This window comes from Neomonachus schauinslandi, chromosome 2 (assembly GCF_002201575.2).
Source record: "Neomonachus schauinslandi chromosome 2, ASM220157v2, whole genome shotgun sequence".
Taxonomy (NCBI): Eukaryota; Metazoa; Chordata; class Mammalia; order Carnivora; family Phocidae; genus Neomonachus; species Neomonachus schauinslandi.
The window spans coordinates 39,741,710-39,813,798 of NC_058404.1; the positions used below are offsets into that span (position 1 = coordinate 39,741,710).

General features: G+C 40.4%; 3 protein-coding genes across 3 annotated transcripts in view; all 3 read left to right on the plus strand.

Annotated features, from left to right (window-relative positions):
* The first annotated feature begins 16,555 nt into the window (after positions 1-16,555).
* FNTA (farnesyltransferase, CAAX box, alpha) lies at positions 16,556-44,234 on the plus strand. The gene is made up of 9 exons (XM_021681551.1): positions 16,556-16,800; positions 19,565-19,650; positions 27,828-27,942; positions 32,362-32,466; positions 34,834-34,960; positions 37,114-37,262; positions 42,167-42,229; positions 43,158-43,329; positions 43,600-44,234. The coding sequence occupies exons 1-9, from the start codon at positions 16,601-16,603 to the stop codon at positions 43,720-43,722; spliced, it is 1,140 nt and encodes a 379-aa protein (XP_021537226.1). The 5' UTR covers positions 16,556-16,600; the 3' UTR covers positions 43,723-44,234.
* Positions 44,235-53,692: 9,458 nt separating this feature from the next.
* Positions 53,693-72,089, plus strand: part of HGSNAT (heparan-alpha-glucosaminide N-acetyltransferase) — an 88,364-nt gene continuing 69,967 nt past the window's right edge. Inside the window, exons 1-2 of the mRNA XM_021681564.2 lie at positions 53,693-53,783; positions 54,328-54,372. Of these exons, the coding sequence (XP_021537239.1) occupies positions 53,693-53,783; positions 54,328-54,372 (136 nt within the window). The remainder of the gene's footprint in view (positions 53,784-54,327; positions 54,373-72,089) is intronic.
* POMK (protein O-mannose kinase) overlaps positions 54,295-72,089 on the plus strand; it is a 21,258-nt gene continuing 3,463 nt past the window's right edge. The window contains exons 1-3 of the mRNA XM_021681598.1: positions 54,295-54,372; positions 59,386-59,465; positions 59,854-60,156. Of these exons, the coding sequence (XP_021537273.1) occupies positions 59,391-59,465; positions 59,854-60,156 (378 nt within the window). The 5' untranslated portion in view covers positions 54,295-54,372; positions 59,386-59,390. The remainder of the gene's footprint in view (positions 54,373-59,385; positions 59,466-59,853; positions 60,157-72,089) is intronic.

Below are 72,089 nucleotides of genomic sequence, written 5' to 3' on the forward strand. Positions count from 1 at the left end.
TAAAATTCAAACATATCTAATAATTTAATAATTTGCCTTATTTTGAGTAATAAAGTCTATCAAAGATTTGAGGTTAGAAAAAGGCTTTTTTTTCCTATAGTATTTTTTAAACTTTTCAGATGAGCTGGAAAACACCTTAGTACATTGGAGTTGGAGTTGTATTGATTACAGTCCCAGCTCTAAAGCCTTATACTCATGTCTTAAGTATTATTGATTTTTCTATGAATTGTTGTTAGTTTCCTATTTGGCATCATAGTTATCCATCTTGCAGTTTAGCTTTTGCAAAAAGGGTATTACTAGGTATATTCTTATTTCTGGTTGACTATTGAATTTATAATTTGACAACTTCATTCTTTGTCACTATAATCCAAAAATGAAATAAATCCACATAGGACTCTAAATTTCTCAGTTCACAAATGGAATCAATACAGATATAGCAACATTGTACATAATGGCATCCAAGGAGTTTTCCATGTGTTTACCAAGTTTACCAACCATTTACTGTATATTAGATCAGTGGGTTTTCTCACTGTTTTTCTGAGGTGACTGACTCGTTAGCCTCAGTAAGAAATTTTCATTAAAATCACAACAAAAAGTCCAATAAACCACTAGAAGACAGATTTTTAATTTTTTTGAAATCTTATATTGTATTTCCTTTTGATATCACTTATTCGTTTTAATTTTATGACTGCCAACTTGTTATGGTATTAATTATATGTATATGTTTATATGTATGCATATAATATATGTATATGTATATGAAGAATAAAGTTAAGATTTGGTCAAACTATATTTTCCCATTCAAGTACAAAAATGTTTTCAAGGCTGCAAAAAGTGTACAGTTGTTAAACAAGTTGTAAATAAAGACTTGTATAAAAATTCAGTGTAGATTTTTTTTTTTAAGATTTTATTTATTTATTTGACAGAGACACAGCGAGAGAGGGAACACACCGGGGGAGTGGGAGAGGGATAAGCAGGCTCCCCGCGGAGCAGGGAGTCCGATGAGGGGCTCCATCCCAGGACCCTGGGATCATGAACCGAGCCGAAGGCAGACGCTTAACGACTGAGCCACCCAGGCGCCCCTGAGGGTAGATTTTTTTTTTCCTGCCCTTGAACCATGACAAACATATATTTAATAATTGTCTAATATTATTCATCCACTTGCCTTTGGCACTTGCCATAGTGTCCTATCAATTTAAAGATTATGCCACTGATTTATTATTAAATCAGGAATATTCCTTGAGGTTTTTTTTCCAGTACCTATCATAGACTGTTTTGATTCAGGCTGGTACTCAATAGTTATAAGCTGATGGTCCAAAGTTCTTAAGCGATAAAAGCTAAACCTGGCTTCTCCCTTCTTAGAGTTATCATGTGAACACCGTCAGTCTTACTGCAGACAGTACAGCAAGAACCAATGGCAAGGTAATTGCATTCTTTAACAATGTAAAGCATTATTGTTGGAGCATCCTATTTAGGTGATGAGAGCCCCTTTTCCTGCCTTGTACACCCTTAAAATTTACCCTTTTCCTCATCTCCACCCTAAACATTATTGAAATATGACATCTTCCGTATCAGGTAAAGTGGCAATAGCAGTGTGGAAATTGATTACATTAAAATAATCAGCTAAGTAATTTCAAAGTGAAGTTAGCACCATAAAAAAGAAAAAAAAAAAACTAGCTCTGTAGTCAAAATAGTGCCCATTTTACTGTCAGATAAATATAAGTTTTCTTCACTCATTACCATGGAGATACCATATTAATTTAGCATTTATTGAGTGTCCCTCCTGGGTATTTAATATTGAAGCAAAGGAGAAGGGTAGGTTGAATCACAAAAAATAAACCAAAAAAATGTTTTTGCCTTTAAAGATTTGGTCAAATGAAGCACAACACAGAAAAGTTCCCAAATAGAACTGTCACTCAGGTGAAAGCCTACCAGTTTGCCTAAAATACATTTATGTACTATTCAGGTTATGGCTGCATCACAAACTACTCCAAACCTTAATGGCTTTAAACAGTATAATATCTCTCTTGCATCTGAAGACACTGGGCTTCTCTCAGTAGGGACCCCTCATTCAGTCACAGTTAGATGATGGCTGGGACTAGAGTCATCTGAAGGCTTTCTCTTGCACGTCTGATACCTAGACTGATAGGCAGATGGAAGACCTGAGGGCTGACCAGGCAACTCTGCACACAACATCCTGACATGACTCAGGCTATGGAGTTTCAGGCTAGATGAACCTACCACACACAGCTAGCTTCCTCAGAGCAAGTTCTTAGAGACCCAGGTGAAAACTTCAAAGCTTCTTAGGACCTAGCCTCGGAAACTACACAGCATCACGTTTATTTGTCAAAATTGTCACAGACTAGAGCAGGTTCAAGGGGCTGACCAAATACACTCTGCTGCTCAGTGGAGGAACGACCAAGTTACCCTAGCTGCTGCTATTCTGCACTCAAGCAGAAGGAAGACTTCTATGAAGATCCTACCTCTGAAGCCAAAAATCTTTCCCTGTTTGCCAATCCCTGTGCCAAGCACAATCACAGTGGTACATAACTTCAGCATGAGCAAGACCTGAGGTAGGTACATAGAACTCCAGTAAGTTTAAAGCCACGGATATGCTCATATTTCTTTTATCTAATTGTATATAAGATGGGCTGAATGTTTCTACACTTTGATAGTTAATTTCTAGGACTATGTTTTAAGGAAATTGTTGAGAATATAAATGTCTATGTGTCTATATTCCTAGCCAAAGTCCTCTGCACAATATATGCCTTCTAAAAGACAAGTTTCCAGAGATACCCATCCCTTGAATTTTCAGTTTTTCCCCTTAAATGAATCATTCCCATTAACATACAAACATGCTGTTATTTCTCATATCTTTCCTTATTAATTATTGTTAATTTTTAACAATATTTTAAGTGCACAACTTGATAATTTTTTACATATATACACGTGATGAATCCATCACAGTAATCAAAATGAGCTTATCTATCACCCCAAAAAGTGTTTTTATTTAGGCCCCTTGGTAATCCCTCCAAGTCCTCCTAGGTCCCCTGTACCCATCTCTATCTCTAGACAACAATTTACCTGCTTGCTGTCACTATAGATTATTTTGCGTAGTCTATAATTCTATGCAAATGGAATCCCGTAAGATGTACTCATTTTTTTCTGGCTTTTACTCAGCATGATTTGAGATTTCTTTGTATTGTGTGTATCCATAATCATCCTTCTCTATTACTAAATAGTATTCCATTGTATGAGTATTCCATAATGTTTTTATTCATTCACCTATTGGTGGACATTTGAGTTGCTTCCAGTTTGGGACTATTGCAAATAAAGCTATTATGAATGTTTCTTCACAAACCTTTGTATGGACATGTGCTTTCATTTCTCTGTTAGAGTGGAATGGCTGGGTCATATGGTAGGTATGTACTTAATTTTTTAAAACTACCAAACTGGGGGTGCCTGGATGGCTCAGATGGTTGAGAGTGTGCCTTCGACTCAGGTCGTGATCTCTAGGTCCTGGGATCGAGCCCCGTGTCGGGCTCCCAGATTGTAGGGCAGTCTGCTTCTCCCTCTCCCTCTGCCTCTCCCCCTGCCTTTGTTCTCTCTCTCTCAAATTAATAAATTTTAAAAATCTTTAAAAAAAAAAATAAAACTACCAAACTGTACTATAAAGGCATTGTATATATTTCCATTAGCAGTGAATGAGAGATCCACTTCCTCTACATCTTTGCCAATACTTGGGTCTTTCTTTTTGATTCTAGTCATCCCAGTGGGTGTAAGTAGTATCTCATTGTGGTTTTGTTTGAACAGTCTTTTTTGTTTTGTTTTCATTTTAGCCATTCTAATAGGTATATAATAGTATTTCATGGCGTTAATTTATATTTTCTTACGAACTCATAAAAACCATTTTTTTCTTATTTGCCATACATCTTTTTAGATAAAATGTTCAAATTATTTTCCAAGTTTTTATTGGATTTTATTTTATTAAATTTCGAAAATTCTTCATATGTTCTAGATTTAAGTCCTTTATGGGATAATTGATTGGTAAATATTTTCTCCCAGTCTGTTGCTGGGTTTTTCATTCTCTTAGTGGTATCTTTCAAAGTGCAGAATTTCTTATTTTCATGAAGTATAATTTTATCAATTTTTTTCTTTAATGTATTATGTCTTTTGGTGTGTAAGATTTCCTCCAATGTATTTTAGAAGTTTCATAGTTTTAGATACTACATGTTATGTTTATTATCCATTTTGACTTAATTGTTGTATACACTGCAAGTGCAATGTATGGATTTAAGTTCCCTCTCTTTGGAGGGGGTGCAGAAGCATATAGAACTGCTCAGGACCGGGGCGCCTGGGTGGCTCAGTCGTTAAGCATCTGCCTTCGACTCAGGTCATGATCCCAGGGTCCTGGGATTGAGCCCTGCATCAGGCTCTTTGCTCCGCGGGAAGCCTGCTTCTCCCTCTCCCGCTCCCCCTGCTTATGTTCCTTCTCTCACTGTGTCTCTCTCTGTCAAATAAATAAAAATCTTAAAACCAATTAATTAACTTTAAAAAAAGAACTACTCAGGACCATTTTTTGGGAATACTATCCTTTCTCTACTGAATTGCATTTTGCACCTTTGTTAGAAATCAATTGTCTAGAGTGCCTGGGTGGTTCGGTTGGCTAAGCAACTGCCTTCGGCTCAGGTCATGATCCTGGAATCCCAGGTTCAAGTCCCGCGTCGGGCTCCCTTCTCAGCAGGGAGTCTGCTTCTCTCTCTGACCCCTCTCTCATGTTCTCTCTCAAATACATAAAATCTTAAAAGAAATCAATTGTCTAAATATATGTGAGTTTTATTTCTGGATTTCTATTGTTACATTCTTCTCTAGATACCAGTAATATCCTATCTTGATAACTGTGGATTTATAAGAAGTGTTGAAGTCACATAGTATAAGCTCTCCATCTTTTTTCTTTTACAAAGTTGATTTGGCTATTTAGGTTCTTTTCATTACCTGCCATATGAATTTTAGAATCAGGTCATTAATTTCTACAAAACAAAGCCTGCTGAGATTTTGACTAGGATTGCATTGAATCTATAGATCAGTTTTGGAGAATTGGCATCTTTATATTGAGTTTTTGATCCGTTTATTTAGGTCTTCTATTCATTTCTCTCATCAGTGTTTTGTAGTTTTCAATGTACCAGTCTTTGGTATCTTGTCAGATTTATCCTAAATATTTCCTGATTTTTGATGCCGTTACAAAGGGTATTGCTTTACCATTTTGATTTCCAGTTGTTCTGTGCTACCACATAGATATACATTTGCCCAACTTTTGGTTTACTTAATTTTCTCTATTTTTTTTGTTTTGGTTTTTATTTCATTAATTTCTGTTCTGATCTTTATTATTTCCTTTCTTCAGTTTACTTTGGTTTTTCATTTGCTCTTTTGTCTAGTTTCTCAAGGTAGAAGCTGAGGTTATTGGTTTGAAACCTTTCTCATTTCTTAATATAGGTCTTCAGTGTTAAAAATTTCCTTCTCACTACTACTTTAGCTGCATCCTACAGATTTTTATATACTATGGTTTCACTTTTCATCCAGTTCAGAATATTTTCTGTTTATTTTTATTTCACTTTGACCCATGGGTTATTTAAAAATGTGTTATTTGGTTTCCAAACATTTGAGGTTTTCCAAGAATCTTTCTGTTAGTGATTTCTAGCTTAATTCCATCATGGTTAGAGAACACGCTTTATATGACATGAATCTTTTTTAATTTACTGGGACTTGTTTTATGACCTAGAATAATGTCTATCTTGGTAAGTTTTCTGTGTGCACTTGAAAAGGATGTGTATTCTGTTGCTGTTGGGTGGAATGTTCTAGAAATGTTGATTAGATGAGGTTAGTTGAGAGAGAGTGTTCTTCAAGTCTTCTATAGCATAACTGATTTTTCTGTCTATTTTTGTATGAGTTTTTGAGGGAAAAGTGTTGAAATCCCACTATATTTATGGATATGTCTCTGTAGTTCTATCAGTTTTTGCTTTATCTATTTTGAAGCTGTTATCAGGAAAATAAATACTTTGGATTGTTATGTCTTTTTTAATTAACCAACCCGTTTGTTCATTATGAAATAACCCTCGACATCTTTACTAATTTTCTGTGATCTCAAATTTACTTTGTTATTATTATAGACATTCCACCTTTCTCTTAATTAGTGGGGTGCCTGGGTGGCTCAGTCGTTAAGCGTCTGCCTTCGGCTCGGGTCATGATCCCAGGGTCCTGGGATCGAGCCCTGCATCGGGCTCCCTGCTCCGCGGGAAGCCTGCTTCTCCCTCTCCCTCTCCCACTCCCGCTGCTTGTGTTCCCTCTCTCGCTGTATCTCTCTCTGTCAAATAAATAAAATCTTTTAAAAAAAAAATTAGTGTTAATATTATATATATTTTTGGAGCTCCTAGGTGGCTCAGTCAGTTAAGCATCTGCCTGTGGCTCAGGTCATGATCCCAGGGTCCTGGGATCAAGCCCTGCATTGGGCTCCTTGCCCAGTATGCATTCTCTCTCTCTCTCTCAAATAAATAAAATCTTTAAAATACATATATCATTTTAAAAATATTTTTAAGTAAGCTCTATGCCCAACATGGGGCTTGAACTCACAACGCCCAGATCAAAAGTCACGTTTTACCAACTGAGCCAGCCAAGTGCCCCAGTATATCTTTTTAATTTTTGTACTTTTTATCACCTTTCTACTTTTAACTTACTTGTGACTTCATATTTAGTTTCTTATAGAAAACATATAGTTGGGTCTTCTTTTTTTTTTTTAAGATTTATTTTAGAAAGAGAGCCTGCAAGCTGGGGGAGGGGCAGAGGCAGAGGGAGAGGGAGAGAATCTCAAGCAGACTTCTGCTGAGTGCAGAGCCTGTTGCAGGGCTGGATCTCACAACCCTGAGATCATGACTTGAGTCAAAATCAAAAATCAGATACTCAACCCACTGAGCCATGCAGACACCCCTGGGTCTTCCTTTTATATCCAGCCTGACAGTCTCTGCTTTCTAATTGTGTGTTTAAGCCATTTACATTTAATATGATTATTTATTTGGTTAGGTTGCAATCTACCTTCTTGCTGTTTGTCTTCTATTTGTTCGGTCTGTTCTTTGTTCCATTTCTTTTTCTGCCTTCTTTTTGAATAATTGAGTATTTTTTATTCCATTTTATCTCCTTTGATGACTTAATTGTTGTAATTTTTTGTGTTATGTTAGTGGCTGCTTTAGGATTTATAGTATACTTCTTAACACAGTTTAATTTCAAGTGATATTACACTCCTTCAAGTGTAGCATAAGAACCTTCAACAGTATACTTCCATTTCATCCTTCCCAGCCGTTATGCTACTACATTTTAATTCTACATTTGTTGTAAGTCCACAATACATTGTTGTTTTTGCTTTAAGCAGCAAATTATCTTTTAAAGAGGATTGTATAATAAGAAAAAGGGGTCTTTATATTTTCCAATACAGTTAAAATTTGTGGTGTCCCCCTTTCTTTTGGGTAGACCCAAAATGCTGTTTTAAATCATTTCCTTCTGCTTGACAAATGTCCATCAACATTTCTTGTACTGAAAGGCTACTGATGATTAATGCTTTCAGCTTTTGTATATCTGAAGAAGTCTACCTTGCTGCCATTTTTTCATGAAATTTTCAATGGGTTTTTTTTTCAGTTTAAAGAAGTTGTTCCACTTTACTTGAAATTTTTCTATGTTAGTTACCAATTACTACATAACAAATTAACCCAAATTATTAAAGGCTGCATAAAACAACAGACATTATCTGACAGTTTCTGTGGTTCAGGAACGCAGGTGCAGCTTAGTGGGGGCTTCTGGCCAAGGTTTCTCACAAGGTTGCAGTCCAGGTATGTGCTGGGGCTCTAGTTATCTTAAAGCTGGACTGGGGGACAATCTACTTTCCAGTTTACTCACATAGCTGTTAGCAGGCTTTAGGTCTTGTTTGCTCTTGGCCAGAGACATTAGTTTCTTGCCACATGTACCTTTCCGTAGCACAGCTCACAGCATGGCAGTTTGTCTTCCTCAGAATGAGGGCTCTGACAGACTTATAAAGGTGTGGGGAGGGAGGTAAACATGTTGGAAGTCACAGTCTTATAATCTACAAGCTTTCTTTTTTTTTTCTTTTTTAAATTTATTTGAGAGAGCGCATGCGCACACAAGAGTGCACAAACAGAGGGAGAAGGAAGAAGCAGACTCCCCGCTGAGCAGGGATTCCCAAGGCAGGGCTCAATCCCAAAATCCCAGGATCATGACCTGAGCTGAAGGCAGCGGCTCAACCAACTGAGCCACCCAGGTTCCCCTACAGTTTTGTAATCTGATGGGACATCCATCCCATCCTTTTGCCATAATTATTCATAAGAAGCTAGTCATGAGGTCTAGCCCACATTCAAAGGGAAGGGATTATACAAGGGCCTAAACGCAAGGTTGGGTTATTAGGGGCTGTCTTAGAGGCTACCTGCGGCAGCTTCCAGTAAGAATCTGGTGTCATGCAGGATGCCTGGGTAGCTCAGTCATTAAATGTCCGCCTTTGGCTCAGGTCATGATCACAGGGTCCTGGGATCAAGTCCTGTATCATCCAGCTCCTTGCTCAGTGGAGAGCCTGCTTTTCCCTCTGCTTGCCACTCCCCCTGCTTGTGCTCTTCTCCCCCCGCCCAACAAATAAAGAAATAAAATCTTAAAAAAAAAAAAAAGAATCTGCCATCATCTGTGTTTGTTCTGTAAGTAGTGTATCTTCTTATTCTGGCTGGTTTTCTTTCGAAGATTCTATTTATTTATTAGAGAGAGAGCACAAGTGGGGGGAGGGGCAGAGGGAGAGGGAGAAGCAGACTCCCGCTGATCAGGGAGCCCTACACCGGACTCTGTCACAGGACGCTGGGCTCTATCTCACCACTTTCACTATTCCCACCCTAGTCTAAGTCACTATCTTTCCTGGATTACTGCAGTAGCCCTTGTCTCTGGTCTTCCCTGCTTCTACTTTGCCCTTCCATGCTACTGTATTTTGAATGGATGAAAGACAATCCATTCCCAACACAGAAGACAGTGACCTGTAGAAGCATAAGTTTTGTCACTCCACTACTCAAAATCCTCCAATGACTTCCCATCTCACTGGAGAATAAAAGCCAAAATTCTACAAGGCCCTATATCTGCTCTGCCTTAACTCTCTGACCTCATCACCTAGTACCCTACCCTTGAATCACTCCATTGCACCCACACTTGCCTCCGAGATCATGAACACTTTCCTCAGTGTCTACAGATATTTACATTGATGCACTCTTTTATCACCCTCAAATCTGTGTTCAAATGTCACGTACAAAATGAGGGCTTCCCAATCAACATCAGTAGTAACCCACTTCTGCTGACAGTTTCTACCTCTTTTTCCTGCCTAGTCTCAGTAGTATTTGTCACTATCAATCTTCAGTTAATAGTACATGTTTATCTTCTTTGTCTGCCTCACTAGAGTGAAAGCACCATAAGAGCAGAGGTTTTTTTGTTGTTGATTTCTTTTCATTGCTGTTGAGAACAGTAACTGGTCCACAGTGGTCAAAAATGAATGCTTATTGGATCATGTTTATTAATATGAAGATAGTTATTGAATGAAATATAACAGTGAAAAATTATAAATGTGAAATGTCCAACAATGGATAAATGATTGAGTACTACATACAGTATCTAAAAGAAGTATCATGCAGTCATTAAAAACTGTTTCTATGGAAGAAACCAGCCTACAGATTATATTTGGCAATATATTTTAACAGTTGTTTCCAGAATGTTCAGACAGAAGCAAGATGCCTTGATAAAACTGAAGTTGTCTTTCTTCTCTCAAAATTTCACAAAGCCCTTATAGAAAGGTGAGTTACAGCTTTCTTTAGTCACAGAAAATTATTTTTTACTTTTGTTTTTCTTTTATGTAAGCTCTACACCCAATGTGGGGCTTGAACTCATGACCCCCAGACCAAGAGTCTCATGCTCTCCTGACTGAGCCAGACAGGCGCCTCCAGAAAATTGTTTTTAATGCAGCATAGTTTTTATGTAATATTCTATAAAGACATAGTTATAACAATACACATTGTATTCTTGCTGAGGATTTTGGTTGTTTCCAGTTTGTGGCTATTATAGACAATGTTGTTGCTAACATTGTTCATGCCTTCTGATGCATGGGAGTACACATTTCTTTGGGGTATGTACCAAAGAATAGAATTACTGGGTTATAAGAATATGTATCTTCAACTTTCCTATATAATGCCAAACTATTTTCCAAATTAGTCATTTGGAATTGTTGAATCTTTTCATTCTTTCTAGGGGGTGGATAGTGATATATAAAAATGTTTTAAATTTGCATTTTCCTGGGCACCTGGGTGGCTCAGTCGTTTAAGCATCTGCCTTTGGCTCAGGTCATGGTCCCAGAGTCCTGGGATCAAGTCCCGCATTGGATTCCCTGCTCAGCGGGGAGGCCTACTTCTCCCTCTCCCTCTGCCTGCCACTCTGCCTACTTGTGTTCTCTATCTCTCTGTCAAATAAATAAATAAAATCTTTTTTTAAAAATTTGCATTTTCCTGATTATTAATATGATTGACCACCTTGTCTTATATTTATTTGACATTTGGGTTTGCTCTCTTGTGCAGAATCGGTTCAGATCAATTTTCTATTTAAGGTTATCTGTATTTTTATTTGTTGGATTCCAATACCTATTTTGGATTTAAGCCCTCTGTGATTTCTTTTACTCCCTTAATGGTATATTTTGATGAAGATGAAGTTCTTAATTTTAACATAATCAGGCTTATTCTTTTTTCTTATATTATTATGATGTTATATATTGTTTAAGAAATTTTTCCTGACCCTAAAGTCTGAAGATTTCCTTCTATTTGTCATCTAAGGCCTTTATCTCTGGCCTCTCACATTGAAGTCTATATAGTGTGAAGTAGGGATACAGGTTGTTTTTTTTTTTCTTTCTGTATAGATGCCTAATTGTCCCAGCACCATGATTCAGAACAATCTCCTTTTCCCACTCCTTGCAGTGCAGGCTTTGTCAAATCTCAAGTATCCATATATATTCATCGATCTGTTTGTGAGTTCCCTACTGTATTCATTATTTTATTCATCTATTTGTGTACCAATATCACATTCTTAATTGCTTCAGCTAAATTATTAAAATAATAGAAGTTAGTAAAGTGACAGGATATAAAAGGTAATTCTTCTTCTGTATACCAGAAACAGAAAAGACAACTCTAAATTCAACAAATTACAGAGAAATTATAAAACTTTCAAAGCAGCAATAGAACTTCATGAGAGACCTAAAAACCTAAATAAACCAAGATATATCAAGTTCAAAGGTTGGAGATTTAATACAGTTGTCATTATCCCAAAATTGATCTATAGATCTATAGATTTATTACAATCCCAATCAACCTGTCAATGAGATGGTGGTTTGCTTATTTGCTCTTAAAAAAAATTTTTTTTTAAATATTTATTTGAGAGAGTTCAAGAATGTCTGTTAGGGGAGGGACAGAGGGAAAGAATCTCAAGCAGGCTCCCCAATGAGCAGGAAGTCCAACATGGGGCTCCATCTCATGACCCATGAGATCACAACCTGAGCTGAAACCAAGAGTCAGAGGCTTAACCGACTGAGCCACCCAGGTGCCCCATTTGTTTGCTTTTTAGTTTGACAAATTGACAAACTGTCAGATGGAAAAGTCAGAGATGCAGGAAGCAAATACATTTATCCTTCCCCTGGGAAACATAAGGACTTTAAGAGAGTCTATTGACCCCTTAACCAACTTTTATGCTACTACTTGCATGGATTTTAATTCCATACATTTGTAAACTGCAGAAGACATTAATACTATGATTTTATATCATCAATTATCATTTAGGTTTACCCACATACTTAACCATTTTCTTTGATCTTCTTTCCTTCCTGCATCTCTGATTTTTCCATCTGAGGATATTTTACTTCTGTCTAAAGTACATGCTTTAGAAGATCCTTCTTTTTAGGGTGTGCTAGCATCAAACCATGTTTGTTTATTTGAAAATGTTCTTATTTTGCCTTCTTGAAGACTATTTTTACTGTATATAGAACTCTATGTTAGCAGATGTTTTCTTTCAGCACTTTCAGGATATCCTTCCACAGACTTGTGCCCGGGGCTCCCTTAATAATTGGGCCCCACTCCATCATTCCCTTTCTATCTTGCATGACTATCTCTGGGCTAGGCTGGGTGCAGCCACAAGTGGTCCTTTCTTGGTGGTGGGGCAAAGCAGCCAAAGACAAACACAGGCTCCAAGTTCTGGCAACCAAGATTAATCAGTTATCATCTACTTTATCCCTCTTATCCCTCCACCGCCATTCTCCTCTCTCTTGCTCAGAGGTTCCAGGTACCAGCTCCTGAAGTGCAATCAATGTCCTGAAGGTATCATCCTTTCTGATTGTAGCTGAGAGAGAAAATGATGAAGACTAAAGAGCACTGGGGGGAGTTGAAATCTCAGGCATTTAACACAATCCCTAGGCACCTAATAACTATCAAACTTCTGGGGAAATCTCTGGAAGAGTGCAATCAAATTAGTAGCATCATGTAGTTAATAATAGCTATATCAATGAAAACCTCATATCAGTAATTCCTAAAAATAAAAAATTAATTGATGATGAATTATACTCATGAAAGAGGTAAATTTTTTGATATTTAAAATATTTATCGGGGCGCCTGGGTGGCTCAGTCATTAAGCATCTGCCTTTGGCTCAGGTCATGATCCCAGGGCCCTGGGATCGAGCCCCACATCGGGCTCCCTGCTCTGCGGGAAGCCTGCTTCTCCCTCTCCCACTCCCCCTGCTTGTGTTCCCTCTCTCGCTGTGTCTCTCTCTGTCAACTAAATCAATAAAATCCTAAAATAAATAAATAAATAAAATATTTATCAACAAAGCTGTTAAAAATTGATGAACAATTTGCACTACAACTTCTATCACTTGGTAAGTAGTTTTATTTATACACACATTGTGATTTATTTATATTTTTAAAAGTAATATATTAAGAATCTTTTTTGATTGCTTGATTTACATATTTAACATGACCGTACTGGTTGCTAATCAGCCCTGCCTAGGCCTGTCTCCCCAGCAGTTGTGGCACCTTAATATCCTCGGAAGACCTGATGACAAAGTAGCAGGCTGCACCATGGACTGACTACAGCAGAGATTCTCAACCTGGGCTGCATGTTAGAGTTACATGGGGGAGCTCTTAAAATACACTGCTGCCAAGGTCTCACTCTAAACCAGTGAAATTAGAATCTCTGGTGGTAGGGGAAAAGTTCCTCAAAAAATTAGACATGGAATTACCATATGATCAAGCACTTGTCCACTTCTGGGTTTACATCCAAAAGAAGTGGATGCAGGGATCCTAATAGATATTTCATTATTCATAACAGCCAAAAGGTGGAAATTACCCAGGTGTTCATTAAAGACGGATAACAAAATGTGTTTATACATACCGATGGAATATTATTCAGCCTTTAAAAAGGCTATTCTGACACATGCTACAACATGGAGGAGCCTGGAGGACATTATGTGAAGCAAAATAAGCCAATTACAAAAGGACAAATACTGTATGATTCCACTTCTATGGGGTACCTAAAGTAGTCAAATTCATAGAGACAAAGTAGAATCTGGTTAGTAGGGGCTAAAGGAAAAGGTATTCAATGACAAATATTCAACCAAGTAACTTTTAAAAATCTAATTGGCTTTATAAGTTGAGTCATGAATTGGGCAGCATCCCATCTACCAAGTAGGGGGAGCTCAGACAAGCTGTAGAAAAGGAAAGGTTTTTAAATGTAGAAAAGGAGCATTAAAGGAAGTTAGCAAAGAATCCATTATTTTAGGCATGGCTGCCCTCCTGAGGGGAACAGAGGGGCTCTTTCAGTGAATTTCTTAGTGCTGACAAGTAAATTCCATGTTCACTAGTCAAAGGTTATGTTCCTGGCTGGGGTGGGTGGGTGTGTGTGTGTGCGCGCGTGCAGAGAGGCTAAAACTTCAGTTAGGTTAGGTATTAAGCCTTGGCTTGCTGACATGGGGTTCTTAACATACGTGATTCCATTTGGGGCCTGTGGTTTTCTTTCCCTTTTTTTTTTTTTTTAAGATTTTATTTTTAAATAATGTGTACACCCAGTGTGGGGCTCGAACTCACAACCCTGAGATCAAAAGTCGCAAGCTGTACCAACTGAGCCAGTCAGGTGCCCCTGTGGTTTTCTTTTTAACAGAGGGAATGGGGAGTTATTTAATGGGTACAGAGTTTCAGTTTGGGAAGATGAAAAATTCTGGAGATGGATGGTGGTAATGGTTGCACAACAATGTGAATGTACTTAATGCCACTGAACAATACACTTAAAAATTATTAAAAAGATAAATTATATGTTATGACTATATTACCACACACACACACACACACACACCTCAAATTCTTACCATGGCCTCTGGCTTTTTCTTTAACCTTATCACCTACCAATTCCTTCCCCTCATTCACAGGACTTCAGTGATATTGGCATCCTTGCTGTACAAAAACACACCGAGTATGCACTCCCTGTCTGCGCTACATGGCATGCATTTTCCTCTTTCAGGTCTTTGCTCAAACAGCCCCCAGAGGGGCACGTGGGTGGCTCAGTCGGTTAAGCGTCCTACTCTTGATTTTGGCTCAGGTCATGATCTCAGGGCTGTGAGATGGAGCCCCACATGGGGCTTCGCATTGGGCATGGAGACTACTTAAGATTCTCTCCCTCTCTGCCCTTCAGCCCCCTCCCTTTCTTAAAAAAATGTTTGAATATGTTCATTAATAAATTAATAGAAATGGATGCATAACGTTCAAACCAGTAGAGAAGAAGGAACAGACAAAATTCGGTCAGGGCTGAAAAGGAGCACAGAAAGAAAGAACAAAAAAACATTACACAAAAAACACAAAACAAAATGGCATGAATAAGACTGACCATATCAGCTGGAACTATATATGTGAAAGGGTTAAACCCAGTCTCAGCTCTCTCTCTCTGCCCCTCCCTGCCTCCCACCCCTGCATTCGCACTCTCCCTCTCTAATAATAATGATAAAAAAAATAAAAACAAATAGCCCCCAGAAAAGCCTTCCTAACTAAGCGAAAAATAATTCTCCCTCACCCTTCTGAGTTCTCGGCTAAGACCGTTGCAATAAAAGATTAGAGAAAAACATTTATTAACATGTATGCCTCACATACACATGGAAGATACATAGGAAAAAAGTAATTCACTGAGGTTGCTTAGAATTCAGGCTTAAATACCATCTTAATAGGGAAAGGGAAGTGGGAATGTAGGCCTCTCCAGAGAATAAATTTTTAGGAAAGATGAATGGGCCCTTAGAAGAGTGGATGGGATGGGGCGCCTGGGTGGCTCAGTTGGTTAAGCGACTGCCTTCAGCTCAGGTCATGATCCTGGAGTTCCAGGATCGAGTCCCAGGATCGAGTCCCAGGATCGAGTCCCAGGATCGAGTCCCAGGATCGAGTCCCAGGATCGAGTCCCACATCGGGCTCCCTGCTCTGCAGGGAGTCTGCTTCTCCCTCTGACCCTCCTCCCTCTCATGCTCTCTGTATCTCATTCTCTCTGTCTCAAATAAATAAATAAATCTTAAAAAAAAAAAAAAGAGTGGATGGGACATAGGACAGTTTGACAAAATTTGTCAGGAATGGGGTTTATGACAATTGAGTTTCTTGCAGAGGATCTGTCTTTAGGCAGATGAAGGGAGCTCAGATAAAGCTTTTTCCTTCATTTACTGTTTTTCAAGTGCCTACACCTCAAAAATGATCAGTATACCAAAGCAGCATATTTTGGAATGGCATGTCCTGAATACCTACATATTTTAGGGTGACATATTCTGTTGCCCTTCATTACAATGTAAACTTCGTGACTACAGAGACTATTTTACACTGCTGTGAGCAAGCTACATAACAGGTAGTCAGTAAACAGTTGTTAAATGAGTGTTTGCCTTTTCTGTATCATACACACAGTATTTGTATAATTAGGATTTTAATTTCGAAAGACAAAAACCCTGTATTAAATTCTGAGGCATAAACTCATCATCCAAAAGAAAAATGTGCACAAGAAACATAAAGGCTCTTAAAAGGTTAATATGGAGCACTGGAGGCCAGTTCCCTAGACAGGGGCGAGCGAGAGGAGCTGGGTCTTCAGCTGTGGGCCACCTGCCCTTATGCACCGCTTCTAAGACACTGTCCGAGAGAAGAGAGAACCATCTCCATAGCGAGGGGATCTAAAAACCAACACGTTCCCAAGTATCAACTACAAGCATTCGGAAAGGCCCACACACGGGATGACTGCGGGAAATCTGGAGTCCTTAGGGAGAGTGGCGTTCCTCACCTATGGCCAGGAGCCCATCTCAGACCTCCAGGGCTGGGGCCCCGCTCGGGTCTCTCTGGTCTGCATCTCTATGGTAGGAAGCAAGAAAACCGGAAGTGGTTCGCCGCGGGGGTGTGGGGAGGGAGCGAGGGGCGGGGCCCCAAGGGGCGGGGCCGCCGCCGCCGCCGCCGCCACCGCCACCTCTGTTGCGGACCGAGGCGAGATGGCGGCCACTGAGGGGGTCGGAGAGGCTGCGCAGGGAAGCGAGTCCGGTCAGCCGGAGCCGCCACCGCCCCAGCCGCACCCTCCGCCGCCCCAGCAACAGCAGGAAGAAGCTATGGCGGCTGAACCCGGAGAAGCGGTGGCGTCCCCTATGGACGACGGGTTCCTGAGCCTGGACTCGCCCACCTATGTCCTGTACAGGTAACGCCCACAGCAGGGCCGCGGCACCCGAGGCCCTTCCCCCGAAGGCGGGTGCTTCACCCGGCCGGCGGTTCGGGGTCGGCTCTTCTGGCCTCGGCGTGTTCGGCCGAAGTTTCCGACGCTTCCTTGTCCGGCCCCCCGGGGTGGAGGGGGCGCGCTCGGCGGGGTCCGGGACCGCTTGGGGCCCTAGCGCTCTTTTCGGGGTTGCTGTTCCCGGGGCCAACGCTGTCACCGAGAGACAGAGGGGAGGCCAGACATCAGAGAGCGTAGAAGCTGCAACACACTGGACAGCACTCTTTCTTAGGCTGTTTAGGTGTGATTGAGGAATTTAAGAAATCTCCCGCTCTCTTTCATGCTCCCACAGCGCTAACCCTGATAATCTAACTGAATACCGAAGGGTTTGGGTGCTGTTTAATAGCCTGGCAGGAAGTAAGATTTAAATATAAATAAGGTCCCGATTAGCTCGCTTTAAAAACAAGGTGTAAGGGCTTCCTGTGGTTGGTTCTGTTAAAATGGAGAGAGCTAGAGTAAGATCTTTAAGGACTGGGACATTTTCATTCAGCATTTTCTTTAAATATTTTAGCGCCTACCATCAGACAGGCACCGAGTTTAAGCTGTAAGACCGAAAAGATATTTGTTCTTAAACTCTAATACATCCCTACATCACCTCGTACATAATACAAGTGGCATATAGTAGGCAGAGTTGGGTACTTTGTAACTTTCTTGCTTTTTCTCCCCAGTCCCACCCCTAGAAGTTCTTTGCTTTCTGGTAATGCCAGTTCCTTACCTCCAGTTGAACTTGCAAAGACAATTGAGAAATCCTTGTATCTTATTTTTCTTTTGTCTTATTTTTTCTTATGTAGTTCTAGGTAAACCCATTCGATAGCTTATTTGCCTTCCTTGATTTTATGAATGAGTGAAAGTCACTATCCACATTCTGTTACTGGAGTTGTTTTACACATTTAATTTGGCTGTGGTAGCCCCATAATCCTCACACCTCCTCTCTGAATTGTAAAATACTCAGCTGCTTCACTTGGCTATGTCTGATTTTTCAGTGACTAAATGACAGCCTTACCTTTCTCATGCTACTTCCCCAGGCTCTCAGTCTCACACCTCAGGTAATTGTTTCCCTTGTATTTCTTCTGATATAGTGGACACAACTTCAAGATTGTCTGGATGCCACAGAATCTTTGCTGTCAATAGCTGATCAGTATAGAGAACTAAAAGATGGGTGAAAGAAAAATAATATAAAAAGAGTGGCTAAAACAAATTTAGTCATACTGGGCATTTTGCACAGAAATGTCTATAGGCACCTATTGGTGCCACTGTGTTATTTTAGCATTGATAATGAGAAATCGTATTCATTGAATGCTTATTATAAACATTTATTATATGCTATATTTATAACATGGTAATGTGTATTTCATATATTGATTATATACTAACAGTATATATGTGTAATATACTTACTATGTGCTTACTATTACACACATTTAACTGCTTAACATATTATCTCACTTAATCCTCCAAACAGCCTTCTGAGGTTGGTTAGTAATATCATCTCCATTTTATAAATGAAGAAACTGAGGCCCAGAGAGATTAAGTAACTTTCTCAAGGTCACACAGCTGATAAATGTTAGAGCCTACGTTCCAGCTCAGACAGTTATTAGATTTCATAACCTGCTCTCTAAAGACCACCTGGACTACCTCTCAGTATAGTAAACTAATAGTGCTTACTTTGATTTTAAAATGTCAGTTCCTAGTAAATTGTTACTCACTTTTTTAAAATGCTAATTCTAAAAAGTCTTATTAGACCAATGAATTAAATTGATTTCTAATTTAAAACTATTGTGTACTTACTGCAAACATGTTTCTACACTTACATAAAAACTTTAAATTTGAGAACTGTTGATTTATTAACTTATTTTAATGGGCAGATTATTCAATTTATGTTACTTTAAAAGTTTAATATGTTGGGGTGCCTGTGTGGCTCAGTCGGTTAAGTGTCTGCCTTCGGCTCAGGTCATGACCCAGGGTCCTGGGATTGAGCCCCATGTTGGGCTCCCTGCTCATTGGGGAGTCTGCTTCTCTCTCTCCCCTGCCTGTGCTCTCTCTCTCTCTCTCAAATGAATAAATAAAATCTAAAAAAAAAAAAAAAAAAAAAAGGTTTAATATGTAAAGCAAAACGGCAAAACTTGGTCATGAAAAAAATCCAACCATGATTACATTAAAATATTTATAAGTTACTAATATTAATGGAAGTGTGGTTGTTGCTATTTTTTATTATTATGTTAATCACCATACATTACATCATTAGTTTTTGATGTAGTGTTCCATGATTCATTGTTTGTGCATAACACCCAGTGCTCCATGCAGAATGTGCCCTCCTCAATACCCATCACCAGGCTAACCCATCCTCCCACCCCCCTCCCCTCTAGAACCCTCAGTTTGTTTTTCACAGTCCATAGTCTCTCATGGTTCGTCTACCCCTCCGATTTCCCCCCCTTCATTTTTCCCTTCCTGCTATCTTCTTCTTCTTTTTTTTTTTTTAACATACAATGTATTATTTGTTTCAGAGGTACAGGTCTGTGATTCAACAGTCTTACACAATTCACAGCGCTCACCATAGCACATACCCTCCCCAGTGTCTATCACCCAGCCACCCCATCCCTCCCACCCCCCACCGCTATTTTTAAAAACACCAGAGTTCTTTTTCTTCTTATGTGTTTGAATACAATCACTGAAAAAAATATATGTATTTCAGGGACAGAGCAGAATGGGCTGATATAGATCCAGTGCCGCAGAATGATGGCCCCAATCCAGTGGTCCAGATCATTTATAGTGAAAAATGTAAGTTTATTTTTTATTGGGAAAAGGTCTACAAGTCAAACTTTGTAGCAGAGTTGAAATTGACAATTATCTGGTTAGGTAGATGACAGATTTTTGTCTAATAAAGATCTAAATGACTTAAGCTAATACTCATTTTTTAATAATTCATTTTCATGGTTAAAACTTTTATTTTGTCCAAAGAATGGACATATTCTAAGTATAAGTAATGAATGCTACAGTATAGTATGTAATAGGTACTTGTGATTGTGCTTTTCATTTACTGTTTAATCTGCACACAAGATACAACATAAAGGAGTTACTGTTTTATGTAGCATAAACTTTGGTTGGTGAAACTTGTGCATTTTGAAATATATTTCAGCAATGAAGTGTTAGGCTCAGTTGGAATACATTAACTGATATTAAAATGAGTGGATTATTATCTTTGACAAAGTATCATTCTTTCATAATGAATGTGAATGAAAATGCTTTGTAAATTGAAGGTCATGCAAATGTTAGTTGTTCTTCTAAGAAAGTGTACATGAATAAAATGGAATGCTAGCTTTGTATTTATATGTGTGTGTGTGTGTATATATTCTGATTTCTGTTGGTTGTGGTGGCCTCATAATCCTCAAACCTCTGTGGTGTGTGTGTGTGTGTATGTGTGTGTGTTATGTACACATTTCAGTTAAGGCTTTGTTATCCAAGATCATTCCTTTTTTACAAAAAGCGTCTATTGTATTCTTTTGATTATGAAGTAATGCCAAGGAATGTTTGAAAAGGAAGTAGATGGTATGAAGGTTTGACTTATGGAATATAAAAATGTACTACTAAAAATAACTTGTGGAACTGGTGCAGAAATAAATAGATTAATAAGAAATCTAAAAATAGATCAGTATAGATGGGAACTTAATATGTGATAAAAAGGACATCTTATACTTGTATGAAAAGATGGATTAATGAAATTGGTTTTGTAACAGTAGTCTGTGCATTTGGATAGAAGTAAAATTATATCCTTATCTCATGTCTTACGTGAAAATAAATTACGGATGAATTAAAGTTCTAAAACACAACTGTAAATATACAAGGAACAAGAGAATAATCTCTCTTTCTTTTGGTGAAGAAGGTATTATTAGGCAAGATGTAAAATTCAGAATTAAGGAAAAGATCAGAAGATATAACTGCATTAAAATGCAAAGCTTTCACACTATGAAGAGAGATGATACGGAGAGATAATTCACTAGAAGAAATGGAAATATCTGTGAAGAGATGTTAACCTCACTAGTGATCAGAGAGATGAAAACCACTTTCAGATTCATTACGTACGTATAACAAAGATGTTGGAGAAACCGATACAATCATAACATTTCTCTTGGTTAAATAATTTAAAAAAGCTTTTTTTGCAGGGTGAAAAAGATTAACATTTAAAATTCTTAATATATCATGATTAGAAACCACAAAGGAAAAAGATGGATAAATATGACCTGTCAATCAAAAACTGATAGATGAATATATCAAAATTTAAAATCTGTACAAAAGATATCCATGACCAAGTTAAAAGGGAAGCAATAGTATGGGAAAAGATACACCATATGAAACAGGATTGATGTTCAGAACTTTACAAGAAATTCCTGCCTGTTAAGGAAACAGGCAAACATAAAAAAATAGACAAAGGGTATATGAGCTGGTAGTTTACAGAAGAGAAAATTCCATTGGCTTTTAAAGGCGGGGGGATGTCCATTATCATTAGGAATGAAAGATATACAAATAAAATGGGAATGTTATTTCCCAACCATGCATTAAATGGTAAAAATTAAAACTATTGTACGATATCAGATCTTAGGGCATATGAACAGATACATACATTTCAGATGGTAATTTTCATGTTTAGCCATTTGGGGGTTTGGTTTAATCTAGTAAAATTGGAAAATGCTTCTATCGTATAACCTTGAAATACTGTTTCCAGTGATACATTCTGGGTGCACTCTGCCATATCACATCAGAAGACATGTACTAGGAGGTTAAGAACACACACTTCAGAGACAGACCAACTGATTTAAATTCTAACTTCACCATTTTACTAGCTCTATAACCTTGGACAAATTATTTAACCTTTACCTTTATTTCTCCCATGTAAAATGAGGATAATAGTAGTAGCTATAGTTGACCTTTGAATAACATGAGGGTTAGGGGTGCTACCTCCCTCCGCTCAGTTGAAAATCCATGTATAACTTTTGACTCCTCAGAAGTTTAATTACTAATAGCCTACTGTTCCTGGAAGTCTTACTATAATATAAATAGTCAATTAACACATATTTTGTAGTTAAATGAATTATATACTGTATTCTTACAATAAACTATGCTAGAGAAAAAGAAAATGGTATTAAGAAAATCATAAGGAAGGGTGCCTGGCTGGTTCAGTCAGTAGAGTATATGACTCTTAAACTAGGGGTCATGAGTTCAAGCCCCATATGGGGATAGAGTTTAGTTTAAAAAAAAAAGAATCGGGGCACTTGGGTGGCTCAGTCGGTTAAGTGTCTGCCTTCAGCTCGGGTCATGATCCCAGGGTTCTGAGATTGAGTCCCGCATCAGGCTCTCTGCTCAGTGGGGAGCCTGCTTCTCCCTCTCCCTCCCTGCTCCCCCAGCTTGTTCTCTCTCTCTTAAAAAAATTTTTTTAAAAAAAGCTCTTAAAAAAATTCCTAAGAAAAATATGGTGCTATACTGTATTGAAAAAAATCTGCGTATATGTGGACCTGTGCAGTTCAAACCCGTGTCATTCAAGGGCCAGTACTTTATAGAGTGAGTAAATTATATATATAAAATAATAAGACTGTCTGGCTCAGAGTAAGCACTATATGTATTAACTATTATAATTTGCAGCATTTTTTGAAAAAGCAAAATGTTGGAAGCCACTTACAATATTTATGTTTTGGAAAATGGATAAATAAAACATACATTATCATACAGTTGAATACTAAGTAACCATTAAGAGGATCTAGATCTTTTATAACATGGACAGACCTCAGAAACAATGTTGAGTGAAAAAAGCCAAGTACGTTTTAGAAACTTTGAGTATGACAGTGTATCAAATGTGTAATATTTAGTTAAAAGAATATTTTAATATTGAAAACTACAGAAAAAAATCTAATGAATATAAAATTCTATTTATATAACCCCCGATTAATTTATGAGCCTATCAACTTGACATATAAAGCCATAAGGCTGTGTATTCTATTCCCACTTACAGAATTCTGTTCTGGAAAAAAAAATAGCATTCACATGTAAGTTATGCCATGTTCTTTATATGGAATAGTGGAAAAAGAGTGATGTAGATATGTATATGTTGGCATGGAAAAACATACCATTGAGGAGGAGAATGCCAAAATGGAAAGCAGTATGAAAAATATTATACCAATTTCATTAAAAATAAACAACAGGGGTGCCTGGCTGGCTCAGTCAGTGGAGCATGGGACTCTCCATCTCGGGATCATGAGTTCAAGCCCCATGTTGGGCATAAAGATTACTTAATAAAAATAAATAAATAAAAATTTTAAAAAATAACAAAACTACACACACACAAACACTTAGAAAAATATCTGGTAACAACCATTACCCTTGATAGAAATCCAGTGCACTGGGGAGTGGCATTGGAGTAAGGGAAACTTCATGTACTTTTGTATTGTTTACAGTGTTTGCATGGAATATATATTTCTTTTTAATTAAAAATATTTTTTGAAGTAATAAATGCTCATCTTAGAAAATTTTGAGGATGTTAAAATCAAAAGAAGACTCTTATCATCAAGAAATAGCCACTGTTACCCTCAACAAAGTAGGTTTAGAGGGAACTTACCTCAGTATAATAAAGGCCATATATGAAAAATCCATAGCTAATATCATCCTCAGTGGGGAAAACTGAGAGCTTTCTTCTACAGTTAAGAACAAAACAGGGATGTCCACTCTCACCACCTTTATTCATCCTAGGACTGGAAGCCCTAGCCACAGCAATCAGACAAGAAAAAGAAATAAAAAGCATCCAAATCGGCAAGGAAGAAGTAAAACTTTCACTATTTGCAAATGACGTGATACTATATATAGAAAACCTGAAATCAACCACCAAAAAACTGCTAAAACTGTTAAGTTCAGTAAAGTTGCAGGATACAAAATCAATGTACAGAAATCTGTTGCATTTTTATACATCAGTGATGAAGCAGCAGAAAGAGAAATTAAGGTATAAATCCCATTTACAGTTGCCTCCAAAACAATAAGATACCTAGGAATACACCTAACCAAAGAGGTGAAAGACCTGTACTCTGAAAACTATAAAACACTGATGAAGGGTGCTTGGGTGGCTCAGTCAGTTAAGTGAAAAAAAACTACAATGAGATAGCACCTCACACCTGTCAGAATGGCTAAAATCAACAACACAAGCAACAAGTGTTGGCGAGGATGTGGAGCAAGGGGAATCCTCTGGCACTATTGGTAGGAATGCAAACTGGTGCAGCCACTCTGGAAAACAGCATAGAGGTTCCTCAAAAAGTTGAAAATAGTACTACCCTATGATCTAGCACTTGTACTACTAAGTATTTATAAAAGGAGTACAAAAATACTAATCAAAGGGATATGTGCACCCTGATGCTTATAGCAGCATTATCTACAATAGCCAAATTACGGAAGCAGTCCAAGTGCCCATCAGCTGATGAGTGGATAAAGAAGATGTGGTATATATACAATGGAATATTACTGAGCAATAAAAATAATGAAATTTGCCATTTGCAACACCTTGGATGGAGCTAGAGAGTGTAATGCTAAGTGAACTAGAGAAAGACAAACACCATATGATTTCACTCATGTGGAATTTAAGAAACAAAACAAATGCACAAAGGGAAAAAGACAAACCAAGAAACTGACTCTTAACTATAGAGAACAACCTGATGGTTACCAGAGGGGAGGTGAGTGGGGGGGAAGGGTGAAATAGGTGAGGGGGGGAGTAAGAAGTGTGCTTATGATGAGCATCAGATGATGTATGGAAGTGATGAATCACTATATTTTACACCTGAAACTAATATTAAACTATATGTTAACTGATGAATTTAAGTAAAAACTTTTTTAAAAAAAGAATGTTCTTGATGATGCAGTAAAAGTTACCAGTTTAAAAAGAGAAATAACCACTGTTAATATTTGGTATATAGCCGGGACGCCTGGTGGCTCAGTTGGTTAACCCTCTGCCTTCGGCTCAGGTCATGATCTCAGGGTCCTGGGATCAAGTCCCGCATCGGGCTCCCTGCTCAGGAGGGAGCCTGCTTCTCCCTCTGCCTGCCACTCCCCCCTGCTTGTGCTCTCTCTCTCTGATAAATAAATAAAATCTTTAAAAAAAAAAAAATTTGGTATATAGCCTTCCACTGGTCTCATTATGTTTCCCGTCTCCACGAAGTTGGTTTTATGCTACGTATATGTGCAAGTGTATATGTTTTGTATGTGTAGATAGGTGTGTATATAAATGTATATATACATTGTATATAGAAGTAATGTGTTCTAAGCATTTTGTTATAGCTTGAAAAATATTTGGGAGCTTGGTTCTTAGTTTCATTGTTGTTTGCCACTTACATTCTTTCTAAATTTTATTCTGGTATGATTTAAATTCAGCTTTTTAAAGATAGTGTTTAGAAGTAGGTAACCTTTTAATGTCTCAGAATTTGTAAAGAGCTGTAATTGTTCATGTTTTCTGATAACTTCACTTTTGGGGTTATAGTCTAAGGAAACAATATGTGCACGTAATTAAAAAAAATTTTAATGCAAAGTTATTGGAAGATTAAAGCAGTGATTTTTATAAAGCAAAATTGAAAACAATCCACATTGCCAATAGTAACAGAATGGTTAAGCAAACAAGGATATTTTGACGTTTCCATACATCCCTTTTAAAAGTTTTTAAACTGTCAGTAGGTGTAAAATTGTATACTGTAAGAAAAATAGCATAGCATGTCCACATACATTTTTAATTGTGGAAAAAAGTATTGAGGAGTGTTTTAACACATTTTTTTTTCAGAGTCTGTCTTGGGGCATAATCTGTTCTCTGCCTTAAACTATACTATGTTATGAGGGCATTTCAGCTGCAGTATCTACTAGTTCATTGTGATTAGTGGCATGGGCTTTGATGTCAGACTAGATTTGGGTTTAACTTTTTTTTTTTTTAATTAATTTTAAGCAATCTCTACACCCAACGTGGGGCTCGAACTCCCAACCCCAACATTAAGAATCACATGCTCTAGGGGCGCCTGGGTGGCTCAGTTGGTTAAGCGACTGCCTTCGGCTCAGGTCATGATCCTGGAGCCCCAGGATCAAGTCCCGCATCGGGCTCCCTGCTCGGCAGGGAGTCTCCTTCTCCCTCTGACTCTCCCCCCTCTCATGCTCTCTCTCTATCTCATTCTCTCTCAAATAAATAAATAAAATCTTAAAAAAAAAGAATCACATGCTCTATTGACTGAGCCAACCGGGCACCCCTAGCTTTGGGTTTAACTTCTGTTTGCAAGGAACACTGACCCAGTGTGAACTTGTTGATCTCTCTGAGCCTCAGTTTGTCTTGTGGAAAATGGGAATACAACAGGTTAATATTTGCCAAAGTCTAAGTTTCTTCAGTTAAGAGATTGGCAAAGATGAGAAATTTTGATATTGTCAGTGAGGATGTGGAAAAAATAGGTTATTCATACATTCTTGGAGGGAGTATATATATTGATCAGATCTTTAATTTGGCAAAACCTGTCAGCATCAACAGTGCACATCACCTTGATGCAGTAATTCTACTTGTAGGAATTTATTCTATAGAGACACTGAATTTGCACATGTGCATACATTGATACTCAGGATAGCATACAGTTTATATTCAGGACAGCAAAAGAATGAAACATTCATTTATAGGGGATGAGTTGGATAAAATTTGAATACCGTACAGTGAAATGCTCTGCAGCTATTGAAGAAATGTGGTACACTTTGTAACAGGGAATCCTGTTGAAAATTATGTCTTCTCATCCCTGTTCCTCAGTATATTCATAAATAAGCATATATTTTTAACTAAATGAATAGCATGCTGCTCTGCACCTGACTTTTTTCACTTAACAATCTTAGCAATTATTCCATAGCTGTACACACCAGAGCAGTCTCAATACTAACAACTGGGTAGTATGTCGTTGTAAGGGTGTGTCATAATGGACTTAGCTCATTCTTTATCATTTGTTTCCAGTTTTCATTTCCTTTTTTTTTAAGCCAGTCAAATTTAGCAGTGGGGGGTTGTATACCAACTTTAGTGACACTAATGTTAGTAAGTTCTGATTAACCCATTACCATCAGACCAGCCTTTTAAAAGTTTTTTATGTGACCAAATACTCCAGTAAATTTCTTTGGATGCTTTGGGTACATATGGAAGTATATTTGTAAGAAAACTTCCTGGAACTGGAATTGTTGAGTCAATGAGTATGTAAGTTTTGCACTACCTTTAATAATGTGTGAGTGAAAAAAGCAAGGCCCAGAACATAGAGTGTGATGTGATCTCATTTATTTTTTTATCTTTGTGAAGATTTTATTTTAAGTAATCTCTACACCCAACGTGAGGGTTGAACTTAAAACCCCAAGATCAAGAGTTGCATGGTCTACTGACTGAGGCAGCCAGGCCCCCAATGTGATCTCATTTGTGTAAAAAACGGGATGATGTATTTAGAACATATATTTGGAAGGATACAGTAGAATCAGTTAACAGTGGTTGCTTCTTTGGGGAAAGACTAGGAATTTAGTTGAATGGAAATTTAGTGTGAACCTTTTTGTATGGTTTGAATTTTCTACCATTGTGTACATTGCTTTTTCAGTTATGAAACTGATCAAAATACAATGTGGGAAAACCAGGTAAGTGAATATATTTGAATATATGCACTCTTAATTTTACTTTAATGCCTGACGTCTTTCAGAGATTTGGAGTCTGGCACTAGCCCCCTGTACATACATGAGCGGGAAGCATAGTTACACAGATGTTATGGCTGTGACACTAAAGCATTCTCAGGGTGGCATTCCCACAGTCATTTGACTTTCTTTTGTTTACTGTTATAAATGATATAAATTCAGTATTTTTCCTTGTAAGATATAATAGCATTTTGTATTATAGTGCTGAGTTTAAACAAGGAAGATAGTTCTAATGCAGTTGTATGCTCTGTCCCCAGTTAGAGATGTTTATGATTATTTCCGGGCTGTCCTGCAGCGTGATGAAAGAAGTGAACGAGCTTTTAAACTAACCAGGGATGCTATTGAGTTAAATGCAGCCAATTATACAGTGTGGTAAGTACTACTCATTAATAGTACCCATTTAAATGTCTCATGTTTTAGTTCAGATGGCTCTTTTTCATAACTAAACTTTGTTATCATAATTCACACTATGAGTTTAAAAGTCAGAGACTGAATGAAAAATGGCATCCTCTGTCCCCTTTTCTCTACCAGTGTCCCCTCCCCATAGGTAAGAACTCTTTGCTATTTTTTCTTAAGTTAACCTATATATTCTAAATATGCTGACCCACATTTTATAGTATTTCAGAGTACATTCCTTTTAACAGATTGCCTTTTTTTGTTGTTTAGTTTCGTTTTCTTTGTGCCAGTAAGTAATTTGTCTCCCAGGCTCTCTGAAATGTGTAAAATGTGTCATTACTGCTGAACACAACAGGTAATCCTTCAGCTCCTTTTTTTTCTTCTTCACCAGTGTGGGCACTGCACATCTAATCTCAAACTCTTTCATGTGTTCGATCCCCTATCTCCAGACCTGACCTGTGTCTCTTTCTTGATTTATTCTCTCATTTTATCGACCACATCCTTGAGTAGAAGAGAACTTACAAAAGGATGTGTGGGAAATCATTTGTGAGATTTGATATATTGAAAAGTTTCTTCAGTCTCTTCTCAACTTTATGAGTAGAATTCTATATTAGAAATTGTTTTCCTTCAGAATTCTAAAACTGGTTTTCTATTTCCTTTAGCTTCTGTTGAGAACACTCCCGTTATTTCGTTTAAACCTTTTTAGTAGGTCCAGAGAATTTTTTTATGTTTGATAATTCCTTTTCTCTTTGCCTGTTTTTTCTCTTTCTGGAATGCTTTTTTTTAGTCGTATGTGGTATGTTTTTGATTGCTTTTTTTAATTTTCATTTCTTTGTCTTTTCATTTACGTTTGAAATATTTCCTCAACTTTATCTTCTGATTTCTATCTGCACTCAAAAATTTCTAATTTCCAGTGGCGCCTGGGTGGCTCAGTCATTAAGCACCTGCCTTCGGCTCAGGTCATGATCCCAGAGTCCTGGGATCGAGCCCTGCATCAGGCTCTCTGCTCCGCGGGAAGCCTGCTTCTCCCTCTCCCACTCCCCCTGCTTGTGTTCCCTCTCTTGCTGTATCTCTCTCTGTCAAATAAATAAATAAAATCTTTTTTAAAAAACTACTAATTTCCAAAGCTCTTTATTATTTTCTGAATTTTTTTTTAACAGCATCTTGTCTTTTATTTCATAAATGTGTGATGTATTTTCATTTCTCTGTGTGTTTGTTTTGGTTTCTTTCTTTCATGTAAGTATTTTTCTCACATCCTTGACTCTCCTTTCAAACTCTCAAGAGGTAGGAAAAGTCCTGATTGGAAGCTGTGTATGTATGGAACCTGTGACAAGCAGGACTTGTCAGCTGGTGGGCTTCACTGTGAGGTTAGTGAGTGGAGATGTGGCTGTTTTGTGCGAAATCTTCACATGTCAGCAATTCTAGATCTTTTCTTGTGGTTGGTTTGTTTCTCCAAAGAAGAGTTGTCTGATTATTGCCTGAGGAGTATGTGTTTGGCTGCCACAGTTAGGGGGGTCAGGCAGGGGAAGATTGGTTGGGGTGGGGGTTCTCAGCTGTTTAGTATATCAGTGTTTTAAATTTCCCAGTTTCCAGTCTTTTTCCTTGCCCTGTATTTCTCTTGCATCTGGTATTCCTTTCTGCTTCAGATTTTTCCAGAGAATAAAGCCACTTGTGTCTTGCCAGGTTTTTAGAAAGAACCACAGTTATCCTTCTGTGTGTCTCCTTTACTTTCACACAAAACACTTCACTTCTGACATTTCTGATCACCAAATGGCTGTGGGCTTTTCCCCTACCAAGCAGTTCTCTCTGATACTAGCTGTGTGTCCTGCAATTTAACTCAGTTCTGACATTGTCTAACTACCTGACTTTGAGATAACGTCAGATCCCACTGGTTAAAGGCTCAGTCCCACAAGACTGCCCCCTATTTCAGAGGCTAATCGCAAATCAGTTGTCACCTATGCTTCTAACCAATGGGCTATAAATCAGAGGTTCCCATGACCCCTTTCTAGGGTTCAGTTAATTTGCTAGAGTGTTTGTTTACCAGTTTATTAAAGGATGTGATAAAAGGATACAGATGAACAGCCAGATGAAGAGATATATAGGGCAAAGTCTGGGAGGGTCCCAAGCTCAGGATCTTTTGTCCTCATGGAGGATATGTCCTCTCCCAGAACATGGATTGGTTCACCCATCTGGAAACTCCAACCCTCCTAGTATTGGGATGCTTTGGAGGTTCCCTCATGTAGGCATGATCAGTTATTAACTCTGTTTCTAGCCTCTCTCTTATCTAGGCAGCTAAAGGTAGAACTGATAATTCCAAGCTCCTGATCAAGGTTTGGTCTTCCTGGTGACCAGGAGCCACCTAAGGAGCCCACCTAGAGTTGCCTCAATAGAATGCTTCTAATGCTCTTTTTTTTTAAAGATTTTATTTATATATTTGAGAAAGAGAGAGCGCGAGCACACGAGCGGGGTGAGGGGCAGAGGGAGAGAGAGAAGCAGATTCCCTGCTGAGAAGGGAGCCCGAGGCGGGTCTCGATCCCAGAACCCTGAGATCATGACCTGAGTTGAAGGCAGACACTTAACCGACTGAGCCGTCCAGGTGCCCTGCTTCTAGTGCTCTTATCACTTAGGAATTTCTAACTGCTCCAGGAGCTCTGTGCCAGGAACCAGGGGCAGAGACCTATATATATTTTTTCTGTTATCTCACACCAGGCCAGTGATGCCGTCACCTCTCTGCTTAAGGTTGGGGGAGGGATCTTGGCTGTTAAGAGCTCTTTCTAGATTTTATACGGTTTTGTTTTTTTTTTTAAAGGGTGCAGCAGTTTTGTTTTTTTTTTTTAAGATTTTATTTATTTATTTGACAGAGAGATAGAGAGAGAGCACAAGTAGGCAGAGAGGCAGGCAGAGGGAGAGGGAGAAGCAGACTCTCCATTGAGCAGGGAGCCCGACGTGGGGCTCGATCACAGGACCCTGGGATCATGACCTGAGCCAAAGGCAGCCACTTAACAACTGAGCCACCCAGGCGCCCCTAGATTTTATACTGTTTTTAACCCCATACTTGATTCCCAATTTTGAGGATACCTGACACCTGATCTCTGAACCTTTCTTCCTCTGTTGACAGGTTTTTAGCACTTTGTTTTTTAAAGTCAGGTAAACTTTTCTGTCAGCTTACCATTTTCCGTAATTTTGTTGACCTCTTCCAAATGCTGTGATATCCCTTTGTTCCTAATTCTCTTTGTCTTTGTGGTTTATACTGTTATTTATTCCCTTACTATCATTTTTGTGGGGTTTTATTAGGGTGTCAGGATAAACATTCATTTAATCTACCATGTTTCACTGGAATTCTTAGTATGATATTCCATCATTTTATATCTCTGATATGCACCTTCTTATCTTTTAAGAAATTCTTGACCATACATAACACAAAGTAACTTAGAATGTATTTTAAAATTTCCTAAGTTTATTTGCTGTTTTTTTAAAGGCAGTATGCTGGATAACATTACTCATGTAAACCAAGCTGCTTGTTTTTTTTTTTAAAGATTTTATTTATTTATTCATGAGAGACAGAGAGAGAGAGAGAGGCAGAGGGAGAAGCAGGCTCCCAAGGAGCAGGAAGCCCGATGCGGGACTCGATCCCAGGACCCTGAGATCATGACCTGAGCTGAAGGCAGACGCTTAACCATCTGAGCCACCCAGGCGCCCCAAGCTGCTTGTTTATGGCCATGCTTTATGAAGCCTAGTTTTCCTTAAACTAATAAAATAGAGAAATACTGTTATCTGTCCTATTTAGCATTATACTTTTAAAGCAGCTGTTTGTCTTTTATTATGCATTGAGTTGGAAATTTTGAAGTAAAAATAGACCAGAACTAATAATCATGTTTTTAGAGAAAAGGTTTTTTTAATGATTTGATTCTGCCTATGAAGAAATTAAGAGAAACTTGTTTCATATATAAATAGCATATTTGTGGTGGCTCTGAAAACAAAATATTTGATAATGTTTGTAATGGAATTAATTTATTATATGAATTATATATCTGAACGAACAAGCTGTACCATATAGGGAAATATTATAGGGAGAGAGATGTCTTTGATTCTCCTGTAATAGAACACTCGTAACCAGAGTGTTACCTAAAAATAATCATTAGTTGGTTGTGTTTTTCTCCTCTCTCAACATTTGTTGCCTTTCACTATTTTTACTTCAAAATGCTTGATTCTTTCAGTCACCAGATAGTTGTATGAGTTTGGAAAACCAAACGCAGTTACATTGCTAAATTATTGGTTATATAGAATATCTACCAAAAAAAGAAGTGTGTCTAACTATGTTGTTTTACCTTCATCAGATACTGTGGCTAGGCAGTTTATGTAGAGTAATGAAACAATGCTTGGTGTTTGCTATAGGCATTTTCGGAGAGTTCTCTTAAAGTCACTTCAAAAGGATCTACATGAGGAAATGAACTACATCACTGCAATAATTGAGGAACAGCCCAAAAACTATCAAGTTTGGTAAGACGAAAATAGGAAGGAAATACGTCATTATGTTAATATTACCTGCCCAGTAGGTGATGAGATTACAGGGAATTGTTTGGTTTTTTAATAATTTTAGTACTTTGCATTGGAGCTAATGTTACCTGTCTCATAGGGTTGTTAGGATTAAATGAGATTTTTTTTTTTAAGGGAGAGGAGAGTGGGGTGGGGGAGCAGAGGGAGAGAAAGAGAATCTTAAGCAATCTCCACATTCAGCAAGGAGCCCCTCGATTTCACGACCCTGAGATCATGACCTGAGCTGAAATCAAGAGTTGGATGTTTAACCAGTTGAGCCACCCAGGTGCTCCTAAATGAGATGATTTTATGTTTAGTGCTTAAAGTGGTGCCTAACCTCAAGTTAACACTCAAATATGTGTACTGCTATTATTATTTAAAAATTGACATTAGCATATAATACTGTTGGAAAAGTTTTGAGTAAAGAATCTGAAAAAATGTTTTCTATCCAGTGTGTTAAAAAATGACTTTCTGGTATTTCATCTTTCATTCGTTTATTCAAAATTTTTTTATTGATGGCGGGGATACAAAGATGAACCACACAGTCTAACAGGGAAAGCACATAATAAAGCCAGTTATCTTACAGTGCAGTGTGAAAACCACAATGGTGCAGAGTGTTTTACAGAGTATATTTGTTCTAGAAGCTAAGCCCTAAGTTAGCATAGACAAAACTATAGGGATTATTATGGGTGAGTTGAACAGAACACAGTGGAGGAAAAAAAGAGGCGTTATGGAGCAGGAGGACAGAGAACAAATAGGAAAGAAATAGAGTTTGAACAGCACCCGGCATATAGTGAGCACCCCTTGAATGGAAGCTACTGTGGTTGCTGTTATTTTAGAGATGGAGGAGGAGGTACTGCTGGTGGTAGTGGTGAGGGTCAACTTGACATGCGGAAGGACCTAATTCTTAAGTTTTTCCTAAATTACAGAATTTACCAGGAACCTAGAAAAGTAAATTATTACTAGTGTTCACTAACTTGGGAGATTTCTGAAATAAATTTAGAAGCCTTTCCCACTAGGATATTCCTCTTAGTAGTATCTTGCCTTCTTAATATTCTATAAGATGAATTTTTAAATTTTCCATTCATTCATTCATTCATTCATTAAGCATTGAATCTTTCCCCTTTTCCCATCACTCCTACTCACTTTTAGTATATTGAATATTAATGATTTTGTTTAAAAACAGCTTTTTTGAGGTATAACTCACATATTATACTATTTACCTATTTATTTATTTATTTAATTTTTTTTTTTTTAAAGATTTTATTTATTTATTTGACAGAGAGAGACACAGCGAGAGAGGGAACACAAACAGGGGGAGTGGGAGAGGGAGAAGCAGGCTTCCCACGGAGCAGGGAGCCCGATGCGGGGCTCGATCCCAGGACCCTGTGATCATGACCTGAGCTGAAGGCAGACGCTTAACGACTGAGCCACCCAGGCGCCCCTATTTATTTATTTTTAAAGTAAGCTCAACACCCAATGTGGGGCTTGAACTCATGACCCCAAGTTCAAGAGTCCCATGATGTACCAACTGAGTCAGCCAGGCACCCCTACTATTTACCCATTTTTTAAAATTTAAATTCAATTAGCCAACATATAGTACATCATTAGTCTATTTACCCATTTAAAATGTATAGTCAGTGGTGTTAGTGTATTTACAAAATACGTACAACCATCACTACAGTGACTTTTAAAACATTTTCACTAATAGATTTTTATAAATATTTCAGCTAAGAAAAATTATAAAAATAGAACCCAACAGAAAACTCTTAGAAGCATTTTCCTAGTACAGAAACAACTCTTGACAAACTTGGAACTTGTCATAGCTACTTGCCAGAGTAGAAGCAAATTCAGTTCTGCCCACGAATTGATGGAATGAGCAGTTGCTTGTATGTGATGCTGTGGACTTAAGAAAAATTAAAAGCCTATTTATAACCAGAGGAGCTTCTGTACTTGATTAAATAGTATCACATTTCCTGTAGTCTGATTATGCCATCTGGCAATGTTTCAAAATTCTTTGACAGGATTTTGTGGTTGTCAAAAGATTACTTCCAGATTTAGATTGAAATAAACCTTCTTTAAACCCTAAGTATCTGATTTCATTTTACACACAAATTATTGTTTTATGTTTCTCAACTCTTACTTAGTGTTCTGGAATTTTTCCCTCTGAGTGTTTCTTCTTTGTTACCTTTTCTCTCCAGTATAATCTTGAGAATTAGAGGTGAATTTCTGTTTTTTGAGTGTTCCTCGACATCACATAGTACAACACACGCAGTTGATACTTCAGTTCATGGATACATTAACAAAACTTTTTTCTTCTCCCTGCTTTAGGCATCATAGGCGAGTATTAGTGGAATGGCTAAAAGATCCATCTCAGGAGCTTGAATTTATTGCTGATATTCTTAATCAGGATGCAAAGAATTATCATGCCTGGCAACATCGACAATGGGTTATTCAGGTATTGCCTTTCTTGTTAAAATGTTTTTCAGATTGTTTTAACTGAATTAAATAATTAAAATTACTGTTAAATTGTAAGTATACTCGAACGAAAACACACATAAAGATCACACAAAATATAATGACTAAGAATTATTAAGATACTTAATTAAAACCTGACATCCTTCATGCTGATTAATCTTTTAATCTCTCAAGATCTGTTGTAAGTAGTTTCATATTAAAGAAGAATAATAGTAACTTTTGTATTTTTTAAATTGAATTTGCATCACATCTTATATTTACTAGCAAATTGAATAGAAAAGGTAGTTGTAATTTTCTGATACAGCTGTGTTATTTTAATTAACAAGGGCATGGCACCTACAGGGGGTTTTTACATACATAAACTTTGGAATATGATTTTACAGTAATAGATAGTATTTTATTTCTGCCCACTTGTTAGAATTTTATACTAAACCCTGAATAGAAGAGAAGAGTTGTTCAGGGTTTAGCATAAAATTCTAACTCCCACTCTGGGCATTTATTTATTCCAGCAAACAATTCTAGTGTTGTTTCCTGTGAATTTTTTCCAGTGATTGCTACTTTGTGCACTATTCATTATACAAGAGCAGTTAACAAAAATTTTTTTTTTTTTTAAAGATTTTATTTATTTATTTGACAGAGAGAGACACAGCGAGAGAGGAAACACAAGCAGGGGGAGTGGGAGAGGGAGAAGCAGGCTTCCCACTGAGCAGGGAGCCCGATGTGGGGCTCGATCCCAGGACTCTGGAATCATGACCTGAGCCGAAGGCAGATGCTTAACGACTGAGCCACCCAGGCGCCCCAACAAAATTTTTTTTTACTTAAAAATGTAAGCTTTTCTAAATTTGATTAAAGGGATACATTTTCTAAAGATATTTGGTATTTTTGTTTTTTATATGAAATTCTACCCTTTTGCCATTATCAGATAAGAAATATAACTCCAGGTGTGCCTGGGTGACTCAGTCATTAGGCATCTGCCTTTGGCTCAGGTCATGATCCCAGGGTCCTGGGATCAGGCCCCGTGTTGGGCTCCCTGCTTGGTGGGAAGCCTGCTTCTCCCTCTCCCATTCCCCCTGCTTGTGTTTCCTCTCGCTGTGTCTCTCTCTGTCAAATAAATAAATAAAATCTTAAAAAAAAAAAAATATAACTCCATTAGCTTTTTCATAATTAACATCCCCAACTTTTGCAGCATTTGTTAAGTTTTGACTTTTCATTCCTTTTTTAAATTGTCTTAATTGGTTTTCTCCTGCCCATAATTTTTTTTACTAAAACAGCTTTATAACGTAAAGATTTGTATCTAAATATAGTTGTGTATATTTCTCCACATGTATTTTAATGTAATTTTATCATATGTGCATTTTTAATACTTCTCTTTTACTTAATATTATGTATTCATATCAAATCCATCCTATTAATATACTATACTATATTTAATCATTTTCTGAGTTTGGTTTTTTCCCCCTCTAAATTTTCACCTTAATGCATAAGCATTTAGTTACATATACCTTTTTTGCCTGTGATTTAGTCCCCAAGAGAATACTTCTTGGGTCTGTTTAAGTAGTATAAACATGTCTCTTGATATATAAATTGTTCTCAAGAAGGTAGTACCAAATCACAGGCCACTTTGCTCTCTCTTCCTTATTTTTCTCTTTCTTTATGACCATTCCCTTGTCTTTGATGACTTTTCTTTCCCCTTCCACTTCCTCGACCTGCAACTATCATTTTCCTCCAAATATGTGATGAGTCCCACATCTTCACTAGCTTCACTAGCTTTGCTGAAATTTCATTTATTTTTATTTATTTTTTTAAGATTTTGTTTATTTGACAGCGAGAGAGCATAAGCAGGGGGAGCAGCAGAGGGGAAGGGAGAAGCAGGCTCCTCACTGAGCAGGGAGCCCGATGCGGGGCTCGATCCCAGGACCCTGGGATCATGACCTGAGCTGAAGGCAGACATTTGACCAACTGAGCCACCCAGGCGCCCCTATTTATTTTTATTTTTTTTATTAATAATGGGACATTTCTACGCGCCCCCGGCTAGCTCGCTCAGTGGAGCATGTGACTCTTGATCTTGGGGTTGTTCTTAAAAAACAAAAGTAATGGGACATTTCTAATTGGATATTTTTTCTTTTCTCTTAGGAATTTAAACTTTGGGATAATGAGCTGCAGTATGTAGACCAACTTCTTAAAGAGGATGTGAGAAATAACTCTGTCTGGAACCAAAGATACTTCGTAATTTCTAACACCACTGGCTACAATGATCGTGCTATATTGGAGAGAGAAGTCCAGTTAGTAATCTCCTTCACTTGTTCACTCATTTTTTTTTTTTTTAAGATTTTATTTATTTGTCAGAGAGAGAGAGAGCGCACAAGCAGGAGGAGTGGCAGTGAGAGGGAGAAGCAGGCTCCCTGCTGAGCGGGGAGCCCGATATAGGACTTGATCCCAGGACCCTGAGATCATGACATGAGCTGAAGGCAGCTGCTTAACCAACTGACCTACCCAGGCGTCCCTCATTAAAAGAGTATTTGTGTGCCTATCATGTCTCAGGCATCGGGGATCCAGCAAAGATCAAGACTGCCCCTGATCCTGCCCTCATTGAACGAATAGGACAGAATACTTAAATGAAAACCTTAAGGACAAATTTATAGCTACTGTAGTATACCTCTACACTGTAGTGTCTTAAGTTTCTTGAAATATTGTTGCTATCACAGATTGAGAAGAAATCAGATTACATAGTGTCTAGGAAGCTTTATTTTTAAAACTATCTCATTAAATTCTGGTGTCCTTTAGGTAATAGTCCTCAGGAGCCCTGTTACTCTACTGTGCAGGGTTTGGAGCAGGACGTCTTTGTTGTAGGAGGCTGTCTTGTACATTATAGGATGTGGAGTGGCATTCCTAGCCTTTACACCCTATATATCAGCAGTAACCCACTCTCCCGCCATGTTGTGACAAACAAAATGTCCCCAGACATGGCCAAATGTCCACTGTGGGGTAAAACCATCCCTAGTTGAAAACTACTGCTTTAGCATACAAAAAGCTATTATAAGCGCTAGAATTTTTTGAATTGGAATGAATACTAATATCCATAAACATTAATAGTCACCTCTTTTCTGACTTTGTCTCTTTTGTCTCGGTGTCTGTTTTAAATTTGAATATTATTTATTGTTTTTATAGCCTGATGAGAACATACTCATAATTTTTTTTTCATACTCATAATTTTAATCATAAAAGTTGTCTTAGGGGCTCCTGGCTGGCTCAGTCAGTAGAGCATGTGACTCTTGATCTCAGGGTCATGAGTTTTAAGCCCCACGTTGGGCCTAGAGCTTACTTAAAAAAATTTAAAAATAAAAAAATAAAAGTTGTTTTAACAGCTCCTGGGAAGAGCTGATGTTTATGACCATCTGCCTTCATCTCCCTTCTTATTACTTCTGTTTGGGTCAAGGCAGCTAGCTTTTCTCTGTTCTTTATAGGGTTCTGGTGATTTAAATTAAAAGGAAAAGAGGTCTGTCATCCAGTGTCCTGCATTAACTCTCTGTCTACTGTAGGCTTCTTTCTGGAGCATACACATTCCCCTCAAGCATGTCTCATGCTCTTTTTACTGTTCAACTCTTCAAAGCTACGCTGTCTAATATGGTAGTCACTAGCCACATATGGCTACTTAAGTTCAAATTAATTAAAATCACATAATTCCGTTCCTCAGTTATATGAATTACTTCTCAGGGGTTCCGTACCCACATGTGGCTAATGACTACTATATTGGGCAGCACAGATACAGAACATTTTCATCATCATGTTCTGTTGAATAGTATTGATCTGAGGGGTAACAGTGAACTTACTGAAATAATTTTATTACTCTCAAACCTAAATACTGGGGCTTGAGTAGAGAAAATTCAGACGCATCATCCAGCCCTCTATATAGTACTTTTTTTTATTTTAGAGTTGGTATTCTGTTACGAAAATTAGGACAAAAGCACTCTGAAGGACAGTAAAGTGTCATCCTTTAGAGATTTCAATAGCTTTCTTGCTAAAAGGTAGACTGCTTCAGGTTATTCTTCCTTGAATTAACCCGGTTAATAATTAGGGATTTCAAATACTACATATTCCTTATTTACTATAGCATACTTCATTAGGTTAGGTGTAATAAGATACTTGAAAGTTGAGTATGAAGAGTGAAAAATGGAAACATCTCACAGTTTTCAAAGGCAGATCACTGGTTTTTTATTACCAAATAGAAACAATCAGTAGGGAATCTGAGACTTTTCCACAGGCACCTGGCTGGCTCAGTTGGTGGAGCATGCAACTCGTGATCTCGGGGTTGTGAGTTTGAGCCCTACGTTGGATATGGAGATTACTTAAAAAGAAAATCTTTAAAAAATTGTTTAGAAAAAAAATCTATGGGCGCTTGGGTGGCTCAGTTGGTTAAGCGACTGCCTTCGGCTCAGGTCACGATCTTGGAGTCCCAGGATTGAGTGCCGCATCGGGCTGCCTGCTCAGCAGGGAATCTGCTTCTCCCTCTCCCGCTTCCCCCTCTTGTGCTCTCTCTCTCACTCTCTCTCTCAAATAAATAAATAAAATCTTTAAAAAAAAAAATCTAAGAGTTTTCCATATTTAATAAGGCTTATCATACCATTAAGATAGGTAAAAGAAATATTTAAGGGGCGCCTGGGTGGCTCAGTTGGTTAAGCGACTGCCTTCGGCTCAGGTCATGATCCTGGAGTCCCGGGATCGAGTCCCGCATCGGGCTCCCTGCTCGGCGAGGAGTCTGCTTCTCCCTCTGACCTTCCTCCCTCTCATGCTCTGTCTCTCATTCTCTCTCTCAAATAAATAAATAAAATCTTTAAAAAAAAAAAAAATATTTAAAATGCTAAGAGTAGCTGTAGTTATCTAGAATTTAGTTTAACCAGATTTTTTAACTCTAAAGAATATAGATTTATCTGATTATTTTCTGTTTTTTTTCCTTTTATTATAAAAGTAATACAGTCTAGTTGTAGGGGGAAACTGTTCTGAATTGTGTAAAGTAAAACATCAAAATCTCTTATTCTCTCTCTTCCCATACCCCATTCTTTAGCGTGAGCTACAATTAGTGCAGATCCTTCCAAACCTTATTAAAGTACATTTGCAAACATGTATGCCCCGCAACGTAGGCAATGGTATTATACACATTGCTTTTTTCATTTTATATGTCATGGCCATATTTTTAATGAGTACTACTAGTACTATTAATAATAGTTACCATTTATTTATTTTATTTATCTGTTTTTTAAAGATTTTATTTTATTTAGAGGGGGAGAGAGAATCTCCAGCAGACTCTGCACTGAGCGTGGAGCCCAACACAGGGCTCAATCCCACAACACTGAGATCATGACCCGAGCCGAAATTAAGAGTCCGATGCTCAAATGATTGAGCCACCCAGGGGCCTCAACAATTACCATTTATTAAGCATTTACTACATGCCAGGAATTCTTATTTAATTTTCATAGCAACACTGTGGGATACTTGATAAGGAACTTGAGGTTCAGAGTAGTTCTATAGTGTGCCTAAGAGCACACAGATAATAATTGATGGGGCTAAGATTAGAATCTAAGCAGTCTGGGGCACCCAGCCAGTTCAGTGGGTAGAGCATGCAGCTCTTGATCTTGGGGTCGTGAGTCCGAGGAGTTGTGAGTTCAAGTCCTGTGTTGGGTATAGAGATTACTTAAAAAAAACAAAAACAGCACCAACAACAAAAAAACAAAGAAGCTAGGCACTCTGACCTCAAAGTGCATGTTTTAACCATTAAAATAGATCATGCTTTAGTGCATAGGTATATGAATAAAATTCTTTAGGTATTGCAAAATGAAATAGTCTTCTACAATGCCTAGTGAAAACATGCAGGGACATGGTTTGAAAAATAACTGGAAATACTAGTTTATGTAAAATTAGTTGGAAAAAACTTTTTCATGGTGCTGGATGAGTTTATTGTTTTAGTATTCCCCCCTTACCTGCAGTCTTGCCTTCCGCAGTTTCAGTTACTCATGGCAGCTTTAGTCCAGAAGCATATGATCCTCCTGAGGACACATGTGTGGTGAGACAGTAGGTAGTATAGCCTAACGCTACATCACAATGCCTGTCATTGACCTCACTTCAACTTATCATGTAGGCATTGTCTTAAATCATCACAAGAAGGGTGAGTACAGTCTAATAAGGTATTTTGAGAGAGACTACATTCATATAACTTTTATTACAATGAGTATATTATGATCTATTTATTAATTGTTAATCTTAGTGTGCCTATAAATTAAGCTTTATCATAGGTATGGATGTATAGGAGAAAACATGGTATATATAGGATTTGATACTCTGGTTTCAGGCATCTACTGGGCGTTTGGGAACCCATCCTATGGAGAAAGGTGGACTACTGTACTCTCTGGGGAAAAAAAATGCCATCGTAACAGTAATGAAACAATAAATAAAAATAAAACAGCAGTAAAACCAAGATTAGTAAATTTTAGTCAGTGAGTGACTTACTCGTTTGAACAAGTATGTAGTGAAGCTAAATTCTGTCACTCCCTTGGAATTTGTTGTAATTGGATCTAAATTGTACTTAATAATCTGATTAAAGGGAAAAGAAAGGGAGTGTCCATTTTGACTGGTAATCACATCATAGTTAACTAGTAATCTTGTTTCAGAATATAAGAAATATACATTTGTGTTGATTTCTCATTTTTATTCTTTGTCTGTAAAATTTCCATGCTATTTTTATTACAGCTCCTAAGATTAATGTAGTTCTCCTTTTTGAATGATTTAAATTGGGCATAAGTAGATCTTAGACTTTTTCTCAAGATTGCTTTACCAATAAAAGGAAAAAACCTCTTGTTTTAGCTGACATTTTCTTCAAAGGGAAAGCCTAAATTAAAGGAAATCCTCCACATCAGTTCATTTTCCTGTTGTGAATTGAGCCTTCATATTAGTTAGGTGTCCTTTCCCAGAATTGGTTACAAATTTACAGGAGGGAGGAACTATGTAACTATGAATTGAAAACTGCTGACTTGAAGAATTCTCTCTAATTTAGATATGACCTAGACCTAGTCATAGCCCACGAAGATAAATGAAAGCACATATCCAAGCTGTGCCACAATCTTATTAAAACTGTTTCTAACTATTGCACTGCTTTTAAAATTACACATATTTCTTTGTGGTCTTTTTCTTATAGGTACACTCTAGAAATGATCAAACTAGTACCGCATAATGAGAGTGCATGGAACTATTTGAAAGGGTAAGAGGTTGTTTTGGATTGTTTTATATAAAAACCACCTGCTAATATGATGTATCATGGAATATATTCCATTAATCAGATTCCAAAAGGATACTAAAAAATTACCCATTTTTCTGGATCTAAGAGAAGTATACCAGTGTTAGATGGTGACACCCAAGAACAGTGCCTTCTAGCCTTCTCTTCAGCCCCCAAGCACATACCAGCACGGTTTTTGGAATAGTCCATGACTAAACAGTAATAGAGTTATAGTTGTATTTATGAATCCTATAGTCTTTATCTCAAAGAATGGGATATACACACTTAGTTTCTGTTTAGCCCAGGAACATAGTAAAGACAAAGCAAACTATTTACAAGCAGATTGCACAGATGCATAGCCAACCTTTCTCTTTTCATTTCTAGAGATCTCCTGTTACAAGTCTCATTCCTTAAATTGACAAGGTTTCACTTGCCTGGTTACTGATACAACCAGGCTCCTTTTCGAGCTTAGAGGTCTCCCTGGAGACTAGGCCCAAAGAACATAAAGTATGGAGCCCAGTCACATTTGGAGATATATCCAGGGTTGGGGCCTATAACATCTGGAGAGCTAAAAGAATAAGGAACCATCTCAAGAAGAAACAGAAACTTCTCTCTTGTTTTCTTCCTTACTTTTTTAATTTTAAGAAGATGGTTTATTTTCTGATTTAATTATGTGTGTGTTGCAGTTTGAGTTATAAATGATCACTTTTAAGTTTCATTATTCTTTTTAACTAATTATACTCAGCTCATAATTATCTAATAATAAAACTCACACATAATTTAAAATTTTCATTTAGTTTTTCATTCATTCAAAATAAGTCTCCTCTCTTGCTCGTGTTACAGAGGTCATTTTCTTATGATCTTTTTATTATTTTTGTTCTTCCTTCTCAAAATTGAGAATAATTTTTTTTAGGATTTTACAGGATCGTGGTCTTTCCAAATATCCAAATCTGTTAAATCAGTTACTTGATTTACAACCAAGTCACAGTTCCCCCTACCTAATTGCCTTTCTCGTGGATATCTATGAAGACATGCTAGAAAACCAATGTGACAACAAGGAGGACATTCTTAATAAAGCATTAGAGGTAAGTCAGTAGAACTCTGTTCTTGGTGTCTCAGAATTTGGTCTGTCCAATGCCACTATATTCATACCCTTTTCAGCATGTTCACTCGAGTTCAGTGCAGGACTATTTCCACTGTTCAGGGCAAAACCCACATCACTAGTGAAACATTGTATGATTATAATGATGTATCTCATTTGAACATGTTCTGAGTTTAACTGTTGGCTCAAAAGCATTTGCCCTAGAGATTGATTTACACATTATCTTTAAAGAATTTTTGTTTTTCATTTTCAGTTGTGTGAAATTCTAGCTAAAGAAAAGGACACTATAAGAAAGGAATATTGGAGATATATTGGAAGATCCCTTCAAAGCAAACACAGCACAGAGGGTGACCCACCAACAAATGTACAGCAATAACACCATCTGGAAGAACTCGATGGAATGCTTTTATTTTTTTAAGAGACTCTAATGCAGGAGTTTAAAACTAAAGCGGTCATTCCCTTTGCCTGTGGTGTAAAACGTGCATTGCACAGGTACTGCTTTTTAACAAGAACTAAGTGTGATGCTCCTTCGGTGCTGCTGCTATTCAGACTAGTAATTTGATTCTTTTAAAGCAAAGTAATTTGGGGGGAGGGCGAAGAAACAAAGTCCCACGAAGGAGCTTTTGTAGACTTATCAACATTTACTCTAATCCCTTAGCATCAGCTCCTCCCTAAAGGGAATATGTGTCAGGATTTGCAGCATTAATGAACGCTGGTAACTTGTATGTAATAGGTATAAGGTAACTTAAATTTGGGTCCAGGAAGCAGGGAATGCAGTGTTACATTAGAGCTGCTCTGCCACACTCACAGTATCTTGCTATCACTGTAACCAACTAATGCCAAAAGAATGGTTTTGTAATAAAATTATAGATGTATCCTAAAACTTGACATAGTAGTTTGGTTTTTTAAAATAGCGTTTAACTATGTACAAGGGACATTGTCTCAGCTTAGAAAAGCCACTGAAAGAAAATATTGCCATAAAACTACAGAAACCACAAACATGATCATGTGAAAGGAAGTGTTACTAGAATGTGAGTTGGTCAGTTCTTGACCTCAACAAAATCTACTCAAGATAATTTAGACCTACAGGGTTTATTAAGGTATATAGGTAGCTCAAAGAATAATTGCCCGATCTTCCAGAAATATATCCCTAAACCACACTATAGAACCGGGCCATCAAATTGCTGTTGCCTGTCCTGTGATCAGGAAACTGCTGAATGAGGCTGTCGTCTAGGACTCTAGAACTCTAGGTCTCTAGGACTGTCCACCTCTGCCACATTCCGTGTGAGCACATCTGCTTCCCTTCCCACGTAATGCAGCTCCAAATTAAAGCTTGCTCACTTTAGTACATTGGATTGGAAGGAACCTAAATGTCATCTAAAACTCTTAACTGCAAAGGAATCTGGAAAATGTAGTTGATAGCTTTTCGGCCTCTACAATTCAAGAAGACATGCTAGAATGGAGTTGAAGTGTTGAACAAGTTAGTTCTCTGTACCTGCACATAATCTCACCTTATCAACAAAGAATTTTTGTTCAGTGTTTAAAGCATCAAACTATAAAGAAATTTATATAGAGTAGAATAGGCTTCTCAAGAATTTAGGAAATAATATTTTTAACATTTTATATGTTTTTGCTGTTTTTAGACTCAAAAAAACTGAATTTCTATTTAAAATTGTCATATGAAGTATCATTCCTATGTAGACAATCTCAAAGGTGTCATTAGGAACAAAAACTGTATAGAGAAGTTACAAAATTGTATTTACTCTCAGAAACTACCTCATCAGTGTCCCAAAATTGATTGGATTCAGAATTGCTGACTCAAAGCTCATCAAGACTGTTTAGTAAGTGTAATTTACATTGAGAAATGTAACTGAAGCAGGCCAGTTACATCAGCCTAGTCACTTGGCATTTTCTGCCTGAAGTGGCAATTCATTTATCAAAAGATTGCTTAGTGGGTATGGAATCAGGTGAGGAGGCTCTAGGATTTAAATGTATAATGATTTTAGGCTCTACTAATCCTAGTGAGGACCATCTCCTAATGGGCAACTGGACACATAGACCTGGCAGCACACTCCTTTCACTGGACATGAAAGCACATCTGCTTCCCTTCCCACATAATGCATGTTAATTAACATGTGGTCCGTAGAGGGGTCTACTAGCTCAAAACTACTTGCCTAATAACACTCACTGTGTTGCTATTTGCACTGTTGGTGCAAAACAATGGTGGGTAAAACTGCTGGTGCCTTACCACAAAGACAAGGCAGTGGTATTTAGTAGCTGCTGTACTCTTCACTGCCATATATTCCCTGAAGAATGTCTTTGATGGGTCAGTATATATTTTATTCACAATACTCTGTCTTTTCAATACTCTGTGTGATTGAATGGGTTTGTGCATAAAGCATATCTTTTTGGTTGTCTTGAAGAAAAGCATTTGTGTAATCGTGAAGGGGGCCAAACAGGTCACTTTCCATGGAACACCACTTTTACTTGAAAGAACAATTGATAAACTGGTTATTCATACTTGGATGGCTGGCATACGTTTTCTCAAAAATAAATGAAGAGAGTTTGTCACTTCAGGTTGTCATAGGAAACAACTGAATGTTTGTTGCCAGTGATAAAATTTGAGCCTTCAAGTGAAATTTTTAATCTACCATGGTAAGCCTGGCAGCTTCCTAATACCTACTACAGACCTTTCTAATGAAATCAACATGGTATTAATTAAAGTAAATATTTTTTAAAATTTTGATACTGTTTAAATGTGTCAACAGTTGGGAGAACTGAATAACTGAAAGAAAATATTTTCCAAATAACCAATCTGTGATGTTATCATACACAGATAAACATTCCATTCAGATTGTAAGACCTATCAGCACAAAAAGTTCATAGATAAATTTGCAGATTCTACATTGCAACTAACCTTTGAGAAATGACCACTCGTCAGATTTGGGTGTAGTATCAGAGTATCAGAAGTATCACAACTTCTGAAAAGGCTATTAAAATACTCCTTTTCCAACTATATATTTGTGTGTATGAGTCTGGATTTTCTTCATATACTTCAACACACCATATATTGCAACAGATTGTAGAAGTATAGATAGCTTCTATTAAGTTAGACTAAAGATCTGCAAAAATGCGAACTGCCATTTTTCTGTTTAATTTGGAAAATGTAGGTTTTATAAAAGATGTTATTTTTCTTAACATGTAATAGGTTTATTGTTTTATTAATAAATTAATAAAATTTTTAAATTTCAAATATGGTAAATGTCAATAGATACTACCCACATTAATAAAAGCTGGATTTATTAAAAAAATAAAAAAATAAAAATTAAAAATAAATAAATAAAAATAAATAAAAGCTGGATTTAGAAAAGACTAAGACACCACCACATCTGTCCCCAGGGACCTCAATTTTGAGAGAGGCCAACAGCATGCTATGCGCTTTGGTACCTTGAAAATGTTTATTGGCTACTGAAGAAATGCTATTTGGGAACAAAGAAGCAGAAGGGATTATCTGCCTGATGGAGCCAGGAAAGTTTCACGAAGCAGAACAAATTTGGCTAGTTACATGCTTTAATAAGACCTTAAACTCAATTTTATGGTTGGCTATATCCTAAATATTAACTTTTAAATTGACAAGAGAGTCCAGAACATTTCCCTCTGGAAGTTATAAAAATCAATGTTTTCCAACGTGGGTTGTAACCCATTAATGGGCAATTACATCAAGTCAGTGGGTCTGAACCAGCTTTTTATTTATTTATTTTCTATTTTATTTATTTATTTATTCAAATAATGACCTGAGCCAAAGGCAGATGCTTAACGACTGAGCCACCCAGGCGCCCCTGAACCAGCTTTTTATTTTTTTTTTTAAAGATATATAATAGCATAGTTCTCAAAGTCTTTGGTACGCCAATTAGAATCAGATCTATGATGTGCAGGTCACGGGTGAGCTCTAGAGTTCATAAACACAAGTAGGGGAAGGGGCAGGCAGAGGGAGAAGCAGGCTTCCTGTGGAGCAGGGAGTCCGACGTGGGGCTCAATCCCAGGACCCTGGGATCACAACCTCAGCTGAAGGCAGACGCCCAACGACTGAGCCACCCAGGCACCCTGATTTGTTTGGTTTTATTGTGTTTTTTAGTGGTTACTCTAGAAACCTTATCACCATATAGGTTTCCTTACCCTCTACCATTTATGCTGTCGTTGTCTTATATGTTCCACTTTTTTACATTAAAAACCCCATCAGATAATTTTATACTTTTTGCATTCAACTGCCAAACATATTTTAGGAGCTCAAAAAAAAAAAAAGTGGCTCAGTTGATTATGCATGTGACTCTTGGTTTTGGCTCAGATCATGATCTTATGGGCGGTGACATCAAGCCCTGCATTAAGCCCCACATGGGGCTCTTCACTCAGTGGGGAGTCTGCTTGAAGATTCTTTCCTCTGCTCCTCCCCCCACTCTGTGTGCACGCACTCGCTCTCAGAGAGAGTGCGTGCAAGCAGGGGGGAGGGGCAGAAGCAGAGGGAGAGAAAGAATCTCCAGCAGACTCTCCCCACCCCCAACCCCCCAGCTGGAATCCCCACATGGGGCTCAATCCCACCACCCCAAGACCATGACCTGAGCCAAAATCAGGAGTCAGACACCCAACCAACTGAGCCACCCAGGTGCCCCTCAAATAAATAAATCTTTAAAAAATTTATATTTTTATTTATAAATTATTTTAAATTATTAAATTATTATTAAAATTACTATTATTTATAAATAAATCTTAAAAAATATTTACCCAGCTATTTGCCATTTCTTTTATTCTTCTTTCATTCCTGATGTCCCAAGTTTTCTTCTGGTATCATTTCCCTTTTGTGTGAAGAAATTTCTTTAAGCAATTCTTTTAGAGTAAGTCTTCTGGTTGCCAATTTTCTTCTTTTTTTCTTAGTCTGAGAATATCTGAATGAATATCATCTTCATTCCTGAAGGAAATTTTCACTGAATATAGAATTCTGGGTGTATAATTCTTGCAGCACTTGAAAAATGTGCCACTTCCTCTGGCCTGCATGATTTCAGATGAGAAATCTGTCATTAGAATGGTTGTTTGCCTATAGGTTTCTTTCTGGCTGCTTTCAGAATTTTTAATGTCTTTAGTTTTCAGCAATTTGATTTTGATGTGTCTGGGTATGGGTGTCTGGATTTATCTTTCTTGTTCAGCTTCTTGAATAAGCTTCTTGAATCTTGACTTTTTCACCAGTACATTTTCAGCCATGGTTTCTTCAAATATTTTTTTAGCACTTTGTTTTCCTGTAGGACTCTGATGACAAGAATGTTAGACCCCACAGGTGCCTGAGGTCTTGCTCATTTTTTTCCCCCTCTTTTTCTGTTAGTCACATTAAATGATTTCTATTAATCTGTCTTTAAGTTTAATGACTCTCCTCTGTCATCTCCATTCTGCCCTTGGATCTATAAAGTCAGTTTGTTATATATTTTTCAATTCTAAAATGTTTAATTCTCCTTAAGTTCTATTTCCTTACCAATACCTTCTAACTTCTGTTTCTAGAGTGTTCATGATTGTTTGAGCATTTGTATAACTGTTTTAATGTCTTTGTCAGATAATCCCAACATCTGCATCATCTCATCATTGGTGACTGTCAATGGTCTTTTCCCATGCAAGTTGAGGTTTTTGGATCCTTCATAGATGCCTAGTAATTTTCTATTGTATTTCTGGGCATTTTGAATGTCATGAGACTCTGATTCTTGTTTAAATCCTATGGAGAATGGCAATATTCTTATTTTAACAAGCCCTTGCTATAGTTAGGTATGGGTCAGACATTCCAAACACTCCTTCTGTGGCTATGTTCCAAAGTCAGTTCAGTTTTCAAATCTTTTGCAGTGCTATTTGGATCTGTCTCATTAGTGCATCACCCAGTGGCTAGTGTGGGACCTGGGCAGAAAGCTATCCATTAGCATAGTTCTCAAAGTCTTTGGTATGCCAATTAGAATCAGATATATGATGTGCAGGTCACGGGTGAGCTCTAGAGTTCATAAACAATTTTATGGGATTGCTTTCCTGAATTTCTTCCTTTGCACTGTTTTCCCTTTACTTCCCAGTTCTCTGGGGCTTCTCATTTCAGTCCTCTGACCAGAAACTTTCCACTCTTGGTGAGCAACTACCCACTCTTCACAACTGTGTCACAGCAGTAGAAAAACAAAAAGCAGCGAAGTTTGTCTCTGCCCTCTTGGAGCTGTAGCTCCACAGAATGGAAAGGATGACTCTGCTTCAGAGTTTTGGCTCCTACAGTTTTCTGCTGCCCGCCATTTTTTATTCTGCCATTGCTCCTGACACAGGATTGACTGGAGGCTGGGGTGCAAGGGAATGAAGTAAAAAGAGAAGGAAAAAAACCCAGAATTTTCTCCACTGTCTCTGAGTTTTTAGAGTTTCTTTTTCTGCTTTATGAGCCAGACCAGACAGTTTCTCCAGGGTCTCTCTCTGCCCATCAGTGCTCACTTCCAGGTTTGGGGCTGTATTGAGCCAGGTCCAAGGGTACCAGAGGAAAGACCATAACGTCATGACCAGTCAGTGGGGCTTCCAATTCTGGCATTCTTCTTTGATGTAGCTGGAGATATTTGCTTTTCAGAGACCCCAGATAGTTGTGCCATGAGTTCTTTTTTTTAAGATTTTTAAAAATTTCATTTGACAGAGAGGGAACACAAGCAGGGGCAGTGGGAGAGGGAGAAGTAGGCTTCCCGCTGCTGAGCAGGGAGCCTGACGCGGGGCTCGATCCCAGGACCCTGGGATCATGACCTGAGCTGAAGGCAGACGCTTAACGACTGAGCCACCCAGGCACCCTGTGTCATGAGTTCTGTTCAGGTTTTATAGTGGTGTTCGGTGGGAGAGAAAAGTTTTCATGTGTTTTCTCCATCTTACCAGGAATCAGCCCTTCCTATCCTTGAAATCTCTCCTTACTGGCTTTCATAGCTTGTTCTTTATACTTCCTCTAATCCTGAAATCTAAGTTTCCTTGAGCTCAGATTGGCTCTCCTTTTCTCTGTATGTTCTCTGTCTTGGAGAGATCATCCCTTCTAAAGCATCACAGGATCCTCTGAGGCAGGAAATTCCTATAAATGGGGGGAATCTTTACTACTGCACCCTTCCCCAGAGATGTAAGATCCTACTGGATATTAGCTTGGACCACCATTCCATTTCAAATTCAAAATGTCTTCTCCTTATGCTACCTGTTCTGGTAATGATGCTTTCTTCCCCCCGAACCCCATCTAAAGCCTTTGTACAGTCAGTTCTGCTAGAACAGGATACATACATTCCTATATCACTATGCTATGCAAAATCATGAATAAAAACCAGGGGCCTTGGGGCGCTTCAGCGGCTTCAGCATCACCCGGAGGCCTGGTTAAAGCACAAGTTGCTGGACCCCACCTGCCTCCAGGTCTGGGATGGAGCCGAGAATCTGCGCTTGTAACAATTTCCCTGGAGATGTGAAGCATCGGCATCTGGTCTGAGGACTACTCTTTGGAGACCACCGCTTTGCAACGACCGGGAGCTTTTTGAAAGGTCTAGATCTTCTAGCTCCTCCCCACCGTAGCCAGCACCAGCCTGGCGTCCAGACTAAAACAATAATAGATGAACACCTCGTTGTCCTCACGGGCTCGGAGAGAAGCCAGAAGAGGAGAGCGGTGGGCGCACCTGGGTTGGAATCCCGCCCGCGCCGGCCTCCAGGTGCGCGGCGGGAGGCGGACGCCAGGGGGCGGCCTCGCGCTCGCCCTGCCGGGGCTGGTTTCCGCTCGCGCCGGCGCAGGAGGCCGCGTGCCCGACCGGGGGCCGCAGGTAGGCGCGGCGGGCGGGAGGTGGGCGACAGTTGGCGGGCGGAGGAGCGCGGGGAAGCGGCGGGTGGGCGCGCAGCGTCCCGGCCGGACCCGCGAGAGCAGGGGGCTGCGGGGCGGGAGGGCGACTGGGCTTCCTGTGGGGCCTTCCCTTGTCGGGCGGCCGCCCCGGGCCAGGCAGCGAGCGCCCCGCCCCCGGCCCAGCTGCAGCTTGGCGTGGCGGACGACCCGGCCCGGCCCGGCCCGGCCCGGCCCGGGCTGGGCTTTGGCTCTCTCCTGCCGGCGTCTGTCCTGCTCGGGATTTTTCGTGCCGCCGCTGCCAGCCGCCTCCAGGCGCGGGGCGCGGGGCTCGGTGGTCGGGGTAATCCTGTGCCGCTCTCTTTTTAAAGGCTGGCTTAGCCGTGTGATTAGTAGTCTTGTCTTCTCTGGCCTTTTTACCTTGACTGTAGCACCTTAAGGCTAAGTAAGCATCCGAAATATTTAAAGTCATTATTTTAATTATGCCTTGTGTTCTGTTGGCAAGATGGGATTCTATTCTAAATTATATTGGGTGGCACCAGCTCGTTTCTTTTCTGGTTGAATTGAATAGTCTGTAAATCGGTAAAAACTAATTTTGTGCTATTGCTTTTCTTTCTTCTAAATGAGCTGTGAGCGTAGAGCAGTGGTTTCCAGTTTTTTCCATTACCAACTTTTAACTATCAATGTCAGAAGTCCTTTGTCTAAACAGTGCCTGAATTTCTCCTACCCAGCTGGCCCCACGTCTTTATTCCTTGCAAACCAGCAACTGTCAGTGTCATTTTGCTTATTTCTGGACAGCAGAGTTCCTTCAGCCATACAGCCTATCCGGAGCCCTGGGCAGCCTACTGCCTACTCCAGAAATACGCCTTTAAAAGAAAAAGGCCCATCAGGTGTTGGGGTGGGCTAAAGATTTCTTTAAGAAATGGGCAGTCTCAGATCTACCTCCCACCCCATGCAGTGACCATGCTATGTTCAATTCGGTCCAACACCTGAGGGGTTGCAGGATTTAGAGAAAGAAGGTGAGTTTAAGGCCAGAAAACTTGGCTCCGCCATGTACAGTTTAGTGACCTTGGCTAAGTCACTTCACCTCATCTTATGTGTTAAATGGGAATAATAACAATTATATATGCCTCACAGAATTGGTGTAAGGTTGACACTGTGTAAAAGTTAGTTGAATTTTTGGGCGCCTGGGTGGCTCAGTCGGTTGGGCGACTGCCTTCGGCTCAGGTCGTGATCCTGGAGTCCCGGGATCGAGTCCCGCATCGGGCTCCCTGCTCGGCAGGGAGCCTGCTTCTCCCTCTGACCCTCCTCCCTCTCATGCTCTCATTCTCGCTCTCAAATAAATAAAAAAATCTTTAAAAAAAAAAAAAAAGTTAGTTGAATTTTTGGGTGAGTGTTTTCTGAGGATTCAGAAGTGGATCTGAGGGCTTAGGGATAATTGAAAGATTATTGAGGCATAACTTCTGGGTCCACAAGAAAGGCATTAAATGGTGTGCCTGGGTGGCTCCGTCGGTTATGGGTCTGAGGACTACCCTTTGGGGTAGTGTGGGGCGCCTGGGTGGCACCGTCGGTTAAGAGTCTGCCTTCGGCTCAGGTCGTGATCCCGGGGTCCTGGGATCTACCCCCACACCCCTGCGTTGGGCTCCCTGCTCAGCGGGGAGCCTGCTTCTCCCTCTCTCGTTCCCCCTGCTTGTGCTCTCTCTCCCTCTGTCAAATAAATAAAATCTTCAAAAAAAAAAAAAAAGGGTAAGTGAGTAATGATCTAATGTAGATTAGAAAATAATGAATTTTTAGAGTGCTACAGAATTTCCTACCTGATGTTGGCAGCCTTTGTGTGGAAATGAAGAAAGTGGTGTCCCTCCAAAAGAAAAAAAAATTTATAGGCTTCGGGCCCTATAGAAAACACTCTACTACCTGTGGCAAGATAGGATCGTGGAAGGTCACAGCAAGGGGGTTTGAGAAGAAAAGATGGTGAACTCAGATTGGAGGAGGTGCTGGATGAGAGTATCAGGGGACAGGTATGTGAAGAGAGAAAGAGCAGATTCAGTGGGAGTGCGAAAGCAGCAGAGAGGAGTCCTGAGTGATCAGGCAGTGCGTTTTTACTGAGCCCCTGCTGTATGCCAGCTGCTGAGGATACAGGGGTGCTCGAAGCAGGCGGGCAATCCCCTGGGAACTCACAGTTGAGGAAGAAGGGACGCACATGCCAGAGCCTGGGCATCTCAGAGGAGCGACTTCGAGAACGGAGGGAAGCTCCGGGCCTAGAGGGTGGGGTGCAAGGAAGTGTTTGGAGAGGTGGACAGAGGCTGGAGCTCAGGGGGCCTTATAGGAGTTTGGACTTTGTCCTGAGGACAGAGGAGGACGGTTAGTTGGTTTTAAGCAAGGAGTGATCAGATTTGTGCTTTAGAAAGATCACCCTGTGTATGCCAGCAAGACACTTCCCACACGTGCAGAAGGAGGTGTGTACAAAACTCACTTTGCTGGTGGTGGTAAAGCTAAACACGTGAAGATGGCAAACCCAGTTGGATGTATCTGCATGGATGAACCTCATAAACCTAATGTTGGGATTTTAAAAAAGCAAGTTGCAAAGGATGTATACAGTACTACTTGTATACAGCTGGTAAACATCCATATATTATGTGCTGTTATTTATAGGCACATACTGGTGGTGAAAATAAAAAGTATGTGTGGAAATTCTATACACCAGTGGTTCTTGGGCTTTAGCATGCATCCGAATCCCCTGGAAGACTTGTTAAAACAGAGATTTCTGGGCCTCACCTGAGAGTTTCTGATTCAGATCTGGAGTGAGGACTCAGGAACTCATATTTCTCACAAGTTCCTAGGTGATGCTGCTGCTGCCGGTCCTGGGACTGCAGTTTGAGAACTGCTGATGTACATCAGCTTGTGGGCGGTGGTTACTTCTTGGGAGGGAGCAGAATAGGACCGGGAGGGGTTCTAAGGGGCTTCAACTATATATGTAATATTTTATTTCTATAAAAAAGATCTTCAAAAAGCTATGATGCACTGGTACTTGACAAAGCTGGAGGGGTGTTTATGATCTTACTTTTTAGTTTTTTCCATGCTTGAAACATTTCAGGAAGGAAAAAAAATTCTATTTGCTGTGTGGAGAATGGACTGGAAAAGAGAAAGAAGTGGGAGTCCATGCAGGAAACTGTTGCAGAAGCCCAGGTAAGAGATGCTGGCTATTTAGACCAGGGGGTGGTAGCAAGAAGGGGAGAAGTGAGCAGATTTGAGAGAGGTTTGGGCGATAGAATTGACTGTACGTGGTGATTGGTGGGTTTAGAGGTTGGGGAGGGCGGAACCAAGTCACCTGTTTTGTGACTTGAGCAAGTGGGCAGGTTGTATGCCTGTCACAGTGAGGGAACCCTGGAGGAGGGGCATGCTGGTGACAGGAAAGAGCTCAGTTATGGACATCCCAGGCCTCGATGAGCCAGCTGAGTGAAGTGTAGGAGGAAGATCCGGGCCACAGTGGAGACTTAGAAACCAATGCCATCACCATGTGCGTGAGGGAGATCACGTGGAGGGAATGTGCAGGGTGGAAGGATGGTTTGCAACAGACCCAGAGAGATGGCATCACCCAGCGCAGGGATTGGCCAGCTTCTGCCCGTGACTTGTGTTTGTATGACCTGCGAGCTAAGAATGCTTTTTACCTTTTTAAATGCTGGGGGGAAGATCAAAAGAGGAATAATCTTTTGTGACACATGAAAACTATATGAAATTCAAATTTCATTGTCCATAAGTAAAGTTTTATTCATGGTTTCTGTAATGTGGGGGGCTGCTTTCACACCCTGGTGACAGAGTTGAATGACAGTGACAGAGAGCTTGTGGCCCGTCATTGCTTTACGCTGCCGCTTGGTGCCCCACAAGTCCCGTGATGCACTTGTCACTGGATTTCAACTTTTGGCCCCTAAACCTGAATATTTACTGTCTGGCCCTTTACAGAAAAAAGTGCTGTTTCTTGACCTAAGGTCTAAGTTGAGACATACTTGGCCATTTTGAATGCTGTAGAAAAGAGAGGCAGTTTTTTATCCATTTCCTCAAGAGCACCTTCTAAGAATCAGGTACCGCTGGAGGAAGCCCACGAGACTGTGAGGGCCGAGTGGGAAAAGCCGCCATAGTTTCAGTCGAAGTCCCTGAAGACAGGCGGGAATGGGCCAGAGAGAAAGACGCGGGCCTGGAGTCTGTGGGAAAGGTGAGCGAACGCCGTCACGACCCCGACGGGCGTAGCTGGAAAGACGGAGGGGCAGGTGAGCAGACGCCACTGCGCCAAGGAAGGGGGGGACTTGGATGAGGCTGGAGCGATGCAGCAGAGCCAGGGTTTGCAGACGTTGCATTAGGGAAGCATTTCTGTTATCCGTTTAAGTTGAGATATAATTCACATACCATTAAGTGTGCTTTTTGAAGTGTACAGTGCAGTGATTTTTAGTACACAATGTTGTGCAGTCATCGCCACAAACAATTCCAGAACATTTCCATCCAAAAAGAAATCCTGTGCCCATTAGCAGCCACTCTCCATTTCCCCTTTCACTGAGCCCCTGGCAATCACTAAGCCACTTTCTGTCTCTATGGATGTGCCTGTTCTGGACATTTCACATAAATAGAATCCTACGATATATGACCTCTTGTGTCTGCCTTATTTCACTTAGCATCGAGTTTCCGAGTTTCATCCATGTTACAGCATGTACTAATGCTTTATTTCTTTTTATGGGTGGTTAATATTCCATGTATGGCTATATCAGATTTTATTTGTCCATGTATCAGTTGATGGACTTCAGGTTATTTCCACTATTTGGCTGTTATGGGTAATGCTGCTGTGAACATTCATGTACTAGGGACTGAGGTTCTTATGAATGTACGTTTTCAGTTCCCTTGGGCATATACCGAGCAATGGATTTGCATGGGTAACTTATGTTTAACCTTTCAAGAACTTCCAGACTGTTTCCCACCAGCAATGTATACGCGTTCCTATTTCCTCACATCTTTGTCACCACTCATTCTTGCCTGACTCTTTGATGACAGCTATCCTAGTGGGTATGAGGTGGGCTCTCTTTGTGATTTTGATTTGCATTTTCTTGCTGGCTAATGAAGTGGAGCATCCTTTCGTGTGCCTGTTGGCTATGTGCATATCTTCTCTGGATAAATGTCTGTTCAAGTCCTTTGCCCATTTCCAGATTGAATTATTTGTCGTTTTACTGTTGAGAAGAAATATTATTTTTAATTGTCCATTGGACATCCAAGTAGAGACTTCAAGTTAGCAAACGTGGCATTCTGGGGAGGCTGGGACTGGGGCTTTACACCGGGAGCTCTCAGCCGGTGGGGACAGCGAGCCCGAGCCTGGACAAGATCGCCCAGGGCGTGAGTGTGGAGGTCTGTCCAAGCCTCGGACGCTCCAGCAGCTTAGAGTCAAAGGCAGGAGGAGCCGCCAGAGTGCACCTTCCTGACAAAGGCGTTTCAAGGAGCAGGGAGTGATCAGCCATGCCAGATGCCACCGGGCGGACTGAACTGACTGCTGTGTTCAGCAGTAGCGAGGTCACGGCGATTTGGTCAGTGTGGGTGAAGTAGCAGTAGGTTCTAGAGGAAGAGAGGGGGGTGATGGAGATAGGGAGCATAGCAGGTCTTTAAAGGAGTTGACCAAAAAGGGAAGCGAGATACAGGGCAGTAACTGGAGGGGACAGTGGGGTGACAAGGGTGTTTCCATGGCGGGAGAAGTTAGGGTGCACTGGTAGTGATTGGGAGGCAGGGCGGAGGCAGCGTCCTGAGCAGGTGGGAGGCAGGGAGGGGTCTTGTTTGCACGGGCACAGGGCTGGGAGCTCAGGTCAGCTTGTTGTCATTGCAGCAGAGAAGGGAGGGGGCAGGAATCTGCAGTGAGGTGTTGGGGGCTTGTGGCTCTCTGATTGCTTCTGGTTTTTCAGGAAAACAGGAAACGAGGTCAGCAGCTGAGAGTCAGGTTTGGGAAGGACGGGACACAAGTTTGGAGAGAAGGGGGGCCTAGGTCGCTGGAACGAACCTATCAGATTTATTGACCCATTGCAGTGAGTGAGACCACGCAGCGGTGGGACATGGCCTCTCAATCAGAGGAAAAGAGTTAGTACAGAATTTGCGGGATGGTGGAGTTTAGGCAAAATTTAAAGAAAGTGATGTTTTGATGGGCTCAAAGTGAAGCAGGGCGGCCTGGAAAGAGGTCAAGATCTGATCTGGACTGCCAAGTGCACCCCAGGGTCTGGTTCCCGGGAGACCATGCGGTTCGCGTAGATGCGTGTCGTCTCGGAGCCTGCTTCTCTGCAGCTCTGCACCCAGTTGGAAGTGGAGGTGGCTTCCCTGTGTCAGAGGGACAGCCCCCCCCCCCCCCCGGCAGGAGCGGGATGCTTCCCTAATTCTGGTAGGACTTAGAGTGGCAAAATTTCTGATAGCCTGGGGCTTCAGAGAGCAGAGTTTCTCAGTGAGTAAGAAAGCAGTCATCATTCAGAGAAGGGAGTTGCTGATACTTTGTAGCCGCAGTGTGAACCTAGGAGAAACGCTGTTTTCTTTTTTTTTTTTTAATTTTTTATTGTTATGTTAGTCACCATACATTACATCATTAGTTTTTGATGTAGTGTTCCATGATTCATTGTTTGTACATAACACCCAGTGCTCCATGCAGAACGTGCCCTCTTTAATACCCATCAGCAGGAGAAACGCTGTTTTCTATGAGCTTTGCAGCTGGCTTGGTCGCTCTCTGTTGTCCCAGCACTATGAATGGCAGGTGGGTTTACTGTCTCCAGGAGAAGGCATGAAAGAGCTGTCTTCTGATTCTCTTCGTGGCTGTCGCCTCTCGGGCCTTTGGTCTCAGCGTGAATCCTCAGAGAGGTCTTCTGGGCCGGCTTCATCCAGGGCATCTCCTCTCTGTTAGTCTCTGTCCTTGAAAGCTCAGCACAATATACAAGCAGGAGCTTTTTTGTTTACTTATTTGTTGTCTCTCCCCTCCACTGGTTTCTCCCTTAGGTCCAAGAGGACAGGAGCCATATCTGTTTATTTCCTCACAGATCCCCGGTGCCTAGAGCACAGTTGAGCATGTGGAAACGGCTTCATGCATGTTGAGTGAATGAGTGGCAGGCATTCGGTGATGGAGGTCGGGGAAGCGGGGGGTGGGGATGCAGGACTCTGAGCTCAGACCAGCGGGCTGGGCTCTGCAATGGCAGCCAGGCTGTCGGAGGACTTCCTGCAGCTTCTGCTCCATCCTGGGGCTCCAGGGCGCCGGCATGCCCAGACCCTGCGAGGGCCCCTGGGCAAGGCCACTGCAACTATTGCCATTTGTCTATGTGCACAGTTGCAGTTTTCATTCAGCAAACCTCCTTTCTGGTACTTTGTGGCAGAGTATTTTCAAACCAGTGCCTGGGGCCAGCCAGGACACTGAGTGGCCCAGGTGTCTGGGTGGAGACCTGAGCTGGGAGAACGAAGACGCTCCTGGAAGGTAACCCTTCCTGTGACAGTCGTTTCAGACACGGGAAGCACAGGGTCAGTTCTGTCACTAGTGTCCCCAGCATGTACCAGTACTGACACTTAGTGAGCACACCGGTATGCCCATCTCCCTTGTCCACTCTGGTTCACACGTAGCTCCTGCCTCAGGCACCCTGAGTGTCAAGCACCTGACGTCCAGGGTCCTTCCAGCCGTCTCTCCCCTCTGGGCCCCTCGGCCACCCCACAGCTAGGCAGTAATGCCCACCTCCCCCATGAGCCTCACGCCGGGCTCCAGTGCTAGAGCAGAACTGGTGAGTGTCCAGCCTTCTCGGCGGTGACTTGCTGCGAGGATCACCTGCGGATCATCCTCTCGCTGTTCTCACCACCGTTTCTCCAGCTCCTGTGCTTCTCAGCTCTTACCCCACCCTACTGCCAGAGCCCTCACCCTGTCTCTTCCACCCCAGTACATCTTTCACACCTGCTGAAGAGTAGCCTTGCTTCTTAAAAGCAAGTACTTCCAAGGAATATCCGAACTCCTTAGCTGGGTTCAGGAGGCCGGCCGTGTTCTCGCCCCCACCCCCCCATCCTATCTAATCTCCGCTGCTCTCCTTTGTCCGTCTGTCCTGGCCCCATGGGACTACAGATGCAGCTTACTTTCATTTTTCATTTGTCATTTTGCTGAACTGCTGTGGGAGAGACACAAAGTCAGACACACACATACCCCTTCCTTCTAATCAAATCCAGAGTGGATGAGCCCAGACTGGCTGAGAATAAAAAGACACGGATTGTGGGAACGCCGACACCGAGCATTTAGAATGAACCTGGTAAGCAATACCTTCTTTAATCCTCACAAGGACCCCAACGCATGCAGGATCCTTGGGCAAGAGAGGCCCAAGAGGCTGTGCCTTCTTTTAACCCCTTGTCACCCAAACCCCTTCACGGATGTGAAAGCTGGCTATGGTTACTTCTTTTTTTTTTTTTTTTTTTTTTAAAGATTTTTTTTTTATTCATTTATGTGAGAGAGAGAGAGAGAGAGCACAAGAGGGGGGAGCGGGAGAGGGAGAAGCAGGCTCCCTGCCGAGCAGGGAGCCCGATGCGGGACTCGATCCAGGGACTCCAGGATCATGACCTGAGCCGAAGGCAGTCGCTTAACTAACTGAGCCACCCAGGCGCACTGGCTATGGTTACTTCTTGTTTGCTGTTACACGGCAGGAACCTGCCGAGCACAGCGGCATGGGCGGGAAAGCCCAGAACGGCAGCCGAGGCGCCCCCCGCAGAGCGCTGCCCGCAGCCCTGGGGCTGCTGCTACCCATGGCCCTCCTGAACGCGCTCCTCTACCTCTGCCTGGCCTGGGTTTTCATCGCCCCTCCCCGCTCCGCGCCAGCCTCCACCCACTGTCCCCGCGGACACTTCAGAATGGGACAGATGAAAAACTGTTCACCGTGGCTGTCCTGCGAGGAGCTGAGGACCGAAGTGAGGCCGCTGAAGCGTGTCGGGGAAGGAGCCGTGAAGAGAGTGAGTGCCGGGTAACATCCGAGTGTTAATGGGGTGGCCTTTCAAGGTGGCAATTTGGCATTATGGGTTACGGCTCCTCAAAATATTTCTACCCTTGAGCCCAGTGATCTCATGTCTGGGACTTTATCCTAATCCAGTGGAAGGTAAAAAGCTAAATGCATCAAGGAGTACTTTGTTATTTATAGCAATAGAAAACCAGTAGTAATTACTGTAAGGGAATAGTTAATTATGGTCTGGCCACTTGATAGACTATTCTGTAGCCATTAAGTGTGTTTAGGAGCCCCTTGTAGCAACATGAAAAAAATCTTATGAGGATGAGTGAAAAAAGCAAAATGCAAAATTGTACAATACATGATTTTCAACAGCAAAATTAATGCAATTTACGTAAAAAAATATAGAAATGATAGAAATTGTGCTATGGTGAAAGATAATGGGCAGTTTTTTTCATTCTTATTTTTCAAACCCTATCATGGTATTATGTTGACTTTTTAAAAGCTTTTTATTTTAAAAAGAGAAACCAAAGGGGTGAATTCGGATAGAAGCTTCACGAGCCCTTGTCTTCTAGGCAGCCGGTGTCTGCTGGCTGCACTTTGTGCAGTGTCGGTTCTGTGGTAGCCGAGGCCCACTGACGCAGCAGTGTCTCTAGGGGCCAGTTAAGGACTGTTGCACAGAGTCCCTTTGTGCGGATGTATTCAGTGATTGGCAAGAGGGAGGGAGCAGAAAATGCATCCATGGGCCTGCAGCTTGATGAACGGCTGGCTTTTGTTTTGGGAGACTAGGGTACCATGAATGTGGAAAGAAGACATCTTATTTATGTTTTTTTTTTTTTTTTTTTTAAGATTTTATTTATTTACCTGAGAGAGAGAGACGAGATAGCGAGAGACATCATGAGTGGGGAGGAGAGGGAGAAGCAGGCTCCCCGCTGAGCAAGGAGCCTGATGCCCTGGGATAGTGACCTGACCAGAAGGCAGACGCTTAACTGACTGAGCCACCCAGGCGCCCTGGAAATGAAGAAGTCAGGGAGAAGGGAAAGGAATTTTTATGCAAAGTAAAACCATAGAACAAGGTAACTGTTTTTTTTAAAGATTTATTCATTCATTGTAGGTGCTAGAGCTGTGGCAATGAATTAAACAAAGACCGTTGAAGCTTTCTAGTTGGGGGATGAGACAATGAATAAGAAATAGATACGCAAGGGGCGCCTGGGAGGCTCAGTTGGTCAAGCATCTGCCTTCGGCTCAGGTCATGATCTCAGGGTCCTGGGATTGAGCCCTGCATCGGGCTCCCTGCTCAACAGGAGTCTGCTTCTCCCTCCTACTCTCCCTCTGTTCTCTCTCTGTCTCTCAAATAAATAAATAAAAATCTTAATTAAAAAGGAAAGAAATAGATACACAATAAAATATGTTAATGACATGTGCTGAGAAGACAGCAGGGCAAGGAAAAGAGGCACGGCTTGCTATTTTAGGTGGTCAGGGTGATCTGAGAGTGAGTCGTGTGGATATTTGGGGAAAATATGTTCCAGTAAGAAAGATGGGTACCAGCAGAGGCCCCAAGATGGAACATGCCTGGTTGTTCGGGGACCAGGGATGAGCCAGTGTGACCAGAGGGCAGGATGAGAAGGGAGATAGCACACAAGGTCAGAGGAGGGCCAAGTGGTGACCAGGCCACGGGGGGCTTGGAGCAATTTGAGTAGAGAGAGAAGGTGTTGTATGTGTGGAGAGGAGACCAAGGTGTTGGTGAGGGTGGAAGATTGGTTAGGCCTTGCAGGGGAGAGATGGTCACAGCTTGACAAGGGTGTTAGCTGTGAACCTAGTGAGAAATCAATGGATTCTGCTCATGTTTTAAAGGCAGAGCCAGTAGGATTTCCCAATAGATCCGTTGTGGGGTGTAAGAGAGGGAGAGGGTGACCACAAGGTTCTTGGTCCAGGCAACAAGAAGAATAGGGTTGTCATTACCTGAGCAGGGAAGACCAGAAGAACAGATTTTGTGTGTGCGTGAGGTGAACATGTTAAGGCCCCGAATGAACATGAACGTGGAGACACAGATGGTTGGATGTACAAGTCTAGCATTTGGGTCTGGGGCAGTGGGTGGGAATATACATCTGGGATGATGTTGAAAGCATTAGGATGTGAAGAAAACACCGGGGAGGGATGTCGATAGAGAAGAGGGCTTACACCCAGGTGATTTCTGTCTCCTTCGAAGAGATGACCTTGAGGGGTTGGCTGCCCACTTGTTTCTGTGTTACTGCTCAGATCATTTTTGGATTTCATTTTCAGAATTGCTCTTTACCTTCAAGGATATATTTTTGGGTAGGTAGCTTTTTTTTTTTTTTTTTAAGATTATTTGAGAGTGAGAAAGAGCAGGGGGAGGGGCAGAGAGGGGGAGAGAGAGAGAGTCTTTTAAGCAGACTCTGCACTGAGTGTGGAGCCCGACACGGGGCTTGGTCTCACGACCCTGAGATCATGACCTGAGTCAAAACCAAGAGTCGGATGCTTAACCAACTGAGCCACCCAGGTGCCCCTTGGGAGGTAGCTTTTTTTTTTTTTTAAAGATTTTATTTATTTATTTGAGAGAGAGAATGAGAGACAGAGAGCATGAGAGGGAAGAGGGCAGAGGGCAGAGGGAGAAGCAGACCCCCTGCTGAGCAGGGAGCCCGATGCGGGACTCGATCCCGGGACTCCAGGATCATGACCTGAGCCGAAGGCAGTCGCTTAACCAACTGAGCCACCCAGGCGCCCGGGAGGTAGCTTTGATGGTGGCAAATTGTTGTGGTTTGAACACAGATTGGAGTTTGGGGAGCTCTACAAATCATGCCCATGCAAAATATGGGGTTTAAAAATGTGGATAATAACTCTGAGTCATTTAGCTTTGTTTATTAAAGTGAAGTATGACTGTAAGACCATTACATTGATTTTCTTGTGTCTTTGGCTGAAATTTGCCCTCAGGGCAAAAGCATTTTGCTCCCTGGATGTTAGAGCCATCAGTGAGGAGTCTTGTCTGTCTTGCCCCCTTGAGCCCCAGGGCCCAGGGCCCGTGTGGGTCCCAGCACAGGGCAGCCTCTCATTCGTCCACACGGTCACTTAACGGCACAACTCCCTGCACGTAACGCATTTCCCATCACTGGGACCAGCTCCTCCACATGGGCACCGCTCCGCACTGACACCCTAAGCTGGAAGGCATAAGCTCCTCAGTAGGAATTTCTGTAACCAGAGTTCTTGGCATCCTGCTCTCTGACCACCTCCTCTCCCAGGGCCCTTGCGTCAGTAACTCCTCAATCTCCTCGGGACCTCCGGTGTGTTGATCCCATGACGGTGTCACTTTCTGTCTTCATTCCCGCATTGACCCAGCAGCAGGGACTCTGTGGCTGTTACCCTCAAAGTCGGTCTTGTGCAAACGCATGCAGCAGCTCCTTTCCATCTTTCTCCATCGTGCCTGGCTGGAGAGCCCCAAACCCGGTTGACCCCAGCTGTGCATCTGCGTTTGAGCAGAGATGTCCCACAACCCTGCGGTGTCATGTTCCCACAAACCTCAGCAGTGCGCTCAGCACAGCCCAGTGGTCCTACTCTGGTCCCTCTGCGACTTTTCCTTCCCCCTTGCCTTAGCTCTTGGTCTTGTTGCATAAGTTGTTATGGAAACAGGAGCCACCCAAACGGAATTTCTTCATCCTCGGCCACCAGACCTGTAAGCCCTCCAGCTCAGGTGTCATGATTTCTCATGCTGTCTCTCCCTGAAGCTGTCCACTCTCCTGCACCCTCAGTCAGGTTCTCAAGTCAGCGGTTCTCAACCAGAAGTGATTTTGCTCCTCGGGAGCATGCAGCCACCCCCTTCTTTCCCCAGACTGTGTATTTTTGGTTTGTGTTTGGGATTTCCTGGAGCAGTGTGCAGCTCTGCGCCTGAAAGGCAGATTGACCCATTGCTTTTTCCTTTTTTCTTTAATTTTCTTTAATTATAAAAGCACTACATTCAATTCAAATATGCAGAAGGAGGGGAAGTATGAAGTAAAAAGTTCCCTTCTACCTCTTGTACTCTCCATCTCTGATCTTATTCTCTGAGGATAACAGTGGGAGGTTTATCTCTTTTAGATTTTTTTTTTTTGGTAAATTTTATTTCATGTGTATCTTTTTATTAAGTTTTTATTTTTTAAATTGTTGAAATATTTTTTTTATCAGTTACTTTCTTTTAAATTATGTTCAATTAGCCAGCATATAGTACATCTTAAGTTTTTGTTGCAGTGTTTAGTGATTCATTAGTTGCGTATAACACCCAGTGCTCATCCCAACACGTGCCCTCCTTAATACACATCACCTGGTTACCCCATCCCCCCATCCCCCTTCCTTCTGTAACCCTCAGTTTGTTTCCTGGAGTCCAGAGTCTCTCATGGTTTGTCTCCTTCTCTGATTTCTTCCCATTCAGTTTTCCCTCCCTTCCCCTGTGGTCCTCCGTGCTATTGCTTATGTTCCACATATGAGTGAAACCATATGATAATTGTCTTTCTCTGCTTGACTTATTTCACTTAACATAGTCCCCTTCAGTTCCATCCATGTGGATGCAAATGGTGGGTATTCATCCTTTCTGCTGGCTGAGTGATATTCCATTGTATATATGAACCACATCTTCTTTATCCATTCATCTGTTGAAGGGCATCTCAGCTCTTTCCACAGTTTGGCTATTGTGGACATTGCTGCTATGAACATTGGGGTGCATGTGCCCCTTCTTTTTACTACAACTGTATTTACTAGGTAAATACCTAGTAGTTCAATTGCTGGGTCATAGGGTAGCTCTATTTTTAACGTCTTGAGGAACCTCCATACTGTTTTCCAGAGTGGCTGCACCAGCTTGCATTCCCACCAACAGTATAAGAGGGTTCCCATTTCTCCACAACCTCGCCAACACTTGTTTCCTGCCTTGTTAATTTTGGCTCTCCTAACTGGTGTAAGTTGGTATCTCATTGTGGTTTTGATTTGTATTTCCCTGATGGCTAGTGATGTTGAACATTTTTTCATGTGTCTGTTAGCCATTTGTATGTCTTCTTTGGAGAAATGTCTGTTCACATCTTCTGCCCATTTCTTGACTGGATTATTTGTTTTTTGGGTGTTGAGTTTGATAAGTTCTTTATAGAGCTTGGATATCAGCCCTTTATCCAAACTGTCATTTGCGAATATCTTCTCCCATTCTGTGGGTTGCCTCTTAGTTTGGTTGACTGTTTCCTTTGCTGTGCAAAAGCTTTTTATCTTGATGAAGTCCCAAAAGTTCATTTTTGGTTTTGTTTCCCTTGCCTTTAGAGACTTGTCTTGAAAGAAGTTGCTGTGGCCAGTGTCACAGAGGTTACTGCCTAGGAGAACCTCTAGGATTTTGATGGATTCCTGTCTCACATTGAGGTCTTTCATCCATTTTGAGTTTATCTTTGTGAATGGTGTTAGAGAATGGTCGAGTTTCATTCTTCTGCATGTGGCTGTCCAGTTTTCCCAGCACCATTTATTGAAGAGACTGTATTTTTTCCTTTGGATGTTCTTTCCTGCATTGTCGAGGATTAGTTGACCCTAGAGTTGAAGGTCCATTTCTGGGGTCTGTATTCTGTCCCATTGATCTAAGTGTCTGTCTTTGTGCCAATACCATACTGTCTTGGTGACTATGGCTTTGTAATATAACTTGAACATTCGCAAATCAATCAACATGATAGAGCACATTAATAAAAGAGAAGACAAGAACCATATGATCCAGAGAAAGCATTTGACAAAATACAGCATCCTTTCTTGATTAAAACTCTTCAAAGTACAGGGATAGAGGGAACATACCTCAATATCATAAAGCCATCTATCAAAAGCCCACAGTGAATACCATTCTCAGTGGGGAAAAACTGAGAGCTTTTCCCTTAAAACACGACAGGGATCTCACTCTCACCACTGTTCGACACAGTACTAGAAGTCCTAGCCTCAGCAATCAGACAACAAAAAGAAATACAAGGCATTCAAATTGGCAAAGAACAAGTCAAACTCTCTCCCTTCGCAGATGACACGATACTTTATGTGGAAAACTCAAAAGACTCCACCCCCAAGTTATTAGAACTCATACAACAGTTCAGCAATATGGCAGGATACAAAATCAATGCACATAAATCAGTTGCATTTCTATATACTAACAATGTAACTGAAGAAAGAGAAATTAAGGAATCAATTCCATTTACAACAGCTCCAAAAACCATAAGATTCCTAAGAATAAACCTAACCAAAGAGGTAAAGGATCTATACTCTAGAAACTACAGAACACTTATGAAAGAAATTGAGGAAGACACAAAAAGATGGAAAAGCATTCCATCCTGGATTGGAAGGATAAACATTGTGAAAATGTCTATGGTGCTCAGAGCAATCTATACTTTCAGTGCAATCCCTATCAAAAACCATTCACATTTTTCACAGAGCTGGAACAAACAGTCCTAAAATTTTAGAACCAGAAAAGACCCTGAATCTTCCCTATCAAAATACCATTGACATTTTTCACAGAGCTGGAACAAACAATAGAAAAGACCCCTAATTGCCAGGGGAATGTTGAAAAAGAAAGCTAAAGCTGGGGGCATCCCAATGCCAGACTTTAAGGTATTATTAAGTTTTTAATTTTAATTCCAGTATTGTTAACATATAATCCCTTTTAGATTTTTATTTTTTAAAAGATTTTATTTATTTATTTGAGAGAGAGAGATAGCACAAGCAGGGGGGGGTGAGGTGAGGGAGAAGCAGGCTCCTCAGTGGGGAGGAGGGAGGGAGCCTGAGGATCATGACCTGAGGCCAAAGCAGGCACTTAACCGACTGAGCCACCCAGGTGCCCCCCTTTGAGATTTTTAAATCCAAGATTACATTAAAAGATCCAGATACAGTGGCACCTGCGCAGCTCAGTCAGTTAAGCGTCTGACTCTTGATTTTGGCTCAGGTCATGATCTCAGGGTTGGGAGATGGAGCCTGCTTAAGATTCTCTCTCTCCCTCTCCGTCTGCCTCACTTGCACACTCTCTCTCTCTCTCTCTCAAAAAAACAAAAAACAAAAACCAGGTACATACTCTGTCGGCCATCTCAAAGACAGAAATACCCATTTTCTGAGAGGATTTGGGACAACAATACTATTGAGGAAGAAGAAAGATTCCAGTAGAATCAATTCTTCCAGAAGGCAGAAGGTCCAGCCATATTGCTGTGGACAACTAAAGCATGGTTCAGGTCACACCCTGTGTGGCCTCGTGTCATTCCATGTCCATGGCCTATGGTGATGACTTTAAGAGATCACAGATAACTGTTAGTGTTTTTATAGCTGCATGTTTTTCCCTTTAAAATTAAAATATAGTGCATTAAAAAGCCATAAAATTTGGGTTGGATCCTGTCAGAAGAGTGGATTTGATTGTTTCTCTTACATTACTCTGTAGCCCTCTAGTTCTGTGTAACATTTAGAAGGACCTCATGCGATCTATTTTTAATGCTTCAGGCTGTCTGGAAAACAGATGTTACATGAATTGTTTATTTATTTATTTATTTTTAGAAAGAGTGCATGCAAGTGTTCCCGCAAGCGAGGTGGGGGGCAGGGCAGAGGGAGAGAGAATTTTTTTTTAAGATTTTATTTATTTATTTGAGAGAGAGAGAATGAGAGAGAGCACATGAGAGGAGGTAGGGTCAGAGGGAGAAGCAGACTCCCTGCCGAGCAGGGAGCCCGATGCGGGACTCGATCCAGGGACTCCAGGATCATGACCTGAGCCGAAGGCAGTCGCTTAACCAACTGACCCACCCAGGCGCCCGGGAGAGAGACTCTTAAGCAGGCTCCTCACTGACCCACACAGGGCTCAATCTCACAACCCTGAGATCATGACCTGAGTCAAAATCAAGAGTCAGACTCTCAACCAGCTGAGCCACCTAGGCGCCCCTGAATTGTATATTTAAAGTATGAAATAACAGTGCCCACTTCTCAGTCCCTTTTGCAAGGTCCACTTCCTCATCCCTCTTAACCTTGGGTCATTCTTGTATGCTCGCTCCCTGGATGTCTTCAGCCTCTTGCCTTTATCTGCAGCTAAGACCTCTGTCCTGAACTCTCTAGACTCTTCTATATAGCTGCCTACCCCACATCTCCACTGGGAAGTCAGAAAGGCTTCTCACACTGACTGAGTCCCAGACTATCCCCTCTGCCTGCTTTTCCTTTTTTCTTCCCCATTGCAGTTAATGACAACTTGTTGGCCCAGTTGCTCAGGCCACCAACGTGGGAAGAAGCATCCTGACTTCTCTCTTTTTCTCACATCCATGTTGAATCCATAAGCAAGTTCTGTTGTCTCTGCACTCAGAAGAGATCTAGAATTTGACTACTCCTCAGACTTCTACCCATCTCCCCTCCTTCCATCCAAGCCACCATCATCCTGTACCTGGATTATTTCAGTAGCCTCCCAAGTGGGCTCTCTGCTTCTGTACTTGCCCCCCTCCCATCTCTTCAGTCTGTTCACAGCACAACAGCCAGAATACTGCTATTAAATTCTTAGTCAAATAGCATCCTTATTCCACTCCAGCCACCCTGGCCTTACTAATGTGGCAGCCTGTGTGTATGCTGCTGCCCCAGGGCCTTTGCCCTTGCTGTTCTTCCTGCCTGGGATGTAGTTCCTCCCAGGTAGCACATGGCTCATTCCTCTACCTCCTGCAGAGTCTTGCTCAAATGTCACCCCAGTGAGAGCTTCTCTAACCCTATTTAAAATTTAAACCCTTCCCTGCTTAATTTTTCTTCAGAGCACATTTATGTATACTTTATACATACCCTGTTTATTTTCTTTATTGTCTGCCTCCTGCACTAGAATGTAAATTTCATAGTGGCAGGGATTTATTTATTGTTTTGGTTTTTTTTTTTTTAAGATTTTTATTTATTTATTTGAGAGAGAGAGAGTGTGAGAGACCATGAGCAGGAGAGAGAGGGAGAAGGAGAAACAGACTCCCAGCTGAGTAGAGAGCCCAGTGTGCCCCTCTGTTTTTTTTTTTTTTTTTAAGATTTTATATTTAAGTAATCTTTACACCCCAGATGGGACCTGAACCCACAACCCCTAGATCAAGAGCTGCACACTCCACCAACTGAGCCAGCCAGGTGCCCTAATTTCAGTTTTTTTTATTATCATAAATACTTGTTAAATTTATGAAGACAGACTTGACTACATAGCAGTTAATTTTTTTTTACTACCAAAGACCACATAAACTATTTTCTAAAATGTATCCTTTACATTTGTAATAAAGGATCACATGGATAATACATAAAGAGCTCCTAGAAATTAGTAAGCATAAAACAACGCCATAGAAAATTGGATAAAGGGTAACAAACATACTTTCCACAGAAGACCTACAGAAATGCCAACAAAGATGAAAAGTGCTCAGTCTCAGGGAAATACAAATTAGTTGGAACAGTAAAATGTTTTTCATTCGTCAGATTGGTACAAAGACTGATAACATCTACTGTGATTCAGGCTGTAGAACCTAAGATTCGCTCATGCAAGAGTGGAGCGAGTGCATGCTGGTACAGACTTGGGAGGGTCGTGATAGCAGTCCTATAGTCTTCACTCACCCATCTCCTTATCCAGCCTGTAGAAATGCTTGCAGGCCTGCAGAGTTGGGAATATAAGGCTATTTATTGTAGCATTGTTGTTAATAAGAAAAAAAAGGGAAATAATTTAAGTGTCCATCAGGTCTTTAAAAATAGATCACATAAAATCGTATTAAATATTATAGAGCTGCTTGGGAGAAAGAACCTGATGCCTCTGTGTCCATGACAAATTTCATAAATCTTTATTATATTATACTTTAGTCTTAAAGAAAGAAATGATCATCTGCAAAACCTCCCTGGCATAGGTGAGATACCCAAACTGTGAAAAGTTGTGCAGCTTTAAAAAGAATGACTTAGATCTATATATTTATACAGACAGGAAAGCCTGAGGTATCAGCTAAATGGCAAAAGCAAGTTGCAGTGTGATATGTATGTTATAATCTTATTTTATGTCACCCCAATCTCAAATGCTATTTGTAAAGCGTACATGAACACGTATGAGAGCACACAGAAATGTCTGGGAGGTTACCCACCACTTAACAGCTTTCCTTTGGGTTGGGGAGTAAAAGCAGGGGAAGGAAATCTCCTGTATTTGAATTTTTACCAAGAAGGGTATTCTTGATTAATTTTATAATTTTTCAAAAAAGGTAAAACTGTTCTAAATAAGAGTTTTAGAAAGTGTCACAAAGCAACTGAATTAGAGATTGTGGAGAAATGATTCTTAAGCAATCCCTGACTTGCAAATATTTAACTTTGAAGGTTTCAGGTATTTGAGAGTGATCCCAAAGACTGATACTATTTAATAATAAATAGTATTTAATAATCTTTCATTTATCTGAGGCACAAAAAATCGACATAAACAGGAGTTTAGGAGGAAGTCATGAGGCCTGTGGTTGAGCTTCTCCCACCGTTTATTGTTGAATTAATGTATGTATCAATAAATTGTAGCAGCTTCCCTAGAGTGATCACTATTTTTATGTGAAAAATGGGCCTATGATACCGAAACCACCTGCCAGTGCTGGTGGGCACCATGAGGAGGTGGGTCTAAGGAAGTGATGGGTCTCAACAAAAAATACGATTTTTGTGTTAAAGTGTCAAAATCAGTGTTGACTCAGGTCTATGGGGAAAAGTGTTCCATAGAAAAATAAATGTATTATATTCATGAAATTTTTAGTGAATGTAGCAGCCAGAGCAAAATGGCTTTTAAAAAATTTCAAATATAATTAATACAGTGTTATATTAGTTTTAGGCATACAAGCAAAATGACTTTTTAATAGAAATTATGATCCAGGGGCGCCTGGGTGGCTCAGTGGGTCAAGCGTCTGCCTTCGGCTCAGGTCATGATCCCAAGATCCTGGGATTGAGCCACACGCCGCAGGTCATCGCATGTCACACGTCGGAATCCCTGCTCATGGGGAGTCTGCTTCTCCCTCTCCCTGTGCCCTGCCCCCTCTGCTCGTGCTCTGTCTCTCGCTTTCTCTTTCTCTCAAATAAATATTTTTAAAAATTAAAAAAAATTATGATCCATAGTGAAATTTCTCAATTTTGGGTTTTTGAAAAGGTCTTGAAAGATTTCTCTTTTAAATATTAAAGGTCAACTGTGGGTACCTGGGTTTTTCCATTAATAAACCTCCCCCCCTCAGATCCCAAAGAAATCTTCACAGGTCTTTAACTTACCTCCATTTGATATATTTTTGAGTTCTTTTAAAAAGTGTTTTTATTTATTTATTTATTTTAAAGGTTTTATTTATTTATTTGACAGAGAGAGAGACACAGCGAGAGCGGGAACACAAGAAGTGGGGGTGGGAGAGGGAGAAGGAGGCTTCCCACCGAGTAGGGAGCCCGATGTGGGGCTTGATCCTGGGGCCCTGGGAACGTTACCAGAGCCGAAGGCAGATGCCCAACGACTGAGCCACCCAGGCGCCCCTTAAATGTGAAAATCATATACATTCATTCTGGAAAAGTTGGAAAATACCAAAAGGCATAAAGGAAAAAAAAAATCACCCAGAATCTTATCATATGAAGAAAACATATGGAGAGAAACATTAGCCTATTTCCTTTGATTTCCATGTAATTTTGTCTTGTTTTAATGCAGTTAGAACAATAACAAAGGAAATTTTGTATATCCTTTTTCATTTGTGACATTACTGTTATCTGTGAAAACTCTGTCAATTATGCATTTTGCTGACCGCATCCTACTCTTTTGAGTGATCCTGCCATTCCTGAACTAGTCCCCATTTTTTGATGGATGGATAAGTTCCAGTTTATGCTTTTATAAGTAGTGCCAGATTTTTATTCCTAGAGCTTTTTATCTATTTCAGATTACTGCCTGATAGATTTTAGATTTGATGTTATAGGCACTTGATTACTCACTGTAAGTAGAAGCGCAGAGAA

Coding starts and splice junctions, on each gene's coding strand:
- FNTA (XM_021681551.1), top strand. CDS start 16,601: ATGGCGGCCACTGAGGGGGTCGGAGAGGCTGCGCAGGGAAGCGAGTCC. Junction 32,467..34,833: donor CCCAAAAACTATCAAGTTTG/GTAAGACGAAAA, acceptor TCCCTGCTTTAG/GCATCATAGGCGAGTATTAG. Junction 37,263..42,166: donor ATATTGGAGAGAGAAGTCCA/GTTAGTAATCTC, acceptor TTTTTCTTATAG/GTACACTCTAGAAATGATCA.